The following is a 60,915-nucleotide window of genomic DNA, read 5'->3' on the forward strand; positions in this document are numbered from 1 at the left end:
TACCCACATCATTATTACCATGATGATCGCCATCATCATCATAACCATGACTGTCAACACTGTGATCATTTTCATCACCACCACCATCATCACTATCATCATCTTCACTCTCAGAATCACCATCATCATCATACTTATCATATTCATCACCATCATCCTCACCACCTTGCCTGGTACCTGTGGTATTCACAGACAGATCAATCTTGTGATTCCATCTCTCCAGGGTTCCTCTAGTCCCCCAGAAATGTCATCCACATCTTGTTTTTAATTCAAAACTTTGGTTTTCCTTTTTTGGTCAAGAGTGTTTTAAGACCCTCAAGTCCCAGATGGGGGTCACACATCTCCCCTCAGAGGCTTCTCTTCCTCCTCTGGGGTGGTAGTGGTTGGTGTAGTTGTAGTGGGAGGCCGGGCCACCTCTGCCAGTCTCTTCACAACTTTACCCAGCTGCCCCAGACCCTGGGCAGCCTCTACCAGCTGGGTCATACCGAGTCCTAGAGCTTGGCGCTCTTGCTGGTCCCGCTCCAGGGCCTGGGTCAGCCTCTGCAACTGGTCACCCACATCCCTCACAGCTGCCACAAGCTCTACCAGTGCAGGTGGCTCACAAGCCATGACCCTTACAGGTGGCACTGGGGCTACACATGGGCCAAGGGGGCCTGGGCTCTGACCAGGGGTTGGCCCTAGGGTGAGGTGATCAGGAGGAGGCTGATCCACGGTGTGGGCCATAGAGGACAGGTGGAGGTCAGGAGTCAAAGTAGGGTCAGAAGCTGAGTGTGGGGCCTGGGTATATGGAGAGGTTAGTTTGGGGCTCTGGCTTCTGGGTAGCTTGAAGTTCTCAGTGGATGGTGTGTCCATGCTTGGGGATGGAGAGGGCCTGGAGGAGCTGGACTCTGAGGCTTGAGGGGGCTCTAGGTTCAATGTAATTGATGTGGAGGAGTGAGGGACCCCCATCAAAGTCAACCGGGGGTGCTGGCTAGGCTTGATTCTTGGTGCTGAAGTGGGAAAAGGAAGTTCTGTTCCCAAGGAAGTTAGAAGGGATTTGGTAGTACCCATTGGGGTTGAGTTGGAGTCATGAATCATGGTGGGGTAGGTAGTGGTGGTGGGGTGAGAAGCCATGGTAGGATGAGGGGTGGTGACAGGGTTAAGGGCTGCAACAAAGTGAGGGATTGTGGTAGGTTGAGCAGTGATGGGATGAGGGGTCATGGTGGGGTGAGTGATCATGGTGGGGTGATGGGTCATGGACAGGTGAGGGGTTGTGGCTGGGTGAGGGACTGTGGTGGAGCGAGTTGTAATGGGGCAAGCGGTAGTGGTGGGCTGAGAGGTTGTCGTGGAGGGAGGAGTCGTGGAGGGAAGGGTGGTGGTGGAGAGCAGGGTGGTAGTGGAGTCAGGGCTTATGGAGGAATCTGGGGATCTGGAAGGTTCTGGGACCGTGTTGGGGTATGGAGCTGTGTCCCAGCCTGGGGCTGTGTCAGATTCTGGGGTCAGCTCTGAGGTAGGGGAAAGGCGGGTCAGAGGTACAGAGGAGTCTGAGGTCAGTTCTTTGGGCAAGGTAGGTGGTGGAGTGGGTGAAGGCTCAGTGGTCACTGCTGGAACGAAGGTGGTGTCAGGAGTGGACAAAGTAAAGCCAGGGGTTGTCAAGGTGAGGTCAGAAGTCTTCCTGGAGGCCAGATCTGGTCTGCGTGGCAAAGGGTCAGGAGGGTGAGAGGTCACCTCCATTGAAGCTGCCTCGATGAGCTCTGGTGCCAGTTCGGAGGTCAACGGCGGACCGCGGGAAGGGGTGGGAGGGGCCGTCCTGGCTGCTGTGGGCCGCAGCTGACGGCGCTCGGGCAATGGTTTCCTCCCAGAATCTACAAAAGGAAAGATGGACGAAGGAGGTCAGCCTGCCCCGCCCACCCCACGGGCCGCCCTGCCCCAGAGACAGGCTGACCAGTGGAAAGGCGCCGAGTCTCATTACGTCAAGAGTCACCGGCAGACTTCGTCCCGCCCCCGTGCACCACCTCCTGCTCCTCCGATGTCTCCAGGCGCCACCTGGTGGCTTCCTCTGCGTGAGGATGAGTGGGATGCGTGGGCTAGGGGTGGTGGGAAATGTGGAAGGGTATGGAATAGGGAAAGAGAATGCAGGATGGTGGGGGGGATGTGAAAGCGTGCAGGAGGATGTGGGGAGCAGGCAGGGGAGAGGGGGAATAAAGAGGGACAAAGAGGAGGGGTGTGGGAGAAGCTGGAGATTTCAGAGGTGCACAGGCGGAGGGAGGGGTACAGGAGGGTTTGGAAGGGTAATCTCAGTAATCAAGATCAATATTCTTATGCCATATTTTTAAACAATCAAAATAAGTGCAAAAGATCCAAGATGAACAAAAAGTCAAAATTTCAACTGGACAGGACCAGATGAAGCTGAGATTAGAGGGAGTCTGGTGAGGTAGGTCGGACCCTGTCTTTAGTTGATATTTAGTTCACCGTGGATTATTTTTGCATTTATTTTGATTCTTAAAACTATTGTATTAAGATTTTATTTATCTTGATTTGGACACTCCCTGCGATTTGGGGCCTGGGTACAATCTGAAACTTCAGCTTCTTCCCCGCCCTCCTTCCAGGTCAGAGTGAATTTTCACTCTTTATTACAGATGAGGGAACTTAGGCCAAGAGGATAAGTAACTTGTTCAAGGTTGCACGTGCGCACGCACACACACGCACACACACAGAGTTGGTAAGCTGCCAGAGCAAGATCTGACCCCAGGTCCTTTGCACCCAGAGTTGCAGTTTCTCAGTAATGAGAATGATGTGTGCTGTTCCAGATGGCAGCCACTGGTTACATGCGGTACTCAGCACTTGAAATGTGGTTAGTTCCACTAAGGAACTGAATGTTTTCTTTTTCACATTTTTGATTCATTTAAATTTAAATCACCACCTGTGCTGGTAGCTCTAGAGAATTCCACTTGTTCCTGTAGGGTCTTTGAGGCACATGCTGTCCCACCACCATCTGTATGCAGGGTTGGAGAAACCCTTGAGTAAGGGGTTTGGCTTCCAGCCAGGCTTCCTGGTTTTAAACACCAGCTCCTCACTTCCTAGCTGGGTGACCACGGGAAAGTCACCTAACTGCCTTGAATCTCAGTTTCTTCCTCATCTATGAACCATGGAGGATCCACAAACCTTCCTTGTAGAATTATTATGAGGGTTCAAGGAGATCGTGTGTGTGCACAATGCCTATCCCATAATAAGCAACCTCATGATTAATATTGTCATAGTCATTTTCTATGCCTCAATTTCTCTTTTCTATGAAATGGGCGTAATTACAGCACCTACATCAAAGGGCTTACATGGATGTTACAAGGATTAAAGGAGTAATAAAGTACTTAGAACAGCGCCTGACACATGGCATATGTTCAATAAATATTAACTGTTTTTAGTTATTTCAAGAATGTTGGCTTACTTTGGTATTGTTGGGGCTCAATACTGAGATACATACCTAGAGTACTGATTTTTAATTTTTCGGACCAAGGTGCAGATTGCTTAGCTAATCACACTCCTCTGTACGTTGTCACCAATAGTCTCCTCTTGTTTCTCCTTTTGCTTTTAATTTTTCTCCTCTTTATTGTCAATCTCCATCCCCCTCACCTTCTCCCATAAATACCTCCATGAATGTACTTGACATGTCCTTAAACATATGCCTCCGTATACAATATGGAACGCATATATGTAGTTATGTTCATATATAAGCATGTGTATTTTTGTTTGTCCTTTTAATTTTTCCAAATAACATTCTGCAGGAAACCTCATTCTGTTTATTTTTCCCTCAATATTTTGTTAATACCTATCCATGCTGCTGTGTATACAGCTAGTCATGGCTTTAGCTATTGGACAGAATTGTATCACGTGCACTCATCACATTTCTCTTATTTGTTCTCCTACTGCTAGACACTTAGCTTGCTTCCTAACTCCCTGATATCACAATATTCCAAACAACATGCTCACATATGTTCCCTTATAAGCCCATGCAAGAATTTCTCTAGAATAGCAAGATTGCTGGGTCACAATTTATAATTATATTTAATTTCACTAAATACTGCTAGGTTGTTTTTTACTGAATAGCTATATCTAGTGGGGACACCTGTCTCTACACATCCTCACTCACACTCAGTATTATCTACCTTTCAAATGGTTTTCTCTGCTTGTCACTGTTTTAATTGGAATTTTCTGATTCCTCATACATGAGAGCATTTCTATATATACTCATTGGCTATTTGGGTTTCTGCTTCTATGAATAACCTGTTTGTTGCTTTTACCTGTTTTCTTAAAGGGTCTCCTACCATTTTCTTAATGATATATCAGAGTGAACTGCATAGTATAGGCTAGGGTTTCTTAACCTCAGCACCGCTGACATTTGGGGCTGGATGATTTGCTGTGGGGGCTATCCTGTGCACTGGAAGTTGTGTAACAACATCTCTGGCCTCTACCCACAAGGTGCCAGCAGCCTCCCTGCTCCCAGTCATGACAATCCAAACCATCTTCAGAGATTTCCCATTGCCATGAATTGAGGATCACTGGTGTAGATGACAACCCCTTATTTTAGAGTATATTTCTCTTAGGTCTTCCTGGGGGTAAGAGTTGGATCACCATTAGGGAATTTGGAGTCCATCTCTCTACCTCACTACATAAACATCTTAGTCCCCTTGCCTCAGCTGCGTGCCTCACCTGTGTCTCCACGGACCACTGGAGCTGGAGAGGGATGGCCTGAGCTCCTGGTGGTGCTTGAGGTAAGAGTGGATCCAAGTATGCCTGCAGAAGGGGTTCCCTTGGCTGGGGCCCCTTCTGAAGGCGTGTCCCGTGTCCGCAAAGGCTCATAACCATCATCACCTTAATCAATATGGAGAGAACTGAGTGTCACTTCCCTTCATTTTGACCCTCTGCTCCTCTGGGCCTTAGCTCAGGCCTCATCCTGCCCAACTGGCCCATGACTGCACTCTCCTTCCTGACCTTGCAGCCACCTTGGCAATTCAGTTGGAGTGTTCTTGGATACCAACGAAAGAAACTGGGACTAAACTAGCTTATAAATAAGGACATTTATTATTTCAACTTCCTGAGGTCCCTGATCCTGCTCAGTCTTCCCCCCCACCCAGGGGGAAAAAAAACCTGTAATATCTTTATTACTGAACTACCTGGAACACTTCTGTAATATTATTTTTTCTATGTTTTTGGATAAATATACTTGGATAATCTCTACATGACAATTTTATATAACATATAAATTTATAATATATATAACATGTATATACCATAGGAGCAATAGAAAGATAGCTCGGTCCTCTAGCTTGATCAAAAAAAAAGTATTAACATATTAACAATAGCTTTGTTGAGATACAATTCACATGCTTAAAGTATACAATTTGGCGGGGGTTTTTTTATATTCACGAGGCTGTGTAACCATACAGTCTATGTTGCTCATTTTCCTTCACCAACTACCCCCTGCCCACCTCTCCAGCAACAGCTCTTACCATGCCTCCTTCTGGCTAATGTTCTGCTCATGTCGGACTCCTTACCCCAAGGTACTCCCATCAAGCCCTTCCAGACCCCTGAGCCTTTGTCCATGCTATTACCCTGCCTGAAATTCCCTTTTCCTCCTTTTTTTATCCAAGTGAGCCTGTTAAGCCATTTTTCCCACTCCGCACACAAAACTAGGCAGAAGAATGGTGTCTCACACATCAGTGTGTTTGTCACGGTCACTTTGGAGCTCTGTGGTTAGCCACCCCAACTTCAGAAATTCCTTGCTTTGTCACCTGTTAATATATGACATGCTAATGGTAAGGGTCAGTTTTCACCCAGATGCATGGTGCTGTGGACACCTCAGTCAGGCCTTCACATTAACATCCTTAGTGAAATACATTTCCCATGCCTCTTAAATGCCATACGAGGACAACTGTGAAATGCGACCCAATGGCCATACTCAATAGCTATATCTAGCTGATGAATTTTAAAAATCATTAGAGGTACTACTAATTAAAAATGAAAAACAAAAGATTTTAGAGGGGAACCCATTAGGGGTGAATCACTAGAGTTTCTTTACACGATGCTGGGTTTTGGGAGGACTCCATTGAGAACACAAATTGAAGCTGTGTTCCTGTTAAAATGTCAGCCCAGCAATCACAGGCATATTCCTTGTGTCTGCATGTGCTTGAGACATGCTATAAAGCATGGGCACCTGCTTATGGTCCATAGTTAGTGATTTTTTTTTTTCACTAAAATACACATTAAAAAAAAAGAAAGAGCAGTGTGTAGTTACAGCCTTTGTGAGCCCAAACTACATCCTTTCCCTTTGTTAGGGGAGCTGCTGCCCAAAATTTAGCTTCTTCCCAAGGTGTCTTTGCACTTTAACTATATACGTAAGGCTCCTTGGTGCCTTATTGATCCTGCATGCTGTAGTTTCCTAAACCAGTTTAAGACTGTGCATTTAGGCACACATACTGCACATATTCTCTTGCAGCTTGCTGTTTGGCTGTGTCTCTTCCTAACTGTGTGAGTGAGCATGTCTCTTCACTTCTCCATGACAGTTTCCTCACCTGTAAAATGAGGACCAGGATGACCTCTATCCCATGGAGTTGCAGAGTCTGGCATGTGATAAGCTATTCTTTGAATTAAATATGTAGAAATCTAGTTCTTTTTAACCTCCACATACTATTCCATCGTCAGAACATACAAGCACTGATTTATCTATGGTCGTTAATGGGCAGCTAGGCTGTGTGGCTGATGTTTTGCTGTTATAAATATGGTGGTAGTGAGCTCCTTAGACCCATATTCTTGAGCTCATGTGTAAGAATATCTTGACAGCCAATTGTGGAATTACTGTGAAAGGTAGATGCACCTCCCTAGATATTGTCAAACTGCCCTCCTAAGTGAGTGCAGACTCCCTTGCCCGCCTTTACTCACATCTTTGGTGAGGTTACACATTATAATTTAGCAACCTCATGGGAGGAGGGTGAGTGGAGAAGCCATAGTGTCACTACAGATGACCAAACTGAACCCCAGATGGGGCAAAGTGCTGTCCCAAGGTCACACAGCTAAGCAGCAGCAGGGGCTTCAGACTTAGGTAGGTCCACCTGGCTCTACATGGGGACCTCTTTCCTGGTGGGTGCTGACCTCTCAAGTCTTGCCCTACTACTTTCTGGTGAGCTTTCACTCCCCCTCAATGTGGTCATGCCCTGCTCTATGCCCCCTGGGTTCTTCAGAGCTAAGTCCATCACATATTCATTTTCAGTCTCATGGCTGGAGCAATTAAAGGTATCCTTTGCTGTTCTGACTTCACTGTACCTCAATTTCCTTATCTGTAAAATGGAGGTAAGGACAGTACTCGTCTCTGTGGGGAGGAAGTGAGTTAAACCATGTTATGCACTTAGACGTGCCTGGCACATGGAGAGGATTCAAAGAACACTAGCGATTATTAAGGCTTTATCGCCCAACCTCTAAATGGAATCTTGCATTTCATTGCCCTTTCCCCACTGCTGCTGCCACATGACCTCATGCAACCATAACAGACAGCGATATCCCAAATCCATGAGTCACCCCACCTTCCCCACTGGGTGTGGGAATGACATTAGACACAGATATATATCTGCCTGGCCTTGTCCATTGCCACAGCTTCAGATTCCATCCTGTCAATCTACATCTGCAGCCCAAGTGCCCCTCGGCTCCAGGATTGCACATCTAATTTCTCTATCTGTGTGTGTCATGTGCATCACCAAAGGAGCTGTTAATATTCCCATGCTTGTGCCTGTCAGCACCTCCACAGTGTTCCCTAATCCAGTAAAAGGCAGTTCCCCATCCCCAACCTCCCTCTCACCCAACCCCATCTCCCACTCCCAGAATATAGCTTGAACACATGCACTTCTCTGTCTTAAATGCCACCCTGGTCAATGCCACTGTCACCTCTCCAAGGAGCTCCTGGTCTCCACGCATGCACTCCTCATGCATCATCCTGAGTCACTGCTTTAAAAATACACGTGATCCTGTCCTTCCTAACTTAAAATGCTCTACCAAGGCTTGTCGCTAAACATAGAATGAAACCGATTGTGGCCCTACCTTCTATTATTGCCCCATCCCTGGCTCACACCACTCCAGCCACACTGGTGTTTCGGAGGGTCTCCTAAGGTCCCACCTCAGGACCTTTGCATGTGCTGTTCCCGCTGCCTGGAATGCCCGTTTAAATCCCTCCAGTCTCCCCATCCCAGCAGACATCTTAACAATGGGCCACAGATCTCATGTCCTGCCATCACCCCTGTCAAACACTCCACTTCAGCCCCACTGACCACGTGCTATTCCTTGAACCGGCTAAGCACACTCCCACCTGAGCGCTTTGCACACACTGTGCCCTCTGTATGGAACACTCTCCCACTAGATATTTGGATGGCTCTCTCTCTCCTCCTTGAGGTCATCACTTTCTTAGTGAGTCATCTCTTGACTCTTATTTTAAATTGCAACTCAGCTTCCCTTTCCCCTCCTTTGCTCTGCTCACTGTGGCTATGTTCCCAGGGGTGAGTACTCATGCTTGCCACATGGCAAGACACCTGACACATGAATCAGTGTCTGCATCTCCAAAATCCATCATGTGGAAGCCTCAAGAAATGTTGCTTCAAAGAACTAAAAAGTGAGAACTCGAACTTCATAAGCCTCCGGCTTCATCTCCTATATACTCTCTCTAGAATTACACTGCAGTCTCTCACTCATTGATGCATTCATTCAACGAATACATTAAAAGTCTCTGCTGAGTCTCTACAACACAGATCTTGTGGTAGACGGAATAATGCTCCCAAAGATGTCCATGCCCTAATTCCAGAACCTGTGAATATGTTACCTTAAGTGGCAAAAGAGATTCTGTAGGTTTGATTAAGGGTGCAGACCTTGAGATGAAGAGATTATCCTGTATTAAACCAAGCAGGCCCAATCTAATCACACACATCCTTAAAATTAGAGAACTTTTCCCAACTTCAGTGACAGAAAAAGATGTGAAAACAGAAGGGTCAGAGATACGCAACGCTGCTGGCTTTGAAGGTGGAGGAAGGGACTATGGGCTGAGGAATGCAGGTGGACCTCCAGGAGCTGGAGAAGGCAAGGGAACCAATTCTCCCCTAGAGCCTCCAGAAAGAGGCCCTGATGTCACCCTGATTTTAGCCCTGTGAGACCCATATCAGACCTCTGATTTACAGAACTTCAAAATAATAAGTCTGTTGATTTAAGCCACTAAATGTGTGATGTGTTATGGTAGCCATAGAAACTGATACAACTAAACATATGATAAGCCTAACAGTATAGCAGAGATGACAACACTCTGCACTGGCAATGCAATTTACTCAGCTTCAGCTTTTACCCCTCTGAGAATCCCCTCCCTCCTGGTGTCCACTGGTGGAATTCATACCATCTCTGTGAGGTTTTCCTGATTGCTCAACTAGAAATAACCCCTCCCTCACTGTAATCCTGCAGCTGTTGTTCATTTACAGTAAGTAATTCTAATAGCCCATGTTTTGCGGTTTTAGACAATTTCACACACATTTTGCTCACTGGCTTGGGACCTGAGGTCACCCAGCTAGTTCTAATCCCCGTGGAGCCACCATTGGACTCCAGGGAGTTGGACTCCAGAACTCATGACTGAGATTAGTTCAGTAATTCAGTGATCTTTCCCAATCCAATGAGCAAAATGTGTGTGAAATGGTTTAAAATAGATCTCAAGTGTGGCTCCTGGGTTCAAATTTAACTTTTCTGAGCCTCACTTTTTCCCCACCTGAAACATGGGCATAACAGAACGTACCTCACCCAGTCGTTGGACTCTTGTGTGACTAGCACGGAGTAAGCCAGCTCTCCTTTACTCTTGCCAGGAACCCTGGAGCTATATTTTTCAAGAAGAAACTGAGGCTCTAAGAGGCAAAGTCGTTTTTTTCAAGGTCACCTTGCTAGCCAGGATAGGAATTAATGTATGTCCTTTCCCTCCCTCACCACGCAGCACCAAGTCTTCCCATTACTAAGGTTCCATATATGATTGTCCTCCTATCTCCCCTGAGGTCTGCTTGGGTACCACTTTCTCCTCCAGAGGAAGAAACAGGTCTCCTTCATGGCCATCCCACAGCCATCCTGTGGGACAGTAGAGCATTTCACTGAGTTTTAGAGCCCCAGATCAGTGGGGCCAGTCAGCCAATCCAGAGTCGCAGTGTGCCAGTGACATCACTGGCGTGAGGCAGATTAACACTTACTTCTCCCGCCCCTCTTGCCCAGGCCCGGTGTGCGCCAGCGTGCTGAGATTGCTAAAAAGGTGGGAAAGGGTACAAAGAGCAGGGGTTGAGTCTCTGAGCAGAAGGCAGGCAGAGCGGGACTTTCGCGGGGACAAGGGAACAAACACACAGAGACATAAAGGGAGAGGCTGCCAGGGCCACAGGTGGTGCAATAGGAGAGAGGGGGCGGAAAAGGCGACACCTGGGCAGCCTGAAGGAAACTGGGAAGAAGCCAAGTGAGGAACAGAGAGTGTGAGAGCGAGGGTGTGACAGGGACGAAATGGAATAGAAGCTCTGAGAAGGTCGGAGGGAGGGTGGAGCGGAAACAAAGGGAGCGAGGTGGCAAGGAGGAGGGAGAGAAAAACAGACATGGAAAGTTGGGGTGGGGGTGTGGCTGATGAGTATATAAAATGGGAAGATGGCGAGAAAAGCAGCAACAGGAAAAGCCCACGACGGCGATGACAGCAGATAGTGGCTAAGAGACAAGAAAAAGACGGAGGAAAAGAGACACTGGCAGTGAAAATAGAGATCTAGATGTAGAGCAAAGGAGAGAAGGGTGAGCAGTGGAATGTGAAAAAGGGGAGCGGTCATGGACCCAGAGCCTGGGCAGCAATGCTGGGCTGAACTGAGATCACGCACAGGCACGCAAACATGGGAAGGGAAGACAGAGCAGAGAAACGCAAGCGATGAGAGAGAGGCTGTGCGGCTGGAGGCTACACTTGCAGGCCAGAGGGAGGGCATCAGGCAGGGGACAGGCGGCACACAGAATCTCCCATCCGGAGGTCCCCACCTCTGAGCCGCAGCCCCACTCGGACCTGAGCATGAGCTGCAAGAGGGGGTCGAGGGAGCTGGGTTGGGAATGGTGACTTGGTGACAAGGTGGACCCTGGCTGTGGGGTCCAGCTCTGAATTGAGGGGGATGCACTTGGTCAGCAGGAAGACGTGAGCTCAGCCAGGGCTGATTCTCAGACACACGGAGTCTCTTCTCTGCTCTGAAGGAGCGTGTTATGGCCAAGCCAGAGGAGAGAACGTTTTTAGGGGCTATGGAACCAAGGAAACGTGTCCCGGGTTTCTCAGACCTACCTGTTCATTTAAGAAGGTCTTTCCAGAAGCCCTGCAGGAGGTGCATAAAGGCCCCACCCTACCAGTTCATGCCCTCACCTGGGTCCAGAAGGCGCCTTGTTGCTGGGGACGGGGTCCAGGAACTCCGGGTGCTTCCCCAGGAGACAATGTATCCTGGTGCTCCTCTAGCAGTGGTGCCCTGGGCCAGGTCCTCTCCAGAGGTGGGGTCCCAGGTCCAAGGGGGATAGTCCTCCTCGTCTGTGTAGCCTTGGGAGAAATTGGGAGAGTTGAGCCCCATCCCATCTCAGAGGGCCCTGCTGCTGCTCCAAACTCCCAGAATCTCCTGGAGCAACTCTGGGTCCTCCAACCACACTGCACTCCAACTCCATGCCCCTGGCCATCCCCTACCATCTGTAGTACCAGTGCAAGTAAGCCCCACGTCCTCTTCATGGTCGCAATTGTGTTGTCCCCATGCCCCAGCAGGGCAGTCGCTCAGAGAGGCCTCAGTCCCCTTGCATCCCATGTCATCCAGCCAGATGGGCCCGGTCCCTGGGCCATAATGGGTTTTGCCCACACGAGGTCGGACCCGTCCACAGCCCAGCTCCCAGCAGGCCACAGTACTATCCCGCAGGTCCCAGTTGTCATCACACACTGTGCCCCAGCGTCCAGCATGCCACACCTCCAACCGGCCGGCACATTGGTTGGGCCCATCAGCCAGACGAACCTGGAATAGGCCTGTGTGGAAGGCCCCAGGTTAGGAGAGGTCACCTCAGGTCAGCCTCACCCCTTCAAATGCCCTCCACTCACCTGACCCCTCCGTAGTGGCCCCGGCAGGGGAGGGGGCTAGGTATTTGGATGACTCTGGAGAACCTTCTGCTGGGATCTCAGCTGATGGCTCCACAGAGGCTAGAGGGATTTGCTTTATGGTGGCCTCAGAGGTCATCTCTTGGGGGCCTTGAGTGATGGGTGTTGCCACGGTCTTAAAGGTCCATACCTGGGGGGTTCGGGGGCTCAGCATTGTGGTGGTTTGTGAAGTTAGCCTGTGGGGGCCCTCAGTGGTCAGGGCTGTGGTTTGCAAGGTCAGTTCTGGAGGACCCTGGGTGCCCAGGCCCGTGGAGTGTTTAGTGGTTGGCGTCACAGGTAGCTGAGTAGTCAGCCTCTTTGCATGCTTGGTTGCCCACTTCTTGGTGCTCTTGGGTATTTTCCCGGGGGCTTTGGTGGTTTTCTCAGGAACACTGGTTGTCAGCCTTGCAGAGGGCTTGGTGGCCGGCTCCCCAGAGAGCCACGTATCTGGGTCTCTGCCCAGGCCAGGGATCCAGCTCCAGCTAAAGGGGTCTGAGATGGAGTCCAGGCCAGGGGTCCCTGGAAGGTGGAGGGGAGGACAGGGAAGGTGGCAGACCCTGTAATGCCAAGGTTATCCATCCAGACCCATCCGCTCATCTTCCCCTCTGCAGTCATTTCCCGAGCTCTCATTCATTCATTCATTCATTCATGTCACAAATATTTAATAAGCATCCCTGTGAGCCAGACACTGTGCCTGACCCTGGGCATACTGTGCCAAGACAAAACTGATATTGTCCCTTCCCTCCTTGGAACTCACAATCATGGTGTGACTGACTCTCTTTGCCTCTCCCACTCGACCTGTACTGTCTGCCTCCTCGGACACAGCCTTAATCCCTGTACCTTCTGATGGCTCTCCCTTCCTGCCTGTCCAGCTCTCACTGACCACTATGGGTCTGATAAGTCACTCCCCAGCTTAAAACCCTCTGCGGCTCCCACGGCCATCAGGAAGAGAGGGAAAGGGCCTAACTCCAGGTGAAATGTATGACTCCATCTTTGCAGCCTCCACTGCTCACTCCACAATCTTTCTGATTTGCACCTGAGTGTAGTAAAGGGTTAACTTCGCCAAAAGAAAGGTTTGCCTTTGCCCCTGGCTCCTAGGGGTAACCTGAAACCCTTGGAATGTCCAGCCTGATAAATGTGTCTGTCAGTTGTGATCTAGCTCCTATAAAAATTCTGACACCGAGGCTGGTGTCAGAATTCTAACATGTCACATGGGTTTCAGTGATTTGTTGGTGCATCTCTTTACTGCCATGAGCCGTGAGCTGCTCAAAGGCCAGGCCATGTTCCCTGTATTCTGAGGACCCACCAGGAGCTCAGTGTCTGGCCCTTGATAAATGTTGGCAAACAATCGATAAACACAATGCCTAAGTCTATTGCAGCAGGCCCTCCCTCTGGTTTCTCTCTATGTCCTGGTGCCCCTATAGCCACTTTGTCTCATCTTGGAGTGGACAAATCTCCCCTCTGTGAGGGAGACTTCCCTGATTCTTGAGGGATGATGAGGAAGAATCCTAGCTCTGACACTTAGTTACTGTGTGACCTTGTGCAAGTTACTTAACTTCTCTATGCCTCAGCATCTTCGTCAGTAAAATGAACGTAACACCCACCAACCTGGACTTATTGTGAGGTGTGAATATGGTCACAAGTGTGAAAACACCTAGCCAGGGCAGGGGCACATAAGGTGGATCAATCAACCTTCGTGCCCATGTTAGTTCCCGTTCCCTCCTCCAGGAAGCCCTCCTGGAACCAATGGACAGCTAGGGCTCCTTACCAGTACAGGTGACACCAACGTCCTCATTGTGAGCGCAGTTGTGCTTCCCCCAGGGAGCAGCGGGGCAATCAGAGAGTGAAGCCTCTGTCCCCGCACACCCCACGTCATCCAGCCAGATGGGGCCAGCGCCCCACCCGAAGCGGCCCACAGTGGGGTCTGGCTGCCGAGCTCCCCCGCAGCCCAGCTCCCGGCAGACCACGGCTGAGTCCCGCAGGTCCCAGCTGTCATCACACACCGTCCCCCAGCGCCCGGCGTGCCACACCTCCAACCGGCCTGAGCACCTGCTGGACCCAGCCACTAGACGCAGTTGGGGGGACCCTGGGGTAAAAGAGACTCAAAGAATTAGAGTTGGAAATGCCATCCATTCTGAGTCCTCTTCTGCTGCCCCTCCATCCATCTTTCTTCCCAGCAGCAGGCATTTAATGAGCTGTGCTATGCCACTGTCTGCAGTAGGCATGAGGATAAAGCACCCAGCACAGTCCAAAAGTTCATTGAAAAGCTAAACATAAAATTACCAAGTGATCCAGAAATTCCCCTCTAAGGACCTACCCAAAATAAGGTGAAAATGGCTATTCAAACAGACGCCAGTACACAAAGGTTCACAGCACCACTATCCATGAAGCTAAGGGCGGACACACGGCCTGAAACCCCATTGACAGATGAATGTGTAAACAAATGCGGTCCAGCCACACAGTGGAATATTATTCAGCCGTAAAAAAGGCAGGAAATTTGGACCCTTTCCATAGTATGGATGAACCTTGAGGACATTATGATCAGTCAAGTAAGCCAGTCACAAAAGGAACAAGTTCTGTATGATTTCACTTACGTGAGGCCCCTAGAGTTGTCAGATTCATAGAAACAGAAAGTAGGACAGTGGGTGCCTGGGTGGGCAAAGGGGGCTCAGGAGTTAGTATTTCATGGGTCTGGGGTTTCTGGAGATGGTGGTGGTGACAGCTGTACAATGTTCTGAATGCATTTAATAACACTGAACTCTACCCTTAAAAATGGTTAAAATGGCCGATTTTGTGTTATGTATATTTTACCACAATAAAAAAACAAACAAAGGCTGTGGGCTCTGGAAAAACTTCCTTCGCCCGGGTCCTGGCTTTCTCACATCTCAGCTGTGGACTCATTTGTGACACGGAGACCAGAATGTCCGCCCAGCATAAGTGGTGGACCACTACCCTCTGTAGACACTCGGAGCACCTGCAGCAGCACTGGCCACACACCAGCCAGTGTGGATGTTGTGGTTACTGTTATTCAGAAACAAGGGAAAGAGGTGGCCAGTACTAGTGAACAAGCTTCCTCCCTCTTTTCCCAGTCCTTTCTAGCCTAAAGAAACAGGTGTCAATCATGCCTTTTTATTTTCTGTATTTCTGAGGCTGCGACATCTCGGGGACTCGCGGACATGGGAGGGACCGCCAGTCCTCAGGTAGCTGACTCCTGGAGATAAGAAACTTCTGGAGCAAGCTGTTTGTTCCTATGCAAACCAGCCCACTCAAAGTCTACATCCCACCACTTCCGCTAGGAGGCTCATGCCCTGTAGACCACTGTCCCCAGGGCAGGTATCACATAACTATACACCAGGGCCTGTTTCTCCCACAGAAATCAGTCAAGGTTCTTGCCCATGGTTCCCCCACCTGATGTGCCCCATGTGGCCTTGCATGCAGTGGAAACAGAGAGATCACTCCCTTTCCTCCTGACCTGCTGGCCTCACCATCCCTGAACAACCATAAAACCAATATTTCAAAATAGCAGCCACAGTTGATCTTCCCAGCCTTTGTGAGAAGGAGCAGCTGAAAGCGCCATTCATTTCCAAATGACAAGCACAAAGTGCTGCAGCAAGCATGATCCTCTGAGCACCACCTTGGGCGCCTGTCCCCCACCCTTCTCTTTGCCCCTGTGAGATTGACTCTGAGCTGGAGGAAGGGCACCGGAGCTGGCTGGGGAAGCAAACAGAAGCTAAGACCCCATTTCCTTAGGAGGTGAACAGACTCACCCACTTCTGGCCCAGGCTCCCAAGGGACAGCTGAGGAGGAGGGTGGAGGTGAAATGCCCGGGGTCTGAGTGGCCTGGTCTGCCGTGGGGGCCAGAGGCCTGGATGCTGCCTCCCTGGGCATTGAGCTGTTGCTGCCCAGTGCGGTTGCCATGGGTGGCACCTGCGCAAGAGGCATGCCTGGGACAGGGGCGAGGGAAGAGGCGGTTACCACCACCACATCCTATCAGCGGCTCCCACATTCCACCCAGGACAGCTGACTAGGGTGGAGCTTCACAGGTAAGCCGGGGCACGTGGGCGGTCTGTACAGAGGAAGTGAGGGGCATGGGGTACACAAGCGAACCACAAGCCCCCTAACTTCTGGCCCCTCCATGCGAGGCTCCACCACACCCACCTCCCCAGCCTCACCATCACACACGGCCCCTGCATCCTCCCGGTGGTGACAGTCATGCTGGCTCCAAGGTCTAGATGGGCAGAACCGAAGGGCAGACTCATTTCCCCGACACCGAAGATCATCCAGGAAGATGGGTCCGGCGCCCTCCCCAAAGAAGGCGCCTCCAGGGGCGGCCAGCGCAGCCCCGCAGCCCAACTCCCGGCAGGCCACAGTGGCATCACGCAGGTCCCAGGCATCGTCACACACTGACCCCCAGCGCCCACCGTGCCACACTTCCAGGCGTCCTGCACACCCGTGAGGGCCATCAGCCAGGCGCAGCCGGGGGGCTGGACCTGGATGCAGGCAGAGGGAGAACAGAGAAAAGGAGACCATGATGGGTGAGCATATGTGGGCTCCACCTGGGGTCATACTTCCCACCAAGATGATGGCGGGGAGAGGATAGTTCATCTTCAGTTCACAAATGAGGAGAAGGCTCCGAGACGGGCTGTCACTTGCCAAGAATCTAACTGGTCTCTCCACCCTCATGGCCTGGCTTCCCAAGGTAAGTGAAAGTTCTGCTCCTGACTGCCTCCCATCTTCCTCCCCAGCCTAGCTCCCCACTTCTGATATCTGAGACTGCTTGTCCTTATTTGTGGGGCTGTCCTGGGCACTGTCCAGGATATTTGTCCAGAAGCATCCCTGAGCTCCACCACCCAGAGTTGAGGAGCACCCACAGCTGTCGACAAACAACAATGTCTCCAGACTTGGCCCATGCTCCTGGAGAGTAGAGGATGGAAAAGTGTCCTCCCCTCCCCTACAGTGAGAACTACTAGTCTAGATAGTAACCTCCTGTTGATTTTAGGGTTCATTTCTGCTGGGTCTTTCTGGGGTAGGACCTGAGATGACACTGGGAGAGTGTGGAGTCCATTACCCTAGCTGTGAACATGGTGGGGAAAGCTGGAATCACCCTAATCAGTGCTCTGGACAAAAAAAGCAGACCAGAGAGAGGCCAGAAATGCCTGCACTTAGGTCTTCTCATAAAGGACAGGGGCTCCCCTCCAGGGTCACTTTGAGAATTCAAGGGGTTGAGGCACCGAGCTCCCCTAGACACCTTAGTGGGGTTCACTTTTCCCCAACGACATAACCCTCTCTGAGGCCTTGACTTATCACCCATGAACTGAGTCCCCCTTGTGGGCCCATATGCTTTCTACCCTGTGGCATATGGAGGGACCCCTTCACTGCTCGGCCCCCTCTCTGTGCCCCATCTGTCCTGCTGGTCTCCATTCCCACCACACAGTACATTTCAGATGCCCAGGGAAATGCCCCAGATCCCGGGCAGACCCAGGCTCAGGGCAGAGAACGCACCTGTGCAGACCAGCCCTGCGTCCTCGCTGTGGTCACAGTTGCTCCGACCCCAAGGGCTTCGGGGACAGTCCCTCAGGGCCTGCTCTCCACCTCCACACCCTACATCATCCATCCACACGGGCCCCAAGCCTGGGCCAAATCTGGCCCCTCCAGGGGCGGCCAGTGGCCCCCCACAGCCCAGTTCTCGGCAGGCCACCGCAGCATCACGCAGGTCCCATCCATCGTCACACACGGTCCCCCAGCGCCCACTGTGCCACACCTCCAGCCGGCCTGCACATCCATGGGGGCCCGAGACCAGGCGCAGCCACTCTGGGGGGACAGACAGGGGCTTCATGTGAGGCAGCTGTGATACGCAGACCCTTGTCTTCCATCTGGATAAACTGAGGCCCAGAGAGGGCATTGGCCTAAGACCTGCCTGCCAGTCTGGCCATTAAAGGGAGAGCAAGGATGTGAGTAGGGCAAGTGCCTGGGCACCAGGAGTAGACACCTGGGTCCCTGACCGGGTAGGATGGGGGAACAGGCCTGATGTGAAATCCTGAGGCACGGGGTGTGTTCTGGACCCCTGCCAGGGCCTCAGGCTAACAGAAGGACACACTCTGGGGGCCCAGGCCCTGTCCAGATCTGTGGAGGGGAGGCCTACAGGGGACTTACCCTGGTGGGGGGCTCCGGTCGTCAATGCAGGGGCCCTGGTGGACTTGGCCTGCTTGGGTGGCCGGGGGTTCTTCTTCCGCAAACTGTTCTGGGGGGTCCCAGCTGGGCGGGGGACTGGGAGAAAAGAAAGTGGCAAGGGAGGGCGGGGCCACACATCCCTCTTCCAGCCTGGTGGTCATGCCAGGACCCTTGGGGTTGGGGAGGAGATGACATCTGTCTGTCCCCTGGGTGATCTGAGTGTGTTAGGCCCTCTCCCCCATGGCTGAAGCAGGAGAGGGTATGGGTGCGTGTGCTCACCGCGTGTCACAGGGGGCTCCTCAGAGCTGGGACTCGGGTCCCCAGACAGCCCTGGCCAGGAGTCCCCATCCAGGAGTGATGGTGAACCGTCAGTGTCCCTAGAGTTAGCCACGCGCTGACCTGTGGAGAGCAGGGGAGCTCCAGAGGGCGAGCTCTGAGAGAAGCTGGGCCAGGCCCCAGGGCAGTACTAAGTCGGGGTCCTGGAGGGGACCCCTGGCTCTAGAGGAGGTGTTGGGGCCTCTGGACCTATAGTAATTGGGCAAGGACTTGGGGTCCTCACCTGCACAGACAATGCCTGCGTCCTCCTCGTGGGAACAAACATGGGCCTTCCACCCTCTGTGGGGACACAGGCCCAGCTGCCCCTCGCTGCCCCGGCAGGCCAGCTCACTCAGCCACACTGGCCCTGCACCCTCCCCAAAGAAGGCGCCTCCAGGGGCAGCCAGTGCCCCCCCACAGCCCAGCTGCCGGCAGGCCACCGCGGCGTCACGCAGGTCCCATCCATCATCACACACCGTCCCCCAGCGCCCGCTGTGCCACACCTCCAGCCGGCCTGCGCACCCGTGGGGGCCATCAGCCAGACGCAGCCTCTCTAGGGGGATGGAAAAAAAGCTGTGACATCCCAGAGGCTCTGGGACAAGAGGCTGTCCTAAAGGGTGCAACTGGATGGCCAGCACCCAGCTGCTGGTGGGGACTCCAACTCCTAGATGCCCAAGAGAGCAGTGGTGAGAGACCCTAGTCCCCCCAGGAAGTGGGTGGCTGGCTTCCCAGGTAGTTCTGCGGGGAATGGTGCCTAAGGTCACAGCCAGATTGGGGGTGGCCAGGGAGGGTGAAGCTGGGAAGGGGTTGGGCTTGGAGCTGGGCGAGGCCAGACGGGGCAGTGCTCTGGGCCACTTACCAACAGCCTGGATCCCCATCAGAGCTGCTGGAAGGGAGGTTGGAGGGGTAGGATACAGTGAGAGGCAGGCCCCTAGTCTTGAGCACCCCGACACACACACACACACACACACACACACACACACACACGAATGCTCACACTTCTGAACCAGAAACCCTCCCCCCACCGGAAATAAAGCAGGACTCCGCAGAGAGGGGCAGAGCCCTGGATCCCAAAGGTCAGGGCTGAGACCAGGCCTCAGGTCAAATGGTAGGTGACCCCCCCCCAAAGGGTCAAGGCTGGTGAGGGGTGTGGGCAGATCTCTGGGGCTCCTCAGAGGGTAGGACTGGGTGTACAAAAGGCTGGGTCCCTGGGAGTCAGGCAAGAAGGGCAGATATCCTGTGTCCCCAAGCACCAGGACCAGGTCCTGGAAGTCTGTCCCTCAAGTGGATGAGCTCAGGGTCCGAGGGTGGGTCCCAAGTCCCTGAGTCCCCAAGGAGAAATGGTCACTCACCTAGGAGGCAGGCCAAGATCCTCATGTTTGCAGAGTCTGGAGCAGGGATGGAGTGAGAGGGGACCAGAACAGGAGAATGGAGGAGACCACGGCCACGGGAGGGAGGGAGGGAAGGAGGGGATGGAAGCGCCTACAGAGGCGCTCTAGACCCGGGAGGAGCAGGCAGGAGCTGGACTCTTTGCCAGGAGTAAGAGAGGCTGCCGAGGAGGCAGCAGGGGACAGGAGTGGGGGCGGGGAGGGGGCTGGCCAGAGGCTGAGGCCTGGGGAGGAGGGGGGTGGCAGGAGGGAGGGAGGGTGTCCAACTGCAAACACCCACACAGAGCTGGGCGTGTAGAGATGCTTAGGCTGAGGAGAAGGGACAGACAGGGGTGCATGTAGGGGGATGGCATGGGTAAGGCGCCCACCCATCTGCTCCTCTCTGTCTAGCCAGGGAAGTGTGGTGGGATCAGGATGGATAGGCTGGAGAGTAGACAGGAGTTGCTGGGCATGGGAACCTGGCACAGCTGGGGATCACCATTCAGCAGCAAGAGGGCCTCCAGCCAGACACCAGGAAAGACTCCCTGAACTGCAAAAACAGACTGAGAAACCCCTCTCTCATCCCCCATTGGAGTTGGATATAAAGCCACCCATCTAAGGGAGAAGTAGCTGAGCTTCTATGCACCCCTCACTCTCCGGAGGGAACCAGGGTAGGAGGATGGGCAGACCAAGGGTCAAGGCCTGGATGGGGAGGTGACTGCACACACACACTCTCACACTCTGCACCAGGCAGCTGGGAGGCGGAAAACTTGGGTAATGGGGACCATGAGTCAGAGGGCTGGCGAGGAGCAGGGCTGCTGTGAGCTCACTGCCTCCCTTCCCCATCTCCCAGGCCAACACCCCCACCAACAATTAATGTCAACTCCGGGAAGGAGGAGCCAGACAGAAGTGGGGGGGGGGTGGGGGGATTCAGAGACGACTGGGAAAGGCATTAGACAGAGAGCCGGGCCCAGAGCAGTTTCAGGATTTATTAATAAACGGGTGTAAAAACCAGACGGTACTGGCCGCCCCTCTCATCTCTCAACTTCTCCCAGGGAAGAGCCCCCGCTCTGTCTCAACCCCTCCTCACAGAGCTCTCTCTGAGACCACCCTCCCCTACAGAGGCTCTGCTCATCCCCTCTGGCTCCAAACCCCACCCCCTTCATGGGAGGCCTCATCCCAGTTTGGGGTGCCCCTGCCAAGTCCTAACCCTTGGAGGGAACACTTGCTCAGCCTCCTCTCCTCCTCCCTGCATCTTTCCCAAGCCCATAGCACAAACAGTGTCGGCTTTGCAGAGACACACTGGAGACCTCAGTGCAGACAGAATCTGAGGCAGGGGGCTGGATGGGTTGATCACTGAGAAGCTCGGACACTGAAGATAGCCTCAGGCCTCAGTCTGGACCCTGGGCAGGATGGACTGCACACAGGGGGCTGTGGAAGTGCCCATACCGGGCAGGCACTCACACACGAGTCACAGGTCCTTGCAGAACTCCCTTACCAGAGTGTAGCCCATGCAACCCCAGCTCCCCTCAGCCTGGTAGCCACAGCCCTCCAGCATCCCTGCCACGCCCCAAGCCGCCACGGCCACCGGGACCACGAGGCGGGCCCGGGGCTCCCCCATACCCCCTGCCCAGGCACGTGCCTGGGATTCTGCAAAGGCCAGCAACTGCCTGCCCACGCCTCTGTGGCGGTGCCAACGGGAGACAGAGAGGCGAGTGACCCGGGCCCCATCCCCAGAGTTAGAGCCAGGGGCTAGGGCCAGGACCCCACACACATCACCAGAGCTTCGCACTGCCACCCAGGGCCCCCCGAGGCCACCCGGCGGAGGCAGAGAACCCCACCAGGCCCGTAGGCCCAGCTTCATCGCCACCACAGCCAGGAACACAGGCAAGAGGAGGGCCAAGGCAAAGGAGGCCAGTACAAAGCGCAGGCCACTGCTGGCAGCCGCCAGAAGGAGCAGGGCAGGTGGCCGTGTCAGGGCGTGGAGGGCTACTCGGTTCTCCGTGTCCTTCACAGCAGCCTGTGGGTTGTGAGGGGCAGTCAGAGTGGGGGACTCAGCTGTCCATTATACCAAGGACTAGGAGTGGGTGGACCCTTCCTGGGAGGGATCTGGGGTGTGGGCTCCCAAAGGAGAAGGGAAGGCAGTGTGACAGGACTTGTGGTTGACAGACACAAGCAGGGCCTGGTCACATCTGCCCTAGGCACCATTAAATGCCACACCTGGTAAACGGGGCTTTGAATGAGTGAGTAAATTAGAATTAGGAGGTTGAGGACACCCAGTTCAGAGGAGGGACAGGCAAGAGGCACCAGGCAAGGCTGAAGCCAGAACAGAATGGGAGACAGGTCCCATTCAGAAAATGGGCAAACTCTGGGTAGTGAGCAAGGAGGCTGGAGTGGGGACAGCACAGGGCTCAGGGCTCTGGCTCTGCTCTGAAGAGTATGGGATAGGAGGCAGAGTCCCCACAGCCCTCCAGTGATAAATACCTTCCTTATTCCCAAGGATAGGAAGAGGGCTAGAAGGAGACCAGGCCGAGCCAGAAGCGGCTTAGGAGGAAAGCGGGCTCTCTAGGGCTCCAGGCTGGCTCACCTTGCCGCCCCGCCCCCAGGCTCACTGGTGCCCCGCAGCCCTCACCTTCAGCATCTCCAGCACCAGGGGTTTCTCATCCTCCCTCATCTCCCGCACCGACAGGTGGCAGGGAGCCATGGCAGCCCCCGTTCCCTAAGGGAGCAGGCGTGCACCTGGTGAAAACAAGCAGGTGAGCGTCAGGACGGCATTTCTAGTCCCCGAGCGCCCCAGGGGTGGGGACCTGCAGTAGTATGTCCCAGATGAGAACAGTTAGGTCGCTTGCCACCACCCCACCCAAGCGAAGTGGCGACCGAGGCAGGCCAGGCTGCCCCCTCCACCCAGCCACCTCCCTAACGTCTCCCGGGATCTCGGCCCCCAAATCCGTGTTGAGCGATCCACCCCTAAATGACCTGTGGTTGCCAACACCTGGCAACACGGGGGTCCCTCCACAAGATCTGGAGCTTCCCTGGGGGGTCGGCGAACTCCCCCTCCACGACCAGAGGATGGACCGTGCTCCCCACGACCCAGCGTCCCTCTCCCAGAATAGCCGCAGGAGCAAAGACCTGCAAGGACCTCTGCGGGTCGCTCCAATCTTCCGACAAGGTGGGGGTACAATGTTGGGGGGAGCGGGGGAAGAGTCGCCGGTGGCGGAAGTGACGTAAGACTCGCGCTCGTTAGAGGGAGGACGGCACCTTTACTCGGCCTTAGCAACTGTTGCCAAGTTGGTGGTAGCTGAGGAGGAACCAGGGCAGGACGCTGAGACCCTGCCAGGGATGGAGTTAGAAGGACCGAGGACTACGACGGGTCCTGGAAGGGGGAGGGCTGGGAGCTGTACTTACCAGCCCGCGGGGGCGCGCACGCTAGCTTCACGACGTTCCCTGGTTGCTAAGCAACCAGCGAGTAAGTAGGGGCGGTGATAGCAGCTGATCAATACTCATTGGCGCCCGGGTCTTCGTGGGAAGAGCCAATTCCGTATTCTGAGACCACCAGCTCCCAAATTGTCCACCTCAGGGACGTCCGCCGCAATCCCAAACCGGGCTCAGTGACTTTCAGGACGAGCATTCCCCACAACCGACTTTTCAGATGAGAGAAGGGGTGGGGTGACTTACAGGGAACAAGTGGCAGACCAGGATTCTAGATTCCTGCGCCTCCCCACTCGTGACCACTGCACCCCTTTTTTTAGGGTAAACAGAGCCCCACCCAGAAGCGGCTGACCCGCCCCCACCCCAGACCCAAAGCAAGTCACCTGCGAGCTGGGATGCAAGAGATGATTCCAAGTTCCCAAATGGTGACCATGGCCATGGCATTTGCCCCCTTCCCCCCACCCTTGCCCCAGGAAAACAAAACACAGAAGAGATTCTGGTCTTTATTAGCAAGCCCAGCCTGCAGCTCTCCTGCTCCCAGCCCAAGGAGAAAGTGAGTTGGGCTGGGGGGGGGGGGCAGGAAGAGGTATCAGTGTTCCCACTCAAAATGTGTGTACCAGCTGGACTGCAGGCAGAGTCTGGACAATCTGGATGGAGGGCAAGCCCTGAGGGGCCATGGCCCCCGGCGCAGCTTCTGCAGGGACTACTTGTACCATCTGGGGGGCAGGAGCTGTGGGGAGGCTTGCAGGGACAGAGGCTGAAGCAGGTGGCGGTGGGGCCAGCAGCTGCAACGTGGCTGCGCCACCCCCAACACTGTTCTCCAGCAGCTCAGTGGCTGGGGCACTGCGGATAATGAGCAGTTTCTGTCCAGGTGGCCCGGGAGCAGGTGGCTCTGCCATCCCAGAGGGAAGGGTCTCTACTTCCTGCACACACAGCTGGGTCTGCTCTCCATCGGCCCCACTCAACACCAGAACACTCTGCAACCCCTCATCTGTCTGCAGCGTCTCAAAGAGCACATCCTGGACCACACCGGTGTTAGCCTCACTGTCACCTGGCTCCCCCGGGCTGGAACCTGCCAGCAAGTCTTCAGCTGCCCCACTCTGAACCACCAGCAGGTTGGGGGCCTCAGTGGTAACGGCTCCCCCACTGGGATTGGATAACTCGCCTGCCACAGGCTGAAGCTGGACTGTAGTCACCTCCTGTGTGGGCTGGAGCTGGACCGTGGTCACTTCTGGTGCTGGCTGGAGCTGGACCGCAGTCATTTCTGGGCCTGGCCGGAGGGGCTGGAGCTGGACCCCACTCACTTCCTGTGGCCCAGCCTCCCCACCCCCTACATTCTGCAAAAGGATGAGGCTCTGCCCTCCCCCACTGACCCTGGTGTTGCCCCCTCCCTGTACCCCAAGTCCCGCAGGGCCCGGCAGCCAGACTACTCCAGCCCCTTGCCCAGCCTTCCCCACTGCCCTTGGGCCCTGTCTTGCCCGGCCACCCCCGCCACTGGTACTGGAGGGCAGCAGAATGAGCTTGGGAGGGGCGGGGGGCGGTGGGGGTGTAGCAGGCTGCACGCTGCTGGGGATGAGCTGGAGGCCCTGGGCCGTCTGCACCAGGAGAAATGTCTGGGAGTTGGGGGCTGCTGGACTCAGGGGTGGGGCCTGGGCTGGGCTGCCTGCCACCTCAAGAGAAAGTGTAGCCTGGAGGTGGGGGAGCACATGGACATCTTGGGTAGCTGGCGGCACTGGGGCTGCAGCCAGAGGGGTGGGGGGTGCAGGGCCAGCGGCAGGGGTGGCCTGGGCGTGCGTCCTCAGGTGCCGCTGCAGGTAGGCAGCCATGACGAAGCTGCGGCCACAGACAGGGCAGGCAAAGGGGCGCTCCGCCGAGTGCGTGCGCTGGTGTAGTAGCAGGTTGGAGGAGTGCGTGAAGGTCTTGGGGCAGAGCGGGCAGCGGAAAGGCCGCTCACCTGTGTGCACGCGCTGATGCTGCCGCAGGTTGGAGGTCTGCGCAAAGCTCTTGCCACAGACACCACAGGCATGCGGCCGCTCGCCTGTGTGCACATGGCGGTGGCGCCGCAGGCATGACGTGTTGCGGAAGGCCTTGCCACACTCCCCGCAGGCGTAGGGCCGCTCACCAGTGTGCAGCCGCAGGTGGTACTGATAATGGGATGACCACTTGAAGGTCAGGCCACACTGGCCGCAGGTGAAGGCCCGCAGGCCCGTGTGCACACGCTGGTGGATGGCCAGCAGTGACGAGCGCTTGAAGGCCTTGCCACATTCGCCACACTGGTAGGGCCGCTCACCCGTGTGGTCCCGCAAGTGGTAGCGCAGGCCCGATGAGCCCTTGAAGGATTTGCCACATTCTGCACACTTGTAGGGCCGCTCGGTAGAGGTGGATGCGGAGGCAGGCGGCTGCAGTGCAGGAGTGATGGGGACCAATGGCTCCTGTGGGCAAGTGACCTCAGCAGCCTCGGCCTGTGGGGGTGGGCGCCCAGCCGCTGCCTCCTCCACGTGGCACTGCTGGTGTGCCAAGAGGCTAGCCAGCTGCGGGAAGGCGCCGTCACAGCTACCGCAGCGGAACGCCTGTCCACTGGCTGCCCCGTGGCTGTGCTGGTGGCGGGAAAGGCCAGCCACTGTCCGGAAAGATTTCCCGCATGGGACGCAGGCGAAGCCAGGGGTAGCAGTGGCAGGAGGGGGCTGGGGCTGCTGGGCTGGGGCCACTGGTGCAGCCTTCTCCGTCTCCGGGGCCATGTCCTGGGTTGTGGGCGCCACCTCTGGCCCTGGGCAGGGCTGGTGCTCCAGCAGCAGCTCCTCGCTGCCAAAGCCAAGCTCGCAACCATCACAGCGATACACCAGCTCCACCGTGGTCTCAGCTGCCGCCAGGAAGAGCTCGGGCACCACGGGCGGAGGCGCTGGTGCTGGGGGCACCGGCGGGCTGGGGGAATGCAGGTGCGGCTGCAGGTAGGCATCGGTGACCAAGACCTTGGAGGGCTCCCGCGGTGGTGGTGTGGCAGCAGGGGCGGCACCATGGGTGCGCTGGTGCAGCAGCAGATTGGAGGAGTGTGTGAAGGTCTTGGGGCAGAGTGGACAGCGGAAGGGCCGCTCACCCGTGTGCACGCGCTGGTGCTGCCGCAGGTTGGTGCTCTGGGTGAAGCTCTTGCCACATACGCTGCAGGTATAGGGCCGCTCGCCCGTGTGCACGTGGCGGTGGCGCCGCAGACTAGAGGAGTTCTTGAAAGCCTTAGGGCAGTCAGGGCAGGGGTAGGGCCGCTCGCCCGTGTGCTGGCGCAGGTGGTACTGGTAGTGGGATGACCACTTGAAGGCTAGGCCGCACTGGCCACAGGTGAAGGCGCGCAGGCCCGTGTGCACGCTGCGGTGGATCTGCAGCAGCGACGAGCGCTTGAAGGCTTTGGGGCAGTCGGGACACTGGTAGGGCCGCTCACCGGTGTGGCCCCGCTGGTGGTAGAGCAGGGCTGAGGAGCCCTTGAAGGCCTTGGGGCAGTCAGGACACTTGTAAGGCCGCTCGCCCGTGTGCGTGCGCTGGTGGTGCAGGAGCCGCGACGACCAGCGGAAGGACTTGCCGCACTCCCCACACTCGTACTGGGCCGCCGGGGCAGGGGCTGCGGGGCCAGGCTTCTCCCCGGAGCCCTCCACGGTGGAGGCCGGCGCCATGTCCGCGTGGGAGCCAACCATCACACCTGGGGGGGATTCCAGGTCAGGGGAGGGCGGCCCCCTCCCCCCACACATACCGAGTCATCTCAACCCCAAACCCGCACTGCAGGCTACACTGCCCCTTTAAAGGCAGGGGTGTCTCCTCTGCCTGCTTCGCTGCAGGAGCCTCTGTCAGGATTAGCACCCACCAACGGTCCAGCTTTGCCCCAAGATGAAAGAGTTCAGGTGCTGAATGTCCAGCAAATTGGGATGGGTGAGTGACCAGCCTGAGGAGGTAGGTCAGCCATCTCCTCTAGGAGGCCAGAAAGGCCTGAAAAGACTGAGCAGAACTATAGGGCTCTAATCTAAAAATGGGCCCTACAAGAAGGAGGGAGGCCTCTCCAGTACCCTGGCTTCCAACCCTTGATTCCTCCCCCTGTAAAGACCCACCCATCCCCAGCCTCAATATCCACACCCACTACACGACCCTTAACCCTTCCCGGTAACTGAATCTCTGTGATCATCCCCCTCCCCACCCACCCTACCCCCAATTCTGCTCGCCTGGTTCCCCTTGGTCCCCTGACCAAGACTCCCTCACTGTGCCAGATCTCCACACCACTGCCGCTGCAGGCTCTGTGCCCTCCCACAGCATTGCATCCTCACTTCTCCTTGCCCAGCACAAGGGCTGTGGGGACCCCAAAACTGCTAGCCCGGTCCCCTTTGCATGTGTGCTCCACAACGGCAAACTCCTCCCTACTGGCCACACTGCTCATTTGCATTTCTCGGGTCCCTTCACCCCCCCCCAGGTGATACTTGCATGTTTTTTTTCCCCTCAAACCTCTTTTCCCCTCCTGCACTTGGCAGGTGACCTTGCCATTGATCTTGTCACTGGGAAAATAAAGGCAATCAGAAGAGCAAGTTCCCATGTCCCAACCACACTCCAGTTGTTCTCAACAGGACAATTGGGATCCCCCCCGCCAACCGCCCATGGCACCCCACTCCAAGGGACACTGGCAATGCCTGGAGACTGTTCTGGCTGTCAGGCTGTAACCTGGAGGGGCAGATGCTCCTGGCATCTAGTGGGGGGAGGGCAGGATGCTGCTCAACATCCCATAGTGCATGGGGCAGGCCTCACAGCAGAGCGATCCAGCCCCAATCAATGCCAGTGGTGCTGGGGCTGTGAAACCCACACTGCCCCTCCTTCTGGCCTGCCTCTGGACCCAGGGGCCCTGAGGACCCACCCTCAGCAATGCTTCTCACTCAGACCACACTCATCAGCGTGCCCACAAGCTCCATCTCCTATCTTGACAAAAACACCTTCACCCCCCACCCCAGCTAAACTCTAGTTTCTCTCCATCGTTTCACAGCAAAACAACTCAAAACCGCTGTTAATACCAGCTCCTTCCCACCTCAAACACCATGGCCTCCGTGGTGCTAAACCTATGGCCTCTGCCCAGTCAACAATGGACCCTCCCTCCTCCAACCAGTCCCTTTGGTTCCTGAGATGCCATGCTCCTCACTTGCCCTCTGCTCTGTTTCAGGTGCTAATCCTTTCCATCACCCTGACTCGTGCCTATAGAGGCATCCAGGTCCAATCGGCCCAGGGAGCCCTGGCCTCTCTCAGGCCTCACCATCTATACAAAAGACTCCATGGTCCACTTTGACACCTTTTCTTTGAACTCCAAACCCCTGCTCACGATGCCATGTGGACAGCTAGACACCTCAAATTTAACATGCCCCAAAGCTAACTCCAGGCTTTTGCTCCTGCTTTCCCCCTACCTCACCCCTAACCCTCCTTCACCCATAATTTTCTCCATCCCTGAAAACAGCACTATTCTTCACCAGGCCAAAAGCCTTGGGGCCTCCTCGCCTCTCACTCTGTGACAGAGCAAATCCATCAGTGCTTCCCCTGGCCTAGCAGGAATATACTTGCAATCTGGCCACTTCTCACCAAGTCCCCTGTCACCACCTGTGTCCAGGGTACCTACACTCCAATCCTGGCAGCTGCCATAGCCCCCTAACAGGCCTCGTGTTTCCAGTCTCACCCTCACTGGCCCAGTATACTCCCTGCACAGAGGCTGAAGTAAAAATCCTGCCAAAGCCTCAAAGCTCTCATTTCCAAGCAGAAGTCAACCCCTTAAGAAAGCTACACCGCTTGGCCTCCTCCCCTCACCACTCTGCTCCTGGCTGCTCCAATCCTCACAGCACTCTCAGCACCCAGCCTGGCTGGGCATGCCTGCTCCACCAGGGGCACTTACAGAGGCCCCTGCCTAGTAGTCTGCTCCCTTACATCCAATGTCACCAGCAGGAGGCATCCCTGACCAGCCTGCTTAAACCTGCAATCCCTACCAATACTCCCCATTCTCCTTCTCTAACTTACATTTTCTCCATAGCATTTATGACCTTCTAAACTATTTTGTAATCAGAGTTTCCCAACCTCAGTACTGTTCAGATTTGGGGCTGGACTAGTGTCCAGGGGGCTGTACCATGCACTATAGGATGTTTAGCAGCATCCCTGGCCTCTACCCACTAGACGCTAAGTGACACCTTACTCACTGTTGCATCCCAGAGCCTAGAATAACATCGGGCACAAAGAGAGTGCTCAGTAAAAACATCCAGAATGAACGAAGACTGGACATCCCCTTTGAACAGGTGATAAGATTCCTTTTATACATGACCATCCCTTTGAAAGTGTTTTAGGAAACAATTATCCTAAGAAGCTACACGTGCCTTTCAGAAGGCTGAGCATGCCTTAAACAAGAGATGTTCTAATCTGGAAAGGCCGGGGCCTATTCTACCCTTCCAAAACGCTGGACCACACCCTTCCACCAGACCCGACTTCCCCTTTAAGAGGGCAGCTCCTGCTGCAACTCCTGCTCCACCTTTGTTGAGCTAAATTAGAGACTATTCTAAAGCCACCAGGATTTATAAGCTTTTTCCTTCGATGTCTGGACAATGTCGCCGGTGTTTTAAAGAGAGAACCTATTCATAGCGGGATGAAAAGGAGAAGCTCCTGTATTCAACAGAACCTGCCCCGCCTCTCTAAAAGCAGCCCCTTGCCCCTTAAGAGAGCGAAGCCGGCCAGGCCGGTAAAAGTCGGAGGTGAAGTAGCGCCCTTTCCTTTAAGGCATCCCTTCCGGTTTCACGCTCGCGGTTTCCCCCATGTCTCCGCCCTCCGGTCCCTCCCCCCCACCCCTCCGGTCTCTCACCTGCAGCCCCGACCCGGGCAACGAGCGGAGAAGACCCAAGGCCTTCCCGCGGGGGTCGATGGGAAGGCGGGGCCCCGGCGCCGGCGGTGCAGGCTTGGGGGCCGGGGCGGGGGCGCGCTCCCTCCCAACGGCCCCCGGCGCGAGGCACCCAACCTTTACCCGCTGCCGCTCGCGCACACAAACCCCGGCGTCGCCGTCGGAGCGTCACGACGCCACGTGCACCTAGGCCCCGCCCACCCGGCCTCTGGCCCTAGCGGCTCTTCCCCGGCGCCAGCAGCGCGAGGCATCTTAGGAGCTGTAGTTCTTCCCGGACCCTGACGGCGAAATCCCGGAGGCAGTCACGGGGGCTCAATCCCAGCCTGGAAAAGCCGGACTGGGATCCCGGGTTGCACGTTCTCCTTTATTAATATTGATTCCCTTTCGTCTGTAATAGAGACCCTCCCAGGCGACGTGGTTCTAAGTAGGCCTCGCCCACCAGGGGTATTGGTCGGCCCTGGCCTGGTCCCCACTTCCAGGTCCTCGAGGCTCTCTTTCCCAGACCGTAGAGGTCCCACGTCCTCGTGGTCCCCAGGCGCCTGCTGGGTTCATGGGTGCGGCTGTGCATGAACCTGGGCCTTGCAGTTCAGGGGGCTGCCCAGGACGCCGGTGGAACACTCCTTCATTTCAATGCTCTGCCCGCATCGCCTCAGGCTTCTGGCCATACTGACTTTTCTCTGGGTCATTCAACAGGGTTTCTTCACCATGGCACTAGTGACATTGGGTCTGATCAGTCTTTGCTGTGGGGGCGTCCTGTACATATAGAGTGGTAAGCAGCATCTCTGGCCTCCACCCAGGGGAGGCCAATAGTACCCCCTCTCCGCCTGCTCTCCTCCCCGACACTAGGGTCCAGACGTGGACCCTAATTGAGAACCACTGCTCCAAGGCCATCCTCCCCTCAGCCTGAGGGCCACTCTGAGTGCTGTTTCTCAGACCAGCTACCCCATTTCTTCTCAGCTGCTGCTGGAAAACCCGCATGCAAGGTGGGGTCCCATTACATGCTCAGCGACACTCCTTTGTGTTCTATGGCAGCATGGAAGGTCTGTCTTTGCCACCCAGGTGTCCCCAACAAGGAACCTGATCAGAAGTAGGCGGTACCTTCTCCCTGCAAGGTCTTTGTGACGTTCCTATAAATTTGTGCCTGTAAAATCTGCTGCCAGTTCAGTCCAAACATTCCTTTTCCTTCAGTTTCTACCTCCCCCGCTAGAAAGGACACTACCCAAGGCACTGGAAGGGAAATGGGAGCAGAACCTTGATCTAATGAGGGTGAAGAGAAGACAGGAGGAAAGGAGCAGGTACTGGAGGTAGAGCTAGGAGGCTTTGCCCATTGGAGTCCAACCTCACCTGTGTCCAGGGCTGCCAAATACCAGGCACTACCCTCCTTGGCTCTGGGATGGAGGAAAGAGCCCATGCTGGGTGGGGGTGTGGCTGTGGAGTATGCTTCCCAGCTGGCTATGGGCAGGGGTGGTGTGGAGGTACATAGCCCACAGTCACCCCTCACCTCAAGCCACTGGGGTACCAGCAGTAGTGAAAGAAATCTGACCAGCCTCATTTACCTGCCTGTCCCAGGCAGTCCATGGCCTGAGGGTTGGGGACCCCTGGTCTAGAGAGCAGAGATGTGAAGCATCAGTGATCCTCTTGCTGCCCCTGAAGACACAGCCTCCATGGGGTTTACAAATGTGAGTACATGGTTTCTGCCACATGACCTTGGAAGGAGTCCCTGACCTCAGATGAGATGGCCGCCCCAGCCAACACCACATTGCAGCCTGTGACGTCCTGAGTAGAGGACCCAGCTAAGCCACAGGTGCCTGGACTTATGACCCAGAGGAACTGTGAGAAAACTAGTGTCTTGTTTTACACCATTGTATTGGTCATTTGTTATGCAGTGTAGATAACTAGTACATTTCTTGTGTTAGTTTGCTACATGTGCAATAACAAAGTGCCACAGGCTGGTGGGCTTAAACAACAGAAATTTATTTTCTCTCGTTTCTGGAGACTAGAAGTCTGAGAAGTCAGCAGGGCAGGGTCCTTCTGAGGCCTCTCTCTTTGGCTTATAGATGGTTGTCTTCTCCCTGTCCTCTGTCCTCTCATGGTCATCCCTATGTGCATGTCTGTATCCTCATCTCTTCTTATATGGACACTAGTCATACTGGCTTAGGGTCCATTCTAGTGACCTCATTTTACCTTAATCACCACTTTAAAGACCTTATATCTCTGAATACAGTCATATTCTGTCTCAGAAGAAAAGATGTGAAACAAATATGACAGGGTTGACCCCTTTGAGTTCTGAGTTGGAGACACCAGGAACCTGCCATCTGTAAATTCTTAGAATTTTAAGTGAAACAAAGTCCCTCTGGGACTGGGCAAGAGAAGTAGCAGATGAGTGGGGTGGAAGCAGGGAGGGACAGCCTTGTCTGGAGCTCCTTGCTGGTCCTGACACCTTGGTTTCTCTGTCTCCAGATTAGAGGAAAATTTAGAGGCAGGGTCTCCACATTCTAAGTGCAGTGAGGTCTGCGAAGGAGGCTGAGGAAGAGTCCTGAGGTCTGGGCACCACCTTTGGCCCAAACCCTTCATGGCTCCCCTTCAATCCTGCCCTCATAACACAACTCCTACCTCGCCTGTGGGCTTAGCCCCTGTCCACTTCTCTGACTTCACTTCCCACCATCACTCCCTCTCTCACACCAGTCAAGTTTGCTCCTGCCTCAGGACCTTTACACCTGCTGCAGATCTCTGCCTGGTTGCAGGATAACTGTCACCTCCTCAGAGAGGGCTTCTCCATCTGAAACGGCACCCTTTCCCAATCCAACCACCAACTTATTGTGCAGCTTTAGAACCTTCACAGCACATCTCCAGCTGGGATTTTCTTGTGTATAGGTGTCCCTCCCAGACTCCTACAGGAGCAAACAGGGCATGTCTTACTCATCACTGCACCCTTGGTCTCTGCACACGATAGGTGCTCCATAAATGCCCATTGTGAGGGCCGGAACAGGGGAAAGGAGCTTATACATACATACCTTCCACGACCTGGCAGGGCAGATCCTCAGCAAACACCAGATGAGGTGGCCCCAGCTGTGGGCGATTCTTAGCAATTACTAAGACAGGAGGAGAATGGCCCAAAGTGTGCAGGCAGGGCCTCCCAGTACCAGCCCAGGAGTTGGCGCCCCCTAGTGGAGCACCCCACGTCAGATCCTGCAGGGCCTGCAGCCCTGGGTGTGTCCCAGGCCCCTCCTGGCAGTGGCGCAGAGCTGACCAGCAGATATTGCCCTTGGCTCCCTGTGGCAGATGCAGCCTCACCCTGGAGCCACAAAGTGGCAACTCCTTGCCTGTCTTGGGACATGACCACCAATCCTCAGAGAACTGGGGTCCACTCCTCCAGCATGGGATGGTGACCCTGGTCACCTAGTAAACCTGCAGCTGCTGACCTCACTATAGTCGTCAGCCCATGCAGACTCACAGCACCTCTGGGACATGGCCTACTGCCTGCTGCTGGCTCTGGGTTGCCACCACTATGCTGCCCCTGCCCAAGATGCTGCTGGCAAGGCAGCAAGCCTAGCAAACAAGGGTGTGGTCTTGGGGCAGCCACTGACTAGGTTTGAACCCCTGCTTTGCCATTTACTTGCTGTGTGATCTTGGACAAGTCATGGAGCCTTGATTTCCCCCCCATGCTCCTTCTCATCCCAGCTTTAACACTGACGTCATTGAGGCTTAAATTAGAAAAGATATGAGGTCTCCAAGTGGTGACACTGGGATTTTTTTTTTTTTAATTTATTCTGTAACATTGTACATTTTCGTGTGGTTACAGTGTATTCACATCTGGCAGTTCTCATTTCAAAAAAATAGAACCTTTATTCTATTCCCTCCTTCCAGCCAGAAGTGGTTCCACCAGTCTTCTATAATGTGCTACTGCTAATTTTATCAGGGCACCATTTGGTGAAAAAAAAGAGCATTTATAGTGAGGCTACTAAGAAATATTACTCTTTAATAATTAATGACTAGGAGAGATTTTAGAAAGTTCTTGATGTCCCTCCTATTTTTCCCCTCAAGGATTACATCCCAGCTCTGCTGCTCTGACTTTGGGTGACTGTGCACCTTGACCTCACTTTCTCCTTCAGGAAACAGGGGCAGTAATTCCTGTCAGTGCCCAGGAAGGGGAGACATCAGCAAGCTGCCTGGGCACTGGGAATCCCTGGGAAACACCCTCACTTTTATGTCTCTGTCTCTTCCCGTGCAGATGCTGGGGCCCCTGGGCAGTCCAGGCCCGGCCTCAGCAGCTGCAACCACTGTCCCCGGGGATGTGGATCTAATGGGAGCTCAGAAGGAACCCTCACTGAGCCCCCTCCCCTCCCGTGGTGACTAACAGTCCCCAAGGATGCCCAGGTCCTAACCCACAGAACCTTACATGGACAAGAGGCTTTGCAGATGAGATTGAGTGGAGGGTCTCAAGTGGAAGAGGTGACCCTGGTAATCAGGGGCCAGAAATGTAATCCTCATAAGAAGGAAGGTAAGAGAACAGGATTGGATGAAGGAAGCAGAGATTGGGGTGACACACTTTGGAGACTGAGGAAGGGGCCACAGGCCGTGAAATTGGAGGGAGAGGGAGGTCTACAAGCTAGAAGAAGCAATGGCATGGATCCTCCCCTGGAGTCTCCAAAAGAAAGATCTTGATCTTTGCCTGTAAGACCCACCTTGGACTCCTAACTCCAGAACTGCAAGAGAATGAATGAATGCAGTTTTAAGGCACTAGGTTTTCGGTCATGTGTTACAGCAGCCATAGGACACATGTCCTGTGGAGAGCGGGTTGCAAGCTGACAAGGTCCTTGCAATTTGTGAGGTCAATCAAGGGTTGCATCACCTCTACAAATCCTCCTAAGAATGGGAAGTAGGAACTGATGGAAGAACAATGCGGGTGTTGAAATGCAAACAATTATAGCAGGGTTACCCTATGGAAATGTAAATAATTATAGTAGGATGTGGAGACCGCATGGGGAGAATCTCATTTTAGCCAGCAAACGTATGATCTTGTATAAAAGCAACTTGCAAAAATAAATTGCTCTCTAGTCCATCATCAGTGGATAGTGGGCCTCCTGATCCCAGCTTTCTGTCTTTCTTTTCTCAATCTCCCACCATTCCCACTCAGGATTACTTTCCAGGGCTGTTTTGGACACATCAATTTCTGCCTTCCCGATGCAGATCCCCGACACAGTCCCCAGGGTGGCAGTGACACACCCCATCCCACTGGACCAGCCAGCCCACTCAGCCAACCTGCCCACAACACTGCCAGCCCCTGTAGTTCTCTCCCTCTCCAAACACCAGGGTCCCCTGAGACCCTCTGTAGAATGTCTTAGGGGAAACCGTGCCCATGTTTTCCCCTCTCTCCCACCACAGCTGCACCCAAGACAGCCGCGCCCCCGCCAGTGTCACCCACCTAAGCAACCTGGCCCAGCCTGCGCATGACCCACCCCTCTAACCTGTTCCCTGGCTGCACTTGAGAGTGAAATTCAGGGCTTAGGGGTTAACCCCCGCCAGGAGCAAATTCCTCTTGCTGGCTGGAAACCTTGGGCATAGTGAGCCCCTCTCTGAGCCTCAGTTTCCCTAGGATGCTGGATCTGAAGCAGAGGGAGGCAGGAAGGCATGGGCAGGTGTGTCTGGAGGTGGTTAGGCAGATGCAGGGTGTCTGCTCCATAGCTCAAGGCCCCTGTACATCTCCTCCTCCCTCACAGCCTGCACCCAAGCTTCCCACCACCCCCTCCAATTAAGGGTCCTCAATGCTAACTGATATGGTTGACTCATTGACTGGGCTCCTGACATTGCCTCCCTGCTAAGGCTTTTGTCATCTTAATTGGCCATCTCCAGACGCTTTTCTCTGCCCCCTCCCAACTACACCACCCTGCCCCATATCCCAGGTCCAACTATGTGCTAATTGGGCCTCTGGGGGTGCACAGAAATCTCCCTCCCCTGCCCGCCCCGCCTTCCTATATCAGCCCCCCACCTACTGTTCCACAAACCTCAGGGTCCTGCTCCCAGGAGGTAGGGACCAGGAGGACACGGGAGGGATACCTGGTCATTATCCCCAGCCCTATCTCCTGCAGCCCAGGTCGTGCCCTCCCCTCCAGAGTCCACGGCCCCTTGCAAAGGCCATCCTTCCTTGTCCCCCTCTCCAGCCCTGAGCCCCCAGCCCTGGCTGCCCCTCTCTTCTCACAGATGTGGAGGGGTGCCTTCTGATCAGCAGGAATACTGTGGGAAGTTACCTGGTCATGCACCCTGGTGCCCCTGCAGTCCCTGGAGTATCCGAGCCCAGCCCCAGGGAGCTGTGTGCCTTTGTAAGCAGGGCGGCTACCCACATGCTGCGTGTCCTGCATCCCCGGAGGATCCGGCCTCCCAAAAGGAGACCCAACCACAGGAGGTTCTTGTACAACCAAATCTGCAGGTGAGCTGGGGATGGGCTGAGGAGTGTGTGGGGAGCGCCCAGAGGCCTGGGTTTGGAAGGGACAAGGCCCAGAAAGAACAGAGAGAGGTGGCCTCCAGGGTGGGTGCTGCCACACTTAGCATGCACTTAGTGAGCACCTCCTGCATGCCATGCCCAGAGACCCATCAGCAAACATAGCCTCTGAGCTCCCTGTCTTTACGGACTTATGTCTGGTGGGGGAGCCAGTAGGTCAGGGGTGGCCAAAACAAAGAATTAAATGGTACATACAATGCTACAGGCGGATGGACCTTCAAAACATGATGCCAAGGGCAAGAAGCCAACATGAAAGGCTGCAGGTGGCGGGTTCCCTGCATAGGAACTGGAACAGGCAAACCTACAGACATAGATAGCAGAACGGTGGATTCCAGGGCCTGGAGGAGGGGGATAGGAGGGATTGTTAATAGCTATTGGGTCTCCTTCTGGGGCGATGAAATGTTCTGGAACTAGACAGGGTAGTAGCTGCAGAATATCGTGAATGTGGTAAATGTCACTGAATTGCACACTTTAAAATGGTTCATTTTAAGTTATGTGAATTTTACCTCAACTTTTAAAAATGGTATGGTATGTCAGAAGGTGGTGAGTGCTGTGGAGGACGTGCTGGAGGAGATCTGACATTTTAGGTAAAGTCACTGGGGAAGAAGCACTGAGAAGGTGACATCTGAGCACAGCCCTAGGGAGGGAGCAGAGGAGCCTTCAGATGACTGAGGGAAGGGCACTCAGGCAGGGCACGGGCATTCTGGATCCACTCATCTTTCTCCCATGGTACCCCAAAATCTATCTCCAGACCTCCCCACATTCACACACACACTACAGACCAGCACTCAGATCCAGGGACAGAGCACTTATTGCCCCCAGAGGCCCTCACAGCGCCCACCAACCACCATGCTGATCGCTCTCACTGTCCATCAGGTTAACCATTCTTTGAATGTTCTCTCAGTGGAGTCCTAGGCTACTAATTGTGAGTCTTGCAGTCTTTGGTCACATTATGCTTGGGCATTACTCTGTTAAAACTGCAGTGATCAAACACCACAGACTGGGCAGCCTGAACAACAGAAATCTACTTTCTCACAATTTTGGAAACTAAAAGTCCAAGATCAGTATGTGCTCACATGGTCCTCCTCCCTCTGTGTCCAAACACCAGTCCTGTTGGGGTAGGGCCCAACTTTAATGGCATCATTTAAACTTAATCACCTCTTTAAACACCTGTTTCCAAATATAATCACATTTTGAGGTCCTGGGAATGTCAGAAGCTACAATTCAGCCCATCACAATTTGTGAGACCCATCCGTACTGTTACTGAGGAGAAACCTGTTCAATTATCCAGATGGGAGTTGCTGGAGATGTCCCCAGGGGGCAGATTCAAGTGCTAAGAGGAAGCAGAATGTACAGGGCATCATTGTTACCAATGCACAGTTAACTCATAGCACACTTTTGCATGAAATTATTTTCTAAAGGCACCCTTAAGACATTTTTCACTTTTGTATGTTGGAACGTGCTCATAATAAATGTAAATGTCAAAGTGTGCGTAGTGCTAGATAAGACGTGCTGCCTTGTGCAGCACATGACCCCCACAGCCAGTCAGAGCTTCCCTATAAATGGAGTCAGAAATACTTAATTGTCAGACTTGAGAAAAATGGACCCAGGGGCAGGAAGACTAGCATGGAGAAGAAAAATGGGGAGGGAGAGAAGGCACAAATCACATCTGAGAAGAAAGATGGGAGGAGACCTCTTCATAGTCACCCAGCTAATAGCTAATGCCTGTCTCTCTGCAGGCAGTTTGCCAAGATTGAGGCCGCCACCCAGCACCTGGCCCTGTCCCTTCTGTCTCAGGAGGCACCTCCCCAGAGACCGCCGCCCCAAAGACCGCCCCTGCCACCTCCATCCCCCTTCTTGGGAGTGGCCCATGCTGTGGCCCCCTCGGAGGACCCCCATGCTGGCCCCAGCCTGAGCCTTGCTGTCCTAGATGCTTCTACCCTCAACCTCTTTGATGACATTGCACTCACTTTCGAGTGTCCCTCAGTATCACATGACCTGTCCCAGCTGGACCTCAGGCAGGCCCCACATTTCTATGATCCCCTGACCCCACATACCCTAGGGGGAGGGGACAGATTCTTGGCTCTTGAGGAAGGCTGGGTGGGCAGGTGGAAGATGCCTTGTACCTGCCATTCCCAGGGGATCCCTGAGGGATGGGGGACCTGTTCCCTATGATACCCAGTCACAAGCCACCCCTGGCCCCAGGACAAAACAGAGGCCTCCCTATGACAGCTCTCTGATCCCCTGCCCCAGAGCCCCCATCCCTTCCACTCCCCTCCTGACAAACCCTGGGGAAAATGACCCAGACTCCCATCTCAGCCCAGAGCCTCACCTCTGCCTCTATCAGGGGTCCCTTGCTCTCTCCTTCCCCACCTTCTCCCTTCTCTCCTCCCAGCCCATCCCCCTGGCATCCCCACTCTAGTCCCCTCTCACCCTGGCTCATCACTGCCTTATGTATGGTCGATCTCATTTATTCCCAATGTTCTGAGCACCTACCATGTGCTGAGGACTCAGCAGTGAATAAAACAGATAAAATCTCTGCCTTTGTGGAGTCCACATGGAGGGAGGGCAGTTCAGGGGACTGACAATGAGTACATTCATACACTTTTAAAATGCAAGATAAATTTTCCAGTTTCAGATTGGAATTACTACTGTTTAGAAAATAAAACAGCAACCTGACCAAGTAGCTATTTGACACTGGTGGTCAAGGAAGGCCTTGAATAACAAGAAGGAGCCTGCCATGTAAAGGCCCTGAGATGGGACACTGAGGAGCAGCGTGGCTGGAGTAGAGCGAGCAGGGGGAGAATGTTGAGAGGTGACAGTGGAGAGGTCAACAAAGGCAGACAATGAACTGGGAGTTTAGATGGAAAGTACTCTCCGACTCTTTCTCTCAACCCTATTTCCAGGCACAAAGTCTAAATACTAGAAACACCACCCCTGGGAGGCAGGCGCCACACAGATGGGGAAACAGGCTGCATGAACACAGGATAAGTGGCCGTAGGGGTTGGGGTCACCTAGGCTTCGGGCTTCATTGGTCTTTAACCCTGTCCTGGAAAGTGGCTGGGACGCTCAGTTTCTGTCTCCAAATAGAAGGCCCAGGGTTCGAACCCCCGGCTCATTCCTGCCCTGGGCGCAGCCCTTCTCTCCCTTGGCCTCGACAGCCGGGTCTGTTCCAGTCGGCGGGTCGCCACCACTCTGCACAAATAGAGCTGCGTTCTCCACACCCACTGCACGGCCCCCCCAGGCCCGCCACTCATGCCCCTTACGGCTCCCCATTGGACGGACGCTCTACCTTCCCTCCCTGAAGGCCAATCACAGTTTCAGGCAGAGCAGTAGCGCTTGCGGATTGGTTAAAATAGGGGCGGGGCAGAGCTGAGCCACTCCCAATTTAGGCAGCTCGGCCAGTGGGCGAGCCACGAGTCCAAACAGTGACCGGGTCTTGGAACCCCGTAGGCGGACGGCAAGAGGCGGAAGACTCCAGGGCTCACCTGCCCAGGGGCGGAAGCTGAACTCGAACCTAGCGTCTTCCGGGTAAGTTCCCAACGTCCCGGTGCTGGCGGGACCAGCCTTCCCCCCTTTCAGGTGGCGAAACTGAGACTCTGCCAGGACGTCCTGTGCCGAAGTCACACAGCCAGGGCTAGGACTCCTGCCCGGGCCCTACAAAACTGGCTGGCCAAGGACTGGAACCCTCTGCGGTTTATGCCTGCCTTCCCTTTGTCCCGGGCCAAGTTTCGCATTGTCTTCGTGGGGTGGGTGGGTTTAACCTCCATTTCTCCGAGGAGGAAACTGAGGCTCTTGACAGAACGTGAAACTTTCCCAGGGCCACGTAGCCGGGAAGTCCGGACTGCAGGGGCTGGGTCCGCAGAGGCCACAAGGGGATCTAAGCAGCCCTGCCCGCCCCCAGGTTCCCGCCCACCTCAGGCCACCCTTCCTTCTCCTGCCTAGCCCTACCCCCACCCAGAGCTCCGTTCTGGACCCACTCATCTTTCCCTTGCCACACACCCAAATCTGTCTCCAGACTGCCCCACATTCACACACACACTACCCACCCCAGCTTTTCATCTTATGCCAAAAACCAGTTCCCCTGTCCAGTTCCCCAATTAGTCCCTGGGATTTGCCACCCACTGACCAGAAACCTGGGGGTCTTCCTTCTTGGCCCTTCTCCCAAAGCCCTGCATCTCTCTGTCCTGCCTCCCTCCTCTCCGTCTGTGCTGCCTAAACTGTACCCTAGGCCTTGTCCTTGACCCTCTGGACCTCAGCCCCAGCTTTCTCCCTGACCTCTGCCTCCAGTCCAGTCCCACAGCAGCCAGTGAGGCCTCCTTTTTATTTTATACTTTGCAAACTTTTAATGGAAGAATATCACATATGCAGGAAAACATAGACGTCACAGATACACAAATCGAGTAACTTCACCAAGTGAATGCTATAGTGTAGACAGCATCCAAATCCAGAACATCCCCTACATCTCAGAAGCCCCCCATACCCCTTTGTCACTATCCATGAAGGATAACCATTATCATAACTTTAACGCCACAGATGGATGTGGCTCGGTTCTCACCTTATGTGACTCTTCCCATACTATGTTTGTCCCTGACTGCACAACCTGTTAAAAACTGTCAGTTCAAAAGGAACAGAGTAGAACACAGTGAAAATCAGATCTTCGCTCTGTTGTCCCTCAGTGACCTATTATTCCCCTTCCTGAAGTCCCTGCTACTTACTGCCTGCCAGAGTACAGATATAGATTGTAGCAGTCATACACTTTTCCCATCCTTTTTGGGGGCCACAAATGGAAGCATTGCTATACACACCATTCTGCTTTTTTTTTTTTTTTTTAATATTAACATTAACATCTTTTGGCCACCTTTGCATATAATTACTTTAAAAGCTTGCAATTATTCCTGGCTGCAAAGAATTTCATAATGTGGATACACCGTAGCTCATGAAAGCAGTACCCTAACCTTGAAGGTTTAGGTGGACTTCTACTGGCTTGTTCTGCAGGAGTCTGGTAGTGAATAAGCTGTTTCATTTCACAAGCAAGTCTGCAGGATAAATACTTAGGAGCAAGTTTTCTGGGTCAGAGTTCTGCTTGTGTATCTGTTATTTTAACAAATGTGGTCACGTGGCTCTACCACGTAGGAACTATCCACTGGCCTCCTACTAGTCCGAGGGAGGGGGAGTTCCTGGCTGCTACAGACCTTGTTGTAGGCTTTTGGACATTCTGGTCTGACCTGAATGTCTGGTCTCACTCCCACCATCAGTGGAAGCAGCTCCCCCTAGGCTGTAAGAGGGATACAACTGGAGAGGATGTGGCTTTTTTTCTCAGGAATCACATCTCACTCCTTGGGTTACCCACAGTGGGCTCCTGGGCAGGTCACATCACTGCTAGGGCCTCAGTTTCCCCCGGGTCAGGGTGAGGGTTACAGTTGGAGCGTGAGATTCGAGACAGTCGTTAAGGACTTGGAAGAAATCCCCATGCACTGTGCCATCTCAGGAAGGAGGGGGCTTCCTAGGGCTCCGGAGAGCGAGGCTGAGACTTGGGGTAGGCAGGGTCAGATGGGGCTTCCCAGAGAGTGACCTCCCGGCTGAATAGGACACATTAAGAAAAAGTGTTCTGGGTCTGGGAACAGTCGATGCAAAGCCTGCAGGTGGGAAGAAGAGAATGAGAATGGCCCTCAAGGTTTAAGTGCATGGACCCAGGATGTGCAGAGAAGGCACACATAGCCCCTGCCTGACCCCACCCCTTGGCCCCTCTCCCTACCCTCAGGACATGGCATCTGTGAGGCCCTGCCTGGGCCGAGTCCTCCCAGAATCGTCCATACTGTTTCTGTGTGACATGCAGGAGAAGTTCCGCCATATCACGCACTTCGCTGAAATTGTCTCTGTGGCCGCCCGAATGCTCAAGGTACAGGTCCTTCCTCCCTCAGACACAGGGTGCATCCCCTCCTCCCTCAGTCCAGGGGTACAGGCCCCCAGCTCCTCCCTTGGGCAGGGTTTTGTTGCCCCTCCCGAGCACAGGTGGCCCAGCTGCTGGAGATGCCAGTCGTGCTGACAGAGCAGTACCCACAAGGCCTGGGCCCCACAGTGCCTGAGCTGGGGGCCAAGGGCCTGCAGCCCCTGCCCAAGACCTGCTTCAGCATGGTGCCAGTGGTGCAGCAGGAGCTGGACGCACAGCCCCACCTGCGTTCTGTACTCCTCTGTGGCATAGAGACACATGCCTGCATCCAGGTGAGACCCTGACTGACCCCTGGGACTCCCCCCCATCCTAAAAAGATGTTTCTTCTTGACCCCTGGTAGGACCCCCTTCCTGACCTATTACCCCCTCCTGACCTAGGACTTAATCCTCACTCAGGACCCCACTCTACCTGGGATACCCATCCTGCCCTGGGATCCAGTTGTAACCTAGGGCCTCCTGCCCTGGTCCAAGCCTCCCTCATCTCTATCCCTGCTCCCCAGTCACTAACCCAGGACCTCTGTTCTTGTCTGAGGTTGGCCCTGACTTCTCTCTGCTCCTAGACCACAGCCCTGGACCTCCTGGATCAGGGCCTTCAGGTCCACGTGGTGGTGGACGCCTGCACCTCCCGCAGGTGAGAGGGTCCCACGAGGGGTGGGTGCATGTGGGGTGTACACAGGACACCCAAGAAGAATGAGGAGGTAGATGTCTGGATTGCACGCTGACACCCTCCCCTGCAGCCAGGTGGAACGGCTGGTGGCACTGGCCCGGATGAGGCAGAGTGGTGCCTTCCTCTCCACTAGCGAAGGGCTCATTATCCAGCTACTGGGTGATGCCTCCCACCCCCAATTCAAGAAGGTAACTGGCCCCCGACCTCCCACCTCTCATGTATCCAGCTTCTCAGCACCCAGCAGTCTTTGCTCAATACATCCGGGAACACTATAGGCCTCCAGGGGGCGGTCTCAGTTCTCTCCATAAATCATTGAGAGCAGAAGCTTGCAATAAGGACTGGAGAAAGTAGGGAGTGGCTTGCATCAGGTGGTCTCTGAGGCTTCCTGGGAGGTGATTTTGGAGTGACATGAAGACAGGAGTGAACCAGGGAGACACAGAGGCCATGTAGATTGAGCCCCCTGGGCCCCTCCACCCCAGCCCTTCCCCCATCTTTGGCACTCAGACTCAGCCTTTCACCACACTGCCCAGTGGCTTTCCTAGTACCAGGTCTGACCAAGTAGTCACTACTGCTCCACACTCTTTGTCTACAGGATAACAGGACATTCTAGAACTTGATATTCCTGGCCCTCTGATCTCTGCCCCTTCTCCTCCTCTTAATTCAGTTCTGTTGAGCTTTTATTGAGCAACAAGTGAGAAGTCCAGGGGCAACAGCAAAAGCCAGTTCGTATTCCATACACTTTGTGGTCTGGTGCTGGGAAAGGACTATACTGAATGTGTGAGAAATAAGAAGCAGGGCTCAGAAAGGGGAGGAGCAGCCAGTCATGCAGAAAGTTTTTCTGCCTAAGGGACCACCTGGGTCCAAATCCTGGAGATGGGATTGAATTTGCCTTATTCCAGGAGCTGTAATAAGGCACAGTGAGTGAGTGTGGAGGAGGGGAGGCTGGGAGGAATTAGACCATGTCTTCATGGAAGATTAGGGATTTTAGTGAGCAGCAGCCATGGGGGCATGCACAGGGGAGCTGGCCATGTCAAATCTGCAGTTTAGTATTGGGTGGCCAGTGGATATGGGTGGGTGTCAGGAATGAGGGAGACCAGAATTGTGGCAGTGGGGATGCAGGTTTGAGTTATTTTTATTGTTTAATTAATGGAGGTAATGATGGGGTTTGCTGACAGGTGCAGTGTGGGGCTTTGGAAGAAGGTAGCCCACAGAAGGCTTCTAGGTTGTCAGCTTGAGCAGTTGTGCTCATGTTGTCTACTGCTTGCAACAGAACAGCGAGTTTCTGGGGTCGAGTTGTGATGGACATGTAAGAGGCAGTGGAGAAATGAGTCTGTTGTTGAGGGGAAAGACATGAGTTAGATTTGGAGTTTGGGGGGATGGGAGAGGTGAGATGACTTAGGAAGAAGCAGGTGTAGACAAGAAGCCCCAAGACAAAGTCAATAGTGGTGCAAGCAGACCAAGATTAGGAGCTAACCTAGATGGGTATAGTGAAAGGGAGGCCCCAAGAAAAGTTCAGAGTAGAGGGAGTGGTTGATTTGGCCATTTGCTGCCAGGAAGGCAAGGGAGATGAAAGTGGAGAACTGTCCCTGGGATCTGCCATGGAGATGGGGCCCCTGGACTGTTGTTCCTGACCCCAGTCTTCCGGCTACAGATCCTGAAGATTATAAAGAAGCCTGTTCCAGACACCGGACTACTTAGCCTTTTCCAAGTCCAGAACCCTCTCTTCCACTGAACTCCCACCCTTCCTTGAGGCGATAGCTCCCTCCTGTCACCTGGACCTTGGTGGAAGCGCTTTCCCCCATCGTTGGATCCCAAAAGTGGTGCAGTCCACCGGGAGTACTGCCCCTTGAGTGGGAAGGCAGGTGCTGCTTTGCCACTGGGCGGCAGTTCCAGGAAATGCAAATGAGTTTTTGGAAGCTGGCTCACCATTGGTGGAGTCGCGCTGGAGGTGGGGCTCTGCCCCCAGCCACTTCAAGGAGCGAGAAAGGGAGGGGGCGGGAGTGTCACAGACAGTGAGGGATCCGGACTTGCAGAATAAACATTTGAGGTGGCTGTGGACCGAACCATTCTTGGGTTGAGGGGGTATTCCGGGGGCTGCGGGCTGGGGGAGGGGAGGAAGCGGGGTCCCAGCAGGTGGGGAGGGGGAAGTGCCTCCTCAGCTCCAAGCTGGCGCGAGGCAAAGGCGAGGGCTGGCCCTGTCACATCTGCACGGAAAAGAACTGCGGGCCGGGTTGCCCAGCACGCGCCCCCCACCGGCGCGCGCACGCCTAGCCCGGCCAGCTGCAGACACGAGCTAGCTCTGCTTCCCCCAGCTGGCCCCCGCGCCACTGCTACCCCAGACTCCCCAAGGGTCCCGCATCCGGAAAGTGAGGTGAGCGCAACCGCACCCTGTGCGGAGGGGAAAACTGAGGCACTTGGAACAAGGGAATGGGAGGAAGAGACAAGCATGCAGATGAAAAGATGAATGGATCGGAAGGACAGATAGCTTCATCTGAGTGGGCCCTGCGCCCCGAAGGTGCAGGAGTCAGGGGATCCACAGGGGGCTCTCAGAATTCTGCAGCCCCTTTGGAAATCTGGAAGTGGGGACTCTACGGAACACCCCTCCTACCAGTCAAGGTCCCTCAGCCCCTTGAGATTCGTAGTCCTTGTTCCCTACCCCCCTCAACTTCGGGAGCCTAAGAAGGCAACCTCTTGAGTCCCCCAGGGACTCAGGCCTTAGAGCTCTCAACCAGCCCGCCTCCAGTGAGGAATCAGAGACCTCCAAACCTGAAAACCAGTCCCCAGAAACCGGTGTCAGAGTGCCCAGCACCCCTTCTCCCAAGGGACTTAGGAGTCCCAGCCTCCCCCCTCCTCCAGGACCCCCTGGGACCGGGCGTCAGCGCCCCCAGCCCCCGCTTTCCGGATCCAGGTTTTCCCCCCTCCTCATCCCCCATCCTGAAGCGTCGCGTTTCCGAGGCCGCGCTCGCGTCGCCATGGCAACAGGAGTCTATTTTGCGCTGGGAACACACAGCTCCACCGCAGCGCGCCCCACCTCACCCCGCCCCTCCAACCTGGGGCCAAGAGAGAGTGGGGGCACCCAGAGGGAGAGTGGGGTTCCAGAGTGAAGGGAGAGACACAGATGCTCGGAGGGTTAGAGATCTGTAGACAGCAAATCCGGGAAAAAGACACAGAAAGAGACATGGAGTCAGAGAGGTAGAGTTGGAGATGTGGAGACGGAGAAACAGGATGCAAAAGACAGAGAAGGGGTGGGGGCAGCGGGGAGGAGGAAAATGCTGGCATACAGGAAATTGAGACTCAGAGGAGGGGACAATGAGAGATGGGGACGTGGGATGAGACACGTAGAGACACCGGCTGAGAGAGACTGAGAGGGACGAAGACCCTGGACAGATTCTGTTAGAGGATAGAGGGAGGGGGTGATGGGAGGCCGGTCCTGAGAGGAGGGTTGAACCGGGAGACATCAGCGACTGGAAGGTCTAGGGACCTGGGTGGGGTCTCAGGGATCGAGTCCCACTGGCCTCCGGAAGTTCATCCCAGAGAGAGTTCACCTCTCATTCAGTCTCCGCCTCCACGGCGGCAAGCTGGGGGTGGGGGTGGGGCCAACGCTGCATCCTCCATGCTGCCGCCCCCAGTCCGGACCCCTCCGTTTCTTCCTCCACCTTCCCCCATCTGCAGGTCCGCCTCCTCTTGAACCCAGACTCCTGCCTTCTCTTGCCTGCTTTCCACATCTCTGCCCCAAACCAACACTCAACCCCCAATATTCCTGGGAGTCCCTCCCTTTGCACTCGGACCTCATGCGCCCCGCCACCACCTCTCCTTGCCTACCCACCGCGCAGCCCTCTCCAGCCCCAGCTCCGGCATCAGGGCTTCTGATTCTCTTTCTGGGTCTGTACCCCTTTACGGGTCTCTGTCCCGCTCTCTGAACCTCTGCCCCACTCCCAAGGCTCCCTTTCCCTGTCCCCTCCCCCAGTCGTGCTCCACGCTTCTCTGGAGTCAACTCACCTGGCCCCACCCAGCCTACCGAACCCTAGAACCCTAGCCCCTACATCCAGCTGGCTGGCTCAGGAGAGAGAGGAGGCGGGGTTGGCTGAGTTGAGACTAAGTGCTATGCAGGGTGGCAGGTTGTGTGTGTGTGTGTGTGGGGGGGGTGTTCTCCAGGAACCCAGCAACTGAGTAGGGCCTGCTCCACGACCCCTTCTCCAGCTGGCTCCCCTGATCTCTGTCCCCACATCTGTGTCTCTCAGGTCCTGGGCTAAGGTGGGATGCAGAGTGTGGGGAGCGAGGAGACTGGTGTTGGAAAGGCCTTCCTCTCTAGCTGTGGAGAAGTAAAGTGCCTCATTTTGTGGGGGAGGTGGGGGGTTATGGGTGGTGCTGTGTGTGTGGTGGGGAGTCACATGCTTGCTTCTAGAATCACCACTGCTGTGTGAGGGTATGTGTGCACACGTGTGTGCACCCACAAGATTGCATGACGGGGGGCTGTGATGTGTGTGGTTGCATGATGATGTGTAGCTGGCTTAGGCAGGTTGCTAGCCATGTTCTTGAGCTGTGTGTGGTCCCAGTGTGTCACAATATCTAAAATTGTGTCTGAGTCTTGTGTGCTTTAGGATGAAACACACAGACATGCCTGGCTGTGTGTCCACGTGGAGCTGTGCATTTCTGAGGGGGAGAGAAGCTTCCAGGTGTACCACCAGGACACCCCGGGTGTCCTTGAATGTTGTGTCTGAGACACTGCGTGGGTGTCCTGTGCTCTGTGTCACTGTGTGTATAAGTTCCGTTGTATGTCTATGCATAATTTTGTGTGAGCTAAGGGAGGAACTTATTCCCCTGTATCCTTGCATCTGAACAGGCCACTGTATCCCTAGGTGTGTGTCCCCTCCCCACCTTTAAGTGCTGCCCTGCATTGGGAGGTGTGTGGTAAGGTCAGGAAGCTGTAGGTCCCTTCATTGCTATAGGAGTGGTGCGTGTGTGTGTGTTTTGTGTATGGGTGCACTGTGGGTTTAAGGGGATTTGTGCCACTGTTCCCTGCCCCCCAGAGTTGCCAATGGCCTGGAATTGTTTCTTCCTGGGTGTGTGCACTATGTGCTGTTGTAGGAGACAATGGGAGTGTCCACAAAGGAAGAATTTGTGTTCATGGGCCCAGTGGAGACCTGGCCCAAAATAGGGACTGAGTGACATACTGCTAGCCCTTAAGGCAGCCTTTATGCAGATAAGGCAAAGGCACCCCCTGACCCAAAGCAGCTCTCCAGTGTCTGTGATTTGGCAGGCAGATGACACCCTTGCATAAGTCTAAAATGGGTGCCCCTTTCCACAGATGGATGTAGCCCCAGAGACGCACCTTAGGGAGGAGAGCTCTGCTGGATTCCAGCCAGACCCCGTTGTGCAGTATATAAACTGCTCAACCACACATAACTCAATGAATGAAAGAATCTACATCGCCATCCACATCACTGTGTGCGTGTGTCACTGTTGGAAGGGGTGTGTCCAATGCATGCCAATCATTTCCCTGTGGTAGATAATGTCATCCATGTTCTATGGGTGGTAGTACCCTGAGGCCCAAGTTCAAAGCCCTGGTCGGTATCTTATGCTGTCACCACATGGGAGAATGTGAGCTCAGGCAAATGAAGGGATTTCTTGGAACCTTGGTGTTCTCATTTGAAGTGTGTGTTTCGGGGGGGGGGGGGCTGGAAATTCCTTGATTACTACACCTAAAGGAACAGCATTTGTGGGGACTGAGGACCATATGAGTTTAAGCCAGAAGTTCTCAGCGGGAGCAACAGTGCCCCTCTAGGGGAATATTTGGCAATGCCTGGAGGTATCTTATGCTGTCACCACATGGGAGAATGTGAATGCTCCTGACATGTAACCGATGCTGCCAAACACCAGTCCCCAGAAGTCAGTACTGTACAGGTTGAGAACCGTGTGCTACCTCCTCCCACCTGCCTGGTCTATAAACTCCCATTCTCAACTCCAATCTCTTTCTCTCCCTCTTCCCCTTCTCATCCCCACCCCACACCTCTTTCTCTGGTCTGCCTTCATTCCCTCTCCCTATTCCTGCTGACTTTTCCCAACCTCCTCTCCTCATGGCCACGCTCCCTCTGCTCCTCTCAACTCCCTATCCTCCTCTTTCACCATATCTCACTTCTTTCTCTCCTTTACCCACTTTCATGGATCCTTCTCCCTTCATCACATCTTTCCTCTGGTTTCTGTCCACCCAACCAACATCTCCTTCCCGAACATTTCTCCCCATCCTCCACTCCGGTTGATCCTTTCCCTCCACCCATTAACACCATTCGCCTCCTGCATGGCCGGAGCTTGATTTTGTCACCCCTCCCTGCTACACACACACACACACACACACACACACACACACACACACACCACTCCCTTCCCCCATCCACTGCCTGGTTTGGCCCATGCCCTCCCCCTCCATGATTCCTGTCTCCATCCGGCTACCTTCCCTCAGCCTGCCTTCCTCATCCTCTCCAGCCACCGCTCTCCAAGCTTCCCCACCTCTGGTTATCTCTCCAGCCCTCCTCCCCAGCTTCGGTTCTCCGCTCAGCCTGGCGACCCTGTCCGACCTCCTGCGCGCCCCATGGCAGCCTTCCTGCTCCTCGGGACTATCCTGCTCATGGCCTCGACCGCGGGACAGGCCGGGGCACGCCCATCCAACACTACGAGCGCCGAGCCTTCTGGCCCGCTGCCCGCCCTGCTGGCACACCTGCGGCGCCTGACTGGGGCACTGACGGGCGGTGGGAGCTCGGCGGGCCCGGGCGCCAATGGCACAAGGACCAGCTCCGCGAGCGGGCCAGGCGCAGCAGCGCGGGCACCCCCTCCGGCGGAGCTCTGCCACGGCTACTACGACGTCATGGGCCAGTACGACGCCACCTTCAACTGCAGCACGGGCTCCTACCGCTTCTGCTGCGGCACCTGCCACTACCGCTTCTGCTGCGAGCACCGCCACATGCGCCTGGCGCAGGCCTCCTGCTCCAACTACGACACGCCGCGCTGGGCCACCACGCCGCCGCCGCTAGCCGGGGGCGCCGGAGGCGCTGGGGGTGCGGGCGGGGGCCCTGGGCCCGGCCAGGCCGGGTGGCTGGAAGGGGGCCGGGCAGGGGGCGCTGGGGTGCGTGGGGGCGAGGGCCCCGGGGGCAGCACGGCCTATGTAGTGTGTGGGGTCATCAGCTTCGCCCTGGCTGTAGGCGTCGGCGCGAAAGTGGCCTTCAGCAAGGCGTCCCGTGCGCCTAGGGCTCACCGGGAGATCAACGTGCCCAGGTGTGTGCTTGCTGGGGCAGAAGGGTTGGGGCGTGGGGGCGGGACCTGGGCAATAGAAAGTGGAGCCACGGGGGCGGGGGGGGGGGGGGGCTACAGGGATAGGGGCGAGGTCAGGCAGCCACGGTGAGACCAAAGGCCTGGTTGTTGAGTGCCCAGGAAGGCTCGGGCCTCACTCATTCCATAAATACTTCTTGAGCACTTTCTGTGGGCCAGGAGCTGGGGATACAGCAATGAACAAAACAAGGTCCTGGCCCTGGTGGGTAAACTTGGCTTCTAATCCAAGGTTTGCTGCTTGCGGGCTGTGTGACCCCAAGCAAGCTGCTGAACCTTGTTGTGCCTCTGTTTTCTGGTCTGTACAATGGGGCTAATCAATGTTTCCCACCCATTCAGACTGTAATGAAGATTAACTGGGTCGATTCATCTCGAGCCCTGGCACACAGTAAGCCCTCAATAAATGTTGGCTACCATTATCATAAATGTTGGTTGGTGGTCCAGACAGTAAGTAAAAAAATCCATAGGCAATATACTTTTAGATATTGATAACTGCTGTGGAGAATATGAAGCAGCGTAGCAGGTTGGGGGACGGTGTTTTATATAAAGTGGTCAGCAAAGCCCTCTCTGAGCAGAGACTTGAAGGAAAGGAGTAAGTCAAGTAGATATCTGTGGGAATGGCATTCCAGACCGAGGGAATAGCACGTCAAAGGCCCTGAGGTGGAGTGTGTGCAGGGCACCAAAGGGGCTGATGCAGCTGGAGAACAGGGGTGATGAGGAGGTGGACAGGAGCAGGCAGAGGCTGGGTTTATTCTAGGGTGATGGAGAAGCAACCAGAGGGTCCTGAGCTGAGGCTGTGCAGTGAGACTAGACTGCAAGGGATAAGGGCAGAAACAGGAGACCAATTAGGAGACTACCAATGATCCAGATGAGAGATGGGGCTGGAGCAGCAGGGGTGGTGAGAAGTGATACCATTTGGGATGTATTTTGGAAGTCAAATTCACAAGATTGCTGAGAGGCATCAATGAAAGAGAAAGAGAAGTCAAGGGTGATTCTAAGACTTAGGGTCTACATAACTGTCAAAATGGGACACCCGTTATCCCCATGAGAAAGGTTGCAAAAGGAACAGGATTAGAGGTGTCAGGTCCTGGTGGGGTAGGGCCACAAGAGGGCGATGTGGCAAGGACCACGGAAAGGATGGGTCCAAACAAATTGGGGAAGGGGTGCTTCAAGCAGGAAGTGTGGTCTGAAGGACCCTGGCATAGGCAATGCTCAGACTACCATTAGAGAGGGGCATGACCAAAGACAAGAAGCCCAGGAGAGCTGAGCTGACAAATTACCTGAAAGGTAAGGAGGGGAAAGAAGCCTGGGTCCTCCCTCTCCCTACCCCTACCACTAGTCCCCAGGTCACTGACCATCCCTCTGCCACTTCTAGGGCTCTGGTGGACATTCTGAGGCATCAGGCAGGGCCTGGGTCCCGTCCAGACCGGGCACGAAGCAGCTCCTTGACCCCAGGGCTTGGCGTTCCCGACAGCATGACCCCCAGGACACCCAAGAACCTCTACAACACCGTGAAGCCCTCTGATCTCGGTGAGTGTGACCTGGGAGCTCCAGCAGCCTCTGACTATGGCCCTCATCCCTGTAGCCCCACTCTCTTTATATGGTTCAACCTCCCACTGCACAGGCCCCCACCCCTTCAGCTGCAGTCTCCCTGGCTTTGCAGAGAGAGAGACTTCCTCCCTCCCTGCCTTCTGTGGACCCCCTGGGTGGGCGCCATGGATACCACAGTGATTTAGATTTAGACATTCTCAGCCTTGGTACTTGACAAACTCCCATAGCCAACAACACACAAGGACACACCTAACTATTGAGATAAAACTTGTCTGGAGCCAGACTGTCTGAGTTGGCATCCTGGCCCCGCACCTGTGTCACCCAGGCAGGTCCCTGTCCTCATCCAGAAAATGAGAAGCATACAATGGCTCCCTCATAGGGCTGCTGTGAAGGTCCAATGAACTAATGAGCCAAGTGCTCAGAGCCATGCCTGGCCCAGAAAATGTGCAGTGTAAATGTGAGCTGTTGTAGTATTTCACAGTGAGTGTGTCAATGGAGAAGTTGGGGAGCTGGGACAAGCCGAAAGGGCTGCCTCCTGAGGAGGAGGATGAGGGTGAAGACTCCCCCAGGAAATGTGGTTCAAACAGTGGCCTGGAGGGTGAGGAGTGTAACTTGGGCTGGGGGAGCTCTGGGTGGCTGGGGCAGAGCTCATGAAGCCAGGGAGAGGGTGGGCAGACACACCTGGGGGACTCTGAGTGCCAGGCTGAGCTGAGGAGCTCTGCCTTTTGTCCTGATTGTGATGGGGAGCCACGGAGAACTTGAGAATAGTCAGACATGGAGGAAAATCATCCCCTGTGAAGGGAGAGAGATGAGAAGAGGGCTCGGGAGGAGACTGGGGTGGTGACCCAGGCTGTAAAGGATAGGCCTGAGCTGGGTGTGAACAGCAGTAATAAGGAAGAGATGTTTGAGATGGATTTGGAGAGATGAGTAGGGATTCTTCCGGCAAAGAAGGGGAGGCAGGGATTCAAGGCTGCGAGAACAGCATGTGGAAAGGCCCTGTGGCAGGACTGAGCTGGCCCCCTTTAGGGGTCTGAGAGAAGGGTGGCTTGAGGGGAGGGATAGGAGATGAGACTGCAGCTGGGGCCAAGTCTCACAGGCCTCAAGTGCCACTGCCAGCTTAGACTGTTCCCCATGGGTAATGACAACACATGAGAAGAGTATGGAGCAGCAGAGGGGCAAGGGTGAGTGTTGCAGTGCTACAGTGGGACTGATCTTGAACATGGCTCACCAGGTAGCCAAAAGACTGCTCTGTTGATCCAGGAGGGAGAGGCAGACCAAGGCAGAGATTCAGGAGGCAGGAAGGACCACAGCTGGGGGTACCAAGTGGATGTGAGTGGGGATGCTTCCAGGACAGAGGCACCAGCTAGGAGCAGGTGATGGCAGTAATGCCTCCTCCCTTCTTTGTCCCCACAGATAACCTGCACCACAACTACCTGCACCTCAATGTCAACAGCCCCAAGCACCATGCCACCACACTGGGTACGGACCAGGGCTCAGCTGGGGACCTCAGGGCTCTTTTCCTTCCCACCCTTGACTGAGCCTGAACCAGGTGCCGGGGATAGAACAGGTGTGAGACCCTGTGAGTCTGTCCTCAAGTCTAGCCAGGTAACCAAGCGAACCTCGGTTTCCCCATTTGAACACAAGAAACAGTTATCTCTCTCCACCTGAGTTGGTGTGAAGATGCATGAAGAGCATCCCCAGCCTGGGGTGGGGCACAGAGCAGGGCTGAACAAGTGCCAATGGTTCCTCTTCCTGTGACATGTCCTCCTTCCCTAGCAAAGAGCATATCTCTTGACATGGGTGAAGTGAGCAAAGGGAGCCTGGACTGCTGGAGCTCAAGGGGCTGAACTCCCAGATTTATAATTCCCTAATGGGCTGAGGGCCTGACTCTTGGGTCTGAGGGAGGTAGAGGGACTAGGGGCCTGGTCTCCTGGGTCTGAGGGAGGAGGGTAAGGGCCTAACTTCTGGGTCTGAGGGAGGAGGGGCTGGGGACTTGAATTTCTGGGTCTGAGGCAGGAGCTGGAATGACCCCAGTCATGCCTCTCTATCCCAGACTGGAGGGCGGGTCCGCCACCCAGCCCCTCCTTGCACTACTCCACGTTGTCCTGCTCTCGTTCCTTCCACAACCTCTCGCATCTTCCCCCATCCTACGAGGCCGCCATGAAATCAGAACTCAACCGCTACTCCTCCCTCAAAAGGCTAGGTGAGTTCCCGGGAAGGGAAGAGGCCAGGGCCAGAGCCAGAGCCAAGGCTCATGACTGTGAACAGTGGGCCAACAGACTTCTAAAGGTTTAGAGCCTCCCTCGGTTTTTCCTTCAAGTTTGTTCCAGAATTACCTAGAGAAATTTTCTATTTTCTACCTAGGGTCCTTTTTAAAATACAAACTCATGGTGTTCCCCCTCCCCAAAATTTACTGTATTTATCAGGACTTTTACTGCAATTAATAGAAATATAACTTAAGCACACACACAAAACACTAAAGTAAGCTCGATCTTCAAAAGGCTATAGGTCACGAGCTTCAGGTGTGGCTGGATCTAGGATTCTACACCTCTCACTTCTGCTAAACAGTGGGCTGGCTTCATTTCAGACAGTCTTCCCTCATGAGACATTTCAGGCTGTCAACAATCCCAGGCCTGGGTCTCATGTGCCCAAATTGTGTTACATGCTCACCCCTGAACCAATCACTGTGACTCCGATTGTACATTTCTGGCTCTATGGCTCATCCCTAGCAGTGAAGTGTCCTTTAAACATTTTAAACTGAGAGCCACAGTAAAAAATGCTTTTTAAATTATGACCCATGAGAAACAAGAATATTTGTATTTTTTATAATACAGGAAAGCTTTGGCACTAGTTATTAAGAATGTTTTCAGAAGCATTTACCTCAGTCTGTTGAGATCTTGCTTCCAGGTGTATCTTCTGTTTGGCTCAAGTAACTTTTTATAAAAATTATCTCTACAAAAAAAAGAACATTTTTAAACAAACACAGAGGAGAGAAAATCGTAAAATGAACCCCAATGTTCCTATCCTCCAACTTTAACAATGAGCAACATTTTGTTCACCTGTCCTCCCTCCATCCATCTTTTGGTGGATTATTTTTAAACAAGTCCCTGGTATTATGCCAATACATTAGTATTTCAGTAACACATACGTAACTGAAATAAAAATTTTATGAACCAGTACTCACCTTTTTCCCCTTATTATGGGGATGCCTTCTGATAAATATAATTTTCTATGCAATTTCGTTTTTCAAAATGCCAGTCACTACCCACAAAATTGACTTTGCAATGCACGTATGGGTCGTATCTCCAAATTTGAAAAACACTGCCATAGGATGAAAGGGAGGGAAAAGTGGTTCCTCCAAAACAAGTGTTGGATTCCACATCCAAAAGAAGGGAAACACCCATGCAAAAAAAAAAAAAAAAAAAAAAGGAAGTCTCTATACCTCCCAGCCAGCGCACCAAGAGGGGCCTGGGAGTCTGTATTCTGGCCACATTGCTGGCATGATTGTTCTGACTTATTAAAATTGTGCCCCTACCCAAGCTAATGACCAGTGTTCTGGATGATGACAGAAGTCCCTACGGGGGTGCAGGTCCAGCGCAGGGTGGGATTTAAGGAAGCAGGGGAGGGGGAAAGTTCTGGGCTGGCTGGGGACCCACCTCTGTGGCTTTTTCCCTTCTCCCCAGCGGAGAAGGACCTGGATGAGGCCTACCTGAAGCACCGGCACCTGGGGGAGATGCCCCGTGGGACGCTGCCCCTGCACACGCTGCGGCGACCTGGCACAGGGGGTGGCTACCGCATGGATGCCTGGGGCGGCCCCGAGGAGCTGGGCCTGGCACCCACTCCCAACCCACGGCGGGTCATGTCCCAGGAGCACTTGCTGGGCGACGGGGGCCGGTCACGCTACGAGTTCACGCTGCCCCGCGCGCGCCTTGTGTCGCAGGAGCACCTGCTCCTGTCCTCTCCCGAGGCCCTGCGCCAGAGCCGAGAGCACCTGCTGTCTCCCCCACGCAGCCCCGCGCTGCCCCCTGAGCCTGCCTCTCGCGCCGGCCTGGCCGCCTCCCACTCTAACCTGCTGCTGGGGCCCGGGGGCCCCCCTACGCCACTGCACGGGCTGCCCCCACCGCCCGGCCTGCACGCACACCACCGCCATGCCCTGCACGGCTCACCACAGCCCACCTGGATGGCGGACGCTGGCGGGGGCGGGGGCACGCTGGCCCGGAGGCCGCCCTTCCAGCGCCAGGGCACGCTGGAGCAGCTGCAGTTCATCCCCGGCCATCACCTGCCCCAACACCTGCGCACCGCCAGCAAGAATGAGGTGACTGTCTGAGGCGGGGCTGGGGGCTTGAGGGCTGTGGCCTCGTGGGCCCCAGACTGAATCCCCTGACACATTTTAGGGGCCAAGGACCCAGATTGGCCTGTGGCCCAGGGGTCTGCTTCTGAGGACGTCCACTGCTTTGGATGAAATAGTCACTGGAGACAAAACCTCCTTCTAGAATGTCACAGTAGATAAGATCCCTCTTGTGGCACTGTTTGAAGCCAGGCCTTCTTCCCATGACGTCATCACAGAGGAAGAGGCCCACCCCTGAGGTTATCACTAGAGGCCATGTCTGTTCCATGATGTCATCACAAAGACTCCCTTCTTGTGATATCATAGCAGAGACAATGCTTTGTCCTATGACATCATCCCTAGAGACGAAGATTCCTGTGATATCGCTGCAGAAAGTCTCACCCTTACAAAGTCATCTCTGGCCCCACTAGGCCTCTTTTGACATCCTCATCACCAGGAAAATATTTTCCTCCAGAGAAGATGCCTCTATGATGTTGTCATTACAGACAAAGCCATCTTGCTAGGACATATCACCGGAGAAAATGCCTCACCAAGTGTGTCCTTGCTAGATATAAGGCCTCCTTTGCATGACATCATCACAGGAACTCTGCCTCCTTCCTATGATGCCATTGCCAGAAAAGGTGCCTTGCTCTATGACATCATCAGAGGGACTATGCCTCTTCTAGGGAGACCATCACCAAAGGTGAGAACCCGTCTGTGATGTCACCACCGAACTCTGCCTACTCTGAGATGACACCATAAGACACCTCATTGCTGCTGCCACACCACAAGAAGGCATGGCATGCCCGGAGTCCATGAGAAAGTGCCCTGTCCTGATGTCACCTGAGGGATATGATCACTGGGGAGGCTGCACTGTCTGGAAAGGTCTCCCTAGGGGTGACGGGCTGTCTGTAGGTCATTGGGAGACTCCCTACCCTTGTCCAAGGCTCTGCCCCAATATGATGATGTCATCACCAGAGAAACTGCCTACTCTGGTGAGCCATCACTTGTGATGGTGTCATCAGTTTCTGCCTTGTCCCACCATAACTTAGCTTAGTTGCTTCTTCCCCTCACCCTAGGGACATGCCTTGTAGGATCTCTTCCAGAAACTCCCTCTACAGGAAGGTTGGACCTTGGGTCCCACTCCTGTGCAGTGATGTCACCTCCTGTATGACTCCCGGAGGACAGCACTCTCAGACTGGCTTCTGCTCTCAAAGAGGCTACCCTGGCCACCAGCCTCTTGGAATCCTTGGACTTGTATGTGGCCCGAAGCCCAGAACCACTTCTCTCAGCTGTAACTAGAGACATCATCGCCTCTGTCAACAAAGTCCTGGCCTCCTGTTGGAGTGGGGGAGGGTGGGGTATGCCTGCTATTGGTTTTGCTATTGGACTTCCACAACTCATGATGGTATTGCACTTGGAGTCAAATGCTAACCGCTAACCATTTCCAGGATTCTCTATGACCTACAGTGTCTTCATCTCCCAGGATCTACCACACTATGGTATCCTCTTCTGGAATTTACCATGACTATAGGTTCACCTTCTCCCAAGGTTCCTCATAGCCAGTGGTGTCACCATCTTCCATGATTCTCCACAACCATTGTATTGTCGTCCCCCAGGATTCACCATAGCTAACATTGTCATCATCTCCCAGAATTCACTATGATCAATGATGTCATTACCTTCCCAATTCCACTGTGACTGATGGTAACATCCTCCACCAGGATTCACTAGGACTGATGATGCCACCTTTTCCATTGTCCCCTATAATTGTGGTGTCATCAACTTGCAGGATCCACTTCAATTATAATGTCTTCATGTCCCAGGATCCACCATAGCCATAGTGTCAACACCTCACAGGATCAACTTCAGCCATAATATCACTACCACCCAGCATCTACAAAAGTCAATTCTAGGACCCAGAATACCCAATTGTGTCATTATATCCCAGGGTCCACTTCAACCATGGTATCATCTACCAGGAGCCACCATAATCATGCATCACCTCTAGGATCCAGGACACCCAATAGTGTCATCACCTCCCAGGATCTATTTCAACCATGGTGTCATACCAGGATCTACCATAAGTATGATATCTCCCATGATTCAGGATACCCAATAGTGTCATCATCTCCTAGGATCCATGATATTCATTTGTGTCATCACCTCCCAGGATCCATTTCAATCATGGTGTCATCATCTACTGAGATCCACCATAACCATGGCATCATCTTCCAGGATCCATGACACCCAATAGTGTCATCACTTCCCAGGATCCATTTCAGCAATGGTGTCATCATCTGCCAGGAACCACCATAACCATGATATCACCTTCTCCCAGGATCCCTATCATGCAATTGTATTATTATCTACCAGGATCCAGGACACCCAATGGTGTAGTCATCTACCAGGATCCATTTCAGTCATGTATCATCTTTCAGGATCCATCATCTTGGGAGCCAAGTACCACAACAGCTGTATTATAATTGTCTTCTGTGGTCATATGGCAACTACAGTTGCTCCTTTAAGGGAATCCAGCACAATACATACCATTTTCCCATTGTCTCAAAAATGGAGTAGAATGGTACCCCCTCTGATGACACTATCCCCTCTCTGGCCCTTCTTGATGATGTCACTGCCTCACTTCCGATTTAGGTTGATGCCTGCATCAATCCCACCACAATCTTGACCTTGGCCAGCCCCTACCCACCCCCTGGTGAGAGCATCTAGACCCCTGCTGATAAGTCACTGCCCTTCGTCCAACCATCTGATTACTGCACAGGGTCAACATGGAGACCTCTTATTACCACCAGAGGGGGGATTTCCTGTCCTCCGGTGACATGACTGCCCTTTGCCCAATCCCTGTTACCTGGACCTCCACCCAGAGCAGCACTCTGTTGGCTTGGGCCAAACTCTCCTCAGACTCCTGTGGGTTCGGCCAACAGCCGATGACGTCCCTGGGACCTTTGATCACATCCTTTGCTGGCCAGCTCCTAGGGTAGGCATACCCAGAGAGCCACACCACTGCCAACTGCATCTGTGGAGAGGGGGATGTCTGCATCATCCCAAGAATCAGATGTAGCATTCTCCTCTCATTTCCCCCTTACGCTGGGGAGTCTCCAACACCCAGTGCACAATTTGCCCCCATTTCTCTTTGTACATAGCCATGATGTCAGGGGCGGCCGTTCCCCCACTCTGAAAGGGCTACATGCCTCCTCCCCCAGCCCCCAGGGCGAAGGGGAGAGGCCTCTTCTCCTTCCTCTGGGCCGTCCTCTTCCCTATTCTGTTCCTCCCACCCTGAATACTGGCACCTCGGTTCATCCCTAAGCAGCCCTCAGCTCCCACAAACACCAGGGAACGCAAGTGGGGCTTATGCTCATCTACCTGGGCCCCAGTGCCTGTGTTCAACTTCATGCTTACAGCTGTTCCTTTGGGTTCCCTCCACCCCTTCTAGGGCCACCTCATGCCCAGTGCCCCTTGGGCAGATTGTGACTTCCCCAAAAGGAGCTAACCTGAGCACCTGCCCCTTCTAGACCCTGTTCCTCTGCTCAGTACCCCCACAGAGCACTCAGCTTTCTCCAACCCCGAGATAGGGGGCTTGGAGCCTTTCAGTTTTTGTATGCCCCACTCAACTTGCTTTCTTCCAGCCTGGATTCCAGGTATCTTACACACACCCCTCCCCTACTCACTAGGCACAGGCTGCCTGACCCTGAGGCCTTGACCTCTTATCTCAAATAAGCCATAGTGAGGAGAGGTCCTGAGGAGGTAAGGAAGTGGGCATGTCCTGCCAGACTCCCTGGATGCTTTCAGAGCTGGAACCCCTCCAACTGAGACTTCCCCTGCACCCTCCATAAACTAACTATCTCTCTCTTTCTCTCTCTCTCTCTCTCTCTCTCTCTCTCTCTCTCTCTCTCCCCCCTTCTGGTCATTGACAGTGGGGGCAGTGCAGAGACAAGATAAACAGCTTTGGACCCGCAGACCCTCCTCAGTTCTGCCTCCCTCCTTATCCCCCCAGTTCCTTGGTCAGGACAGCCAGCTGAGCTGCAAGTTGGTATTTTTGGAATAAACAGATGTTTTCCTGATCCCCAGTCTCAAGTTCACTGTCGGGAAGGAATGGGTTTATACCTCCGTGTTTAGAGTCACTGGGAGTCCGCGTGTGGCTGAGGTAGGGGGCAGGGCTGTCTCCCAGCGTCCTTACCGAGGGAGGAGTCAGACATGAAGTGGAAGGCACCTTTAAGTCCTCAGTTTCTTCCTGAGAAGCCTTTCCCTCTGAGCATTTAAGCAT

At 54.4% G+C, this 60,915-nt stretch overlaps 6 protein-coding genes across 21 annotated transcripts; 3 read left to right on the top strand and 3 right to left on the bottom strand.

The window, feature by feature from the left end:
• Positions 1–209: 209 nt before the first annotated feature.
• SSC5D (scavenger receptor cysteine rich family member with 5 domains) lies at positions 210–20,846 on the bottom strand. 7 transcript variants are annotated; one of them, XM_016154137.2, is made up of 14 exons: positions 19,987–20,846; positions 19,494–19,517; positions 18,879–19,187; positions 18,599–18,718; positions 18,302–18,415; positions 17,651–17,959; positions 16,321–16,638; positions 15,916–16,092; positions 13,917–14,234; positions 12,113–12,667; positions 11,726–12,040; positions 11,405–11,572; positions 4,687–4,848; positions 210–1,844 (listed from the first exon to the last, which is right to left on the bottom strand). In XM_016154137.2, the coding sequence occupies exons 1-14, from the start codon at positions 20,009–20,011 to the stop codon at positions 334–336; spliced, it is 4,425 nt and encodes a 1,474-aa protein (XP_016009623.2). In that variant the 5' UTR covers positions 20,012–20,846; the 3' UTR covers positions 210–333. The 7 variants fall into 7 exon arrangements, with proteins under 7 accessions (XP_016009623.2, XP_016009622.2, XP_036088171.1 ...); XM_016154136.2 differs by having other exon boundaries at positions 19,494–19,520; XM_036232278.1 differs by lacking the exon at positions 18,879–19,187.
• A 129-nt stretch (positions 20,847–20,975) lies between these two features.
• NAT14 (N-acetyltransferase 14 (putative)) lies at positions 20,976–30,366 on the bottom strand. 4 transcript variants are annotated; one of them, XM_036232344.1, is made up of 3 exons: positions 30,278–30,366; positions 22,634–23,642; positions 20,976–22,021 (listed from the first exon to the last, which is right to left on the bottom strand). In XM_036232344.1, the coding sequence occupies exons 2-3, from the start codon at positions 22,703–22,705 to the stop codon at positions 21,473–21,475; spliced, it is 621 nt and encodes a 206-aa protein (XP_036088237.1). In that variant the 5' UTR covers positions 22,706–23,642; positions 30,278–30,366; the 3' UTR covers positions 20,976–21,472. The 4 variants fall into 4 exon arrangements, with proteins under 4 accessions (XP_036088237.1, XP_016009719.2, XP_016009717.2 ...); XM_016154233.2 differs by lacking the exon at positions 30,278–30,366 and having other exon boundaries at positions 22,634–22,740; positions 23,407–23,820; XM_016154231.2 differs by lacking the exon at positions 30,278–30,366 and having other exon boundaries at positions 22,634–22,740; positions 23,131–23,820.
• On the bottom strand, positions 23,921–30,263 carry ZNF628 (zinc finger protein 628). Its single transcript, XM_016154144.2, has one exon. The coding sequence runs from the start codon at positions 27,162–27,164 to the stop codon at positions 24,033–24,035; it is 3,132 nt and encodes a 1,043-aa protein (XP_016009630.2). The 5' UTR covers positions 27,165–30,263; the 3' UTR covers positions 23,921–24,032.
• Positions 30,367–36,567: 6,201 nt separating the features above from the next.
• LOC118611476 (uncharacterized protein C19orf85-like) lies at positions 36,568–38,987 on the top strand. The gene is made up of 2 exons (XM_036232679.1): positions 36,568–36,740; positions 38,552–38,987. The coding sequence occupies exons 1-2, from the start codon at positions 36,568–36,570 to the stop codon at positions 38,985–38,987; spliced, it is 609 nt and encodes a 202-aa protein (XP_036088572.1).
• A 1,225-nt stretch (positions 38,988–40,212) lies between these two features.
• ISOC2 (isochorismatase domain containing 2) lies at positions 40,213–45,484 on the top strand. Of its 3 annotated transcripts, none has more exons than XR_004954415.1 (6): positions 40,213–40,343; positions 42,577–42,714; positions 42,828–43,037; positions 43,298–43,396; positions 43,503–43,620; positions 45,084–45,484. XR_004954415.1 is itself a non-coding variant. In XM_016154234.2 (6 exons), the coding sequence occupies exons 2-6, from the start codon at positions 42,580–42,582 to the stop codon at positions 45,162–45,164; spliced, it is 615 nt and encodes a 204-aa protein (XP_016009720.1). In that variant the 5' UTR covers positions 40,213–40,343; positions 42,577–42,579; the 3' UTR covers positions 45,165–45,484. The 3 variants fall into 3 exon arrangements, 2 of the variants coding, with proteins under 2 accessions (XP_016009720.1, XP_016009721.1); XM_016154234.2 differs by having other exon boundaries at positions 43,326–43,396; XM_016154235.2 differs by lacking the exon at positions 42,828–43,037 and having other exon boundaries at positions 43,326–43,396.
• Positions 45,485–45,563: 79 nt separating this feature from the next.
• SHISA7 (shisa family member 7) lies at positions 45,564–60,712 on the top strand. Of its 5 annotated transcripts, XM_036232318.1 has the most exons (7): positions 45,564–45,803; positions 47,674–47,754; positions 49,893–50,701; positions 52,128–52,282; positions 53,717–53,782; positions 54,357–54,506; positions 55,987–60,712. In XM_036232318.1, the coding sequence occupies exons 2-7, from the start codon at positions 47,692–47,694 to the stop codon at positions 56,628–56,630; spliced, it is 1,887 nt and encodes a 628-aa protein (XP_036088211.1). In that variant the 5' UTR covers positions 45,564–45,803; positions 47,674–47,691; the 3' UTR covers positions 56,631–60,712. The 5 variants fall into 5 exon arrangements, with proteins under 5 accessions (XP_036088211.1, XP_036088212.1, XP_036088213.1 ...); XM_036232319.1 differs by lacking the exon at positions 47,674–47,754; XM_036232320.1 differs by lacking the exon at positions 47,674–47,754 and having other exon boundaries at positions 49,916–50,701.
• The last annotated feature ends 203 nt before the right edge of the window (positions 60,713–60,915 follow it).

The sequence above is a fragment of the Rousettus aegyptiacus genome, unplaced genomic scaffold (assembly GCF_014176215.1).
Source record: "Rousettus aegyptiacus isolate mRouAeg1 unplaced genomic scaffold, mRouAeg1.p scaffold_m13_p_14, whole genome shotgun sequence".
Lineage (NCBI taxonomy): Eukaryota > Metazoa > Chordata > Mammalia > Chiroptera > Pteropodidae > Rousettus > Rousettus aegyptiacus.

Coding starts and splice junctions, on each gene's coding strand:
- SSC5D (XM_016154134.2), bottom strand. CDS start 20,011: ATGAGGATCTTGGCCTGCCTCCTAG. Junction 18,416..18,598: donor GGAGCCCCCTGTGACACGCG/GTGAGCACACGC, acceptor CTTTTCTCCCAG/TCCCCCGCCCAGCTGGGACC. Junction 4,849..11,404: donor AAGGCGCCTTCTGGACCCAG/GTGAGGGCATGA, acceptor ATATTGATTAAG/GTGATGATGGTTATGAGCCT.
- NAT14 (XM_036232344.1), bottom strand. CDS start 22,705: ATGGCTCCCTGCCACCTGTCGGTGCGGGAGATGAGGGAGGATGAGAAA. Junction 22,022..22,633: donor TGGTGCTGGAGATGCTGAAG/GTGAGGGCTGCG, acceptor CACAACCCACAG/GCTGCTGTGAAGGACACGGA.
- ZNF628 (XM_016154144.2), bottom strand. CDS start 27,164: ATGTGTGGGGGGAGGGGGCCGCCCTCCCCTGACCTGGAATCCCCCCCA.
- LOC118611476 (XM_036232679.1), top strand. CDS start 36,568: ATGCACCCTGGTGCCCCTGCAGTCCCTGGAGTATCCGAGCCCAGCCCC. Junction 36,741..38,551: donor TTGTACAACCAAATCTGCAG/GTGAGCTGGGGA, acceptor GTCTCTCTGCAG/GCAGTTTGCCAAGATTGAGG.
- ISOC2 (XM_016154234.2), top strand. CDS start 42,580: ATGGCATCTGTGAGGCCCTGCCTGGGCCGAGTCCTCCCAGAATCGTCC. Junction 42,715..42,827: donor TGGCCGCCCGAATGCTCAAG/GTACAGGTCCTT, acceptor TCCCGAGCACAG/GTGGCCCAGCTGCTGGAGAT. Junction 43,621..45,083: donor CCCACCCCCAATTCAAGAAG/GTAACTGGCCCC, acceptor TTCCGGCTACAG/ATCCTGAAGATTATAAAGAA.
- SHISA7 (XM_036232318.1), top strand. CDS start 47,692: ATGCAGAGTGTGGGGAGCGAGGAGACTGGTGTTGGAAAGGCCTTCCTC. Junction 47,755..49,892: donor TCCTCTCTAGCTGTGGAGAA/GTAAAGTGCCTC, acceptor ACCTTCCCTCAG/CCTGCCTTCCTCATCCTCTC. Junction 52,283..53,716: donor CGTGAAGCCCTCTGATCTCG/GTGAGTGTGACC, acceptor TTGTCCCCACAG/ATAACCTGCACCACAACTAC.